At 35.7% G+C, this 60,479-nt stretch overlaps 5 protein-coding genes across 5 annotated transcripts; 3 read left to right on the top strand and 2 right to left on the bottom strand.

Moving 5' to 3' along the window:
• Positions 1–4,347: 4,347 nt before the first annotated feature.
• Positions 4,348–19,234, top strand: LOC125670405 (COP9 signalosome complex subunit 3-like). The gene is made up of 15 exons (XM_048905543.2): positions 4,348–4,449; positions 4,719–4,848; positions 7,507–7,619; positions 7,729–7,778; positions 8,009–8,101; positions 9,209–9,283; positions 10,285–10,389; positions 14,240–14,329; positions 15,089–15,139; positions 15,337–15,438; positions 15,576–15,647; positions 15,813–15,899; positions 17,532–17,645; positions 18,352–18,432; positions 19,077–19,234. Exons 1-15 carry the CDS (start codon positions 4,395–4,397, stop codon positions 19,134–19,136), a joined length of 1,278 nt encoding a protein of 425 aa, XP_048761500.1. The 5' UTR covers positions 4,348–4,394; the 3' UTR covers positions 19,137–19,234.
• Positions 19,235–26,007: 6,773 nt separating this feature from the next.
• On the bottom strand, positions 26,008–31,598 carry LOC125670412 (active regulator of SIRT1-like). Its single transcript, XM_048905551.2, has 4 exons — positions 31,351–31,598; positions 29,100–29,237; positions 28,643–28,749; positions 26,008–26,351 (listed from the first exon to the last, which is right to left on the bottom strand). The coding sequence occupies exons 1-4, from the start codon at positions 31,412–31,414 to the stop codon at positions 26,223–26,225; spliced, it is 438 nt and encodes a 145-aa protein (XP_048761508.1). The 5' UTR covers positions 31,415–31,598; the 3' UTR covers positions 26,008–26,222.
• A 4,378-nt stretch (positions 31,599–35,976) lies between these two features.
• Positions 35,977–39,001, top strand: LOC125670411 (glyoxalase domain-containing protein 5-like). The gene is made up of 4 exons (XM_048905550.2): positions 35,977–36,119; positions 38,068–38,211; positions 38,332–38,487; positions 38,625–39,001. Exons 1-4 carry the CDS (start codon positions 36,069–36,071, stop codon positions 38,739–38,741), a joined length of 468 nt encoding a protein of 155 aa, XP_048761507.2. The 5' UTR covers positions 35,977–36,068; the 3' UTR covers positions 38,742–39,001.
• Positions 39,002–40,542: 1,541 nt separating this feature from the next.
• Positions 40,543–44,941, bottom strand: LOC130054301 (uncharacterized). The gene is made up of 9 exons (XM_056163643.1): positions 44,490–44,941; positions 42,898–43,984; positions 42,521–42,795; positions 41,993–42,193; positions 41,816–41,904; positions 41,431–41,693; positions 41,090–41,349; positions 40,809–40,895; positions 40,543–40,721 (listed from the first exon to the last, which is right to left on the bottom strand). Exons 1-9 carry the CDS (start codon positions 44,659–44,661, stop codon positions 40,633–40,635), a joined length of 2,523 nt encoding a protein of 840 aa, XP_056019618.1. The 5' UTR covers positions 44,662–44,941; the 3' UTR covers positions 40,543–40,632.
• A 137-nt stretch (positions 44,942–45,078) lies between these two features.
• On the top strand, positions 45,079–50,849 carry LOC130046399 (uncharacterized). Its single transcript, XM_056163642.1, has 6 exons — positions 45,079–45,253; positions 45,768–47,441; positions 47,567–47,655; positions 48,107–48,266; positions 48,402–48,607; positions 50,506–50,849. Exons 1-6 carry the CDS (start codon positions 45,079–45,081, stop codon positions 50,770–50,772), a joined length of 2,571 nt encoding a protein of 856 aa, XP_056019617.1. The 3' UTR covers positions 50,773–50,849.
• The last annotated feature ends 9,630 nt before the right edge of the window (positions 50,850–60,479 follow it).

The raw sequence follows: 60,479 nt of genomic DNA, 5'->3' as shown, positions 1-60,479 counted from the left end.
CTGATCTTGCACAAGTCTCCTTCACTAAAATTCAAGTCACGCGCAAGTCATGACATCACCATCCTGTCATATTATTAAGTCATGTGGCGATGGGGATGCGGCAAAGCATTAGGTGAGGATACACTAGGAACTGTAGTTGGACCCTGCACACAGGCGGCTCAGGACAAGTTATTGGTTTTCACTGGACCAAGGCAGCACTGAAACCAGGCAGCCTTCTGAGTGACCGAGCAGCCCTCTTTAGGATCGCTCTACTCGCCTCCGTAGTCTGAGTATGGGGCTAGAAAATGTGCCCTAAAATAGCCTGCATTACCTCACCCTGGTCAGCATACTGCGCCTAGCGGAGATCCCCTCTTTAGCGGTCCAAACACAAAATAGAAGAAGACAAAGGTGCTCACCCTAGAGTCATGGAACGTTAGAATTCTGCTTGACAACAACAAAGCGGCACGGATAGGCCGGAGAAACGAACTACACTAGTGGCAATGGAACTGGCCCGCTACAAGATTGATATTGCAGCTCTTAGCGACAAAGGCCAACTTACTGAGACTGGCGGCGACTACACTTTCTTTTGGCACCGACCACCAAGTCTGGAATAGAGTAATCGAAGAACATGGAGTGGGCAAATGTAACAGTAACGGACTCCTCCTCCTCAGACTGTGCGCGATACATGACCTGACCATCACCAACACCATGTTCTGTATGACAACCTGTAACAAGACCTGATGGATGTACCCTCGCTCTCGGCATTGGCATCTCAATGACTATGTCATCACAAGGGCTAAGAACAGGTATGACGTTCGATTGACGAAGGCCATGGGTGGTGCAGAATGCTGGACGGATCATCGCTTGATCATCTCCAAGTTGAACTTCTTTATCTAGCCCAAGTGAAGACCACGGGGACAGAAAGTTGCCAAGAAGCTCAGCACAACAAAACTGAGATGCCCTCAGACTGCGCAAGAACTGCAGATGATGCTGAACAGCAAATTTAAGGACGTTGAGTCCGACCAAGACAACATCATATATAAGTGGGCTACCTTTAGGGACACCGTTCACTCTGCTGCCCTGGAGGTCCTCGGTGCTGCTAACAGACACAACCAAGACTGGTTCGACGAGAACGACAGCGACATTAATACCCTCCTGGAACAAAAACACCTCCTGCTCCGAGCACACCAGAACAATCCCGCACACTAGTCAAAGAAAGCCCCCTTCACCGGCAAACGCAGCGAAGTCCAGTAAAAGCTTCGCTCCATGCAGGATTCCTGGCTCAGTGCTAAGGCAAAGAAATCCAAGGCTACGACGACGCATATGACTCAAAATATCTTTGATGCATTAAAACAGTCTACGGACCATAATCCTCTGGATCCCCCCACTTACTCAGCGCAGATGGTGCAACCTTGCTAACAGACAAGAAGCAGATCTTTGAGAGATGGGCCGAACACTTCGACAAGATGCTTAATCGCCCAGCAGCTATCAATAATGAAGCAATCGCACGCCTCCCACAACTGGCAATCAAGCAAGAGCTCGACACCCCTCCCTCTAACGAAGAAGTCGGCAAAGCTACCAAGCTGATGACCGGCGGGAAAGCTCCCGGTCCTGACGCCATCTCTGCTGTGGTTTACAAGACAGGTGGTGAACCCATCTGCAATCAACTGACAAGTCTGTATGAGGCCATGTGGACCAAGAGCATTTACCCTAAGAGTTCAGAGACGCCATGATTGTCCACATCTACAAGCGCAAAGGGAATCGTCGGTCCTGCAACAACCACCGAGGAATATTCCTCCTAATGATAGCTGGCAAAATCCTTGCCTGCTTCCTCCTCAACCGCTTGGTGAAACACCTTGAGCAGGAATTCCTCCATGAGAGTCAGTGCGGCTTCCGCGCAGGTAAAGGAACAACGGATATGATATTTGCCGACCGCCAACTCCAGGAAAAGTGCATGAAACAGCGTCGCCACCTCTACACAACTTTCATAAACCTGACCAAGCCTTCAATACAGTCAGCCGAGACGGACTCTGGAAAATCATGGAAAAGCTTGGATGCCCGAGTATATTCATTGCTATTTGTCCGCCAACTTCATGATGGCATGATGGCCAAAGTCCTGGATGACGGTGAATCCTCCGAAGCCTTCAAACGGGGTAAAACAGGTTGTGTCTTGTTCCAGACACTGTTCAGGATGATGTCAGCAATGCTGTCCAACGCCTTCAAAGACACTGATCCTGGCATCAACATCAGGTTCAGGACAGATGGAAGGCTGTTTAACCTCAGGCCGTCACGAAAGTGAAGAATACTGTTCCCAGATACTTTCTTTTCGTCGATGACTGCGCCCTTAATGCCAGTGATGAACAGGAGATGTAAGTGGAGTTGGACAGCTTCTCCACAGCCTGCAACAACTTCGGTCTCACCATAAGCACCAAGAAGACTGAGGTGATGATCCATCCATTAATACCTTAATTTAGAGGTTTGGCATTTTATTTTACTGAAAAATTCAATAACATTAAACGCTATGCCGTCTTTTGAAATCGAGTTTTTCTATTTTTGTTAAATCTCTATTAGTATTCATCGAATTGTCGTTTTTTAAGCATTTGTTTATATCGAGCACAAGGTTGTCCAGATTTTTCTTTTCTGTTATAAGTCCTTTTTGTAATAAAAAAAATTAAGACAAACGGGATGATTTCATCTTCTCCATCGTCAACTTCCCACATTTATGTAGCAATATTCCATTATCACCTGCATATGGTATCTCAATTGATTCGATATGCAAGAGCTTGTTCTGGGTATAGTCAGTTTTTAAATCGAGGTAAGCTACTGACAAACAAGTTGATGGTACAGGGATTTCAACAGTCTCGATTGAAGTCAGCATTTCGCAAATTCTATGGTCGTTATAACGATCTAGTTCGTCAATACAACCTCGCATTGGGTCAAATGCTGTCTGACGTGTTTCATACCGATTGTTAAGCCGTTCTTGGCACACTGATTTTGACTGCAGATAACTCCGTTTACCTGATCAGGATATGGGGCTCACGGTGGGTGTGACCAGTCAACAAGGGATGCTTACTCCTCCTAGACACCTGATCCCACCTCTGGTGTGTCCAGGGGTCCGTGTTTGCCCAACTATCTATTTTGTATTGCTTGTAGGAGTTATGAGATTGATCACTGTTCGTTATCTTTACCTTCCAAAAGGCAAGACTGAACAATCTTGTGCTGGTGATGAAATTCATAAAAATAAATACAATAAATTTTTTTCAAAATCTATACAATTTCTTTCTACTTCATTTACCTGTATTGACCTCGGGTAGTAATTCTGTAGTTTTCAGACAAAGGTGGCCACTTTTTTTCCAATATCCTATCAAAATATTGGTCATTACCTAGCGAATACTAGATTAAAAAATAGAAAAGTCTTCCAAATTTTATCAGTTCCATGCAGTGTCTGTTGACTTGCTTACTACATTACATAATATTTGTGTATTGTTGAAAATTATCATGAAATTCAAAATAAATGTCGTTTTATTTATACTTAAATTTCGTGAGTTGTTTTTCTTCCAGAAGTTGAAATAATATATACACTTCATAACCCTAAAGATCCTCCGTAAATTAGTCATAGATACAGTCAGATCCCGTTCTCTGTAAATAAGTCATAGATTCCATCAGAACCCTTCTCTGTAAATAAGTCATATATTCCATCAGACTCTTCTCTGTATATAAGTCATAGATACAGTCAGATCCCGTTCTCTGTAAATAAGTCATAGATACCATCAGATCCCGTTCTCTATAAATAAGTCATAGATACAGTCAGAACCCTATAGCTTCTCTGTAAATAAGTCATAGATACAGTAAAATTCCCTTCTCTATAAATAATTCATAAATACCATCAGATTCCCTTCTCTGTAAATAGGTCATAAATACCATCAGATCCCCTTGTCTGTAAATAAGTCATAGATATCACCAGATCCCCTTCTCTGTAAATAAGTCATAGATACCATCAGATTCCCTTCTCTGTAAATAATTAAGTCTAGAGTGCCACTTGAGATTGAGAGAGAGAGAGAGAGAGAGAGAGAGAGAGAGAGAGAGAGAGAGAGAGAGAGAGAGAGAATAATTTTATGAACGGATCGACTAAGCTAAATGGCAGGATCGACAATGAGACGGGCCATCTGGGAACGGATCGACTATGGACGGATCAACCGTGGGACGGATCGACCTGACACCGTTTGCCCCTTATAACATCAACAACAACATAATTAGATTAAAAACTTTTTATTAATTAGTCAACATCTTGATGAAAGGATTCATCTTAGCTATCTCTATAAAAAACCATAAAACAGAGATGGTTAACGCTATTTGAAGTTTCTATGTTATAATTTTTATTTATTGGATAGGGGGCCTTATCAAAATCGAGGAAAATGGCTGCCGCCTTGGAGCAATACGTAAACACGGTACAAAATTTGTCTTCACAAGGTAAATATCTCAGGTGTCTATCATCTGACATATGTGTTATACAATTTCTTGTAGTTCATTGTCGGAAACTCGCTGTCGGTCTCGCTAGTCGTCGGCTAATAGAACTGAAGCAACCGTCCGTGAGTTTCCGGCGATGGTTTTTATATCTGAACACAAGAACGTAAGAGTTCATGATAATCTCTGCGTTGACTGTGTTAAGATTGTGGTCGTATCACTTTCATATGCACTGCAAACCATATTGCATATTTGATCATTTATGTACATTGTAGGAAATTTTTCACAGCTATGTGAATTCATCGGAAAAAGTGCAGAGGCTTTGGCAAAGAATGCTAATCATTTGGACAATGTACTGGCAACGCTGGATATCCAACAGCACTCTCTAGGAATTATGGGCATCTTGTAAGCTTTATTTATTCCTTCAATAAAACAAATACGTATTGTAATTATTGTAACAGAAAAGGGAGACAATGCAGCAGACCAGACAGGGGTTTGATCCCAGGTCCCCTGAATATCCTGTCAGGTGCTCTACCAATCTAGCTATCAGACATCAGCGATTGGACCTGTTTGCCACTGTGATATGCATAACAGTGTGACCGTTGGACCGAGAAAAACATTAAATTGTCATTGGCACGTCCCAAATGATAATAATATTCAGTAACGCTAATTGTACGGTAAATTAGTAGATAGAAATATATTCTCTCACTTTTAGAGGGCAAAGCCCTCTCACGGGCCATGAGAGCGGAGCTCTCCCTATAGGTAACACATATATACATGTTTAAAATTAAAATATAGAAAGAAAACTAATGAAAAATTAAACCATACCTATGGAACTTGAAAATTTTGGTCCCAATGGCGTCAATTCGAATATTAGCGCGTGGACATGTATTTCTCCACTTTGAATCTCGTCTACCCTAGTTCACATCATTCTGAGATGTTACATAAAATCCGTAAAAGCATGTAAATCTTATTTTTTAAATCATATATAGGCCTAATCACTCCTCGATTAACGCCATCTTGTGCCATGGCTCCTATTTTTGTAAATTTGCAAAATACCGACGTTGAATATGACGTCACAATGCACTGTTTACATCAATTGCGATATATTTCCCGCGTTGAATATATAGGCGGATCAAATGTCCAAAATTAGGATGCTTTGATAAAGCTCTGTCCTCGTGCTAACTTCGGTTTGTTTTTTGTCCTGTTTTGGATATAGATACTAATGCCAATACTTTTTGCTTCGCCCTCAAACACGGTCACATCGTAAGACATATTATATATATTTATATATACTTTTTATATAAATTAGTTTCAATAAATCTATTCTATATTTATGATATTATGCATTCATCATTTTAATCGATGTGAAGTTTAATGAGTATTCATTCACTGTAGGGGTGAAACGATACAGTACCTTTTCGATTCGATTTTCAATACTTTAGTCTCGATTCGATGATTTTCGATTCAATACAATAGCATGTACCAAATTCTTTATAATGGTAAGATTTTTTTAATGTTTCATTGTATTTATTGCTCTCTGCAAATAAATTCCTCATAATAAAAAAGCTTTGAACATAAAGCAACACTCTTATCACTTGTCCTAAAGCCGAACTATCACTATACTCATGATTTATACATTGGGGGTGCATTTTTCAACTTGACTGTGTCCATTTTGGTGCAGCAAAGTTTACTCGTACGTTGAATGGACAATTTTCAATTTCATTGGCTAATCAGAAACTGTGTTATCAAAAGCAATGTATGCTATGATTCTAGAACAGTATCAAACCAAAACAGACCCGGAATAAATCAAACATCGAATCGAGACCTCTACATCGCGATTCGGCCGCATCGTGATGCATCGTTTCACCCCTAATTCACTGTATGAGTATTTTGATATTGCAGTTTTGTTCACTACAGTATTGATATGCTTTGATTAGACCTGATGATCATTTCAATGATTTTCAAATGTGAGAACGGGCTTGATTTAGAAAGAGAATGTTACATGCTCTGTAATGTTGGGGAAAATATGTCCATGATTGTTAATGCGTGGTAATGGACATGGACACGGAATCTTTAAAAATAAACATTTTCATGCCCCTGAGCAAAAACTAGGGACATATTATCTAAACCGTCTTCACCTGTTTGTCCAGCATGGTTTAGTTGGTGAACTCCCCCAAAACATAACCTTTTATATAATATATGGTATTAATAGTAATTGTCAGTTTGTCAGGAACTTGATTTTCACCACATATGTTATAACGAAAGACAAGACGTTTAATTCAGTCTTATTTTAATCGATGCAAGCAGAATATATAGTTTGTGTGACTATCTCCTGCAATTTTCAAGTTTGAACTTTTATTAGGGTCCTGTCATATGACGGGTGCCCTATAATGATTATTCTTGTTATGTCCGTCTTTGTTGTTACGGAGTTATGGGAATTAGAATTTTTCAATATCAATAAGATGATAACACTTTCTGTGACACACAAAAGCTCAAGATTGCTTGTCAATGAGAAGATTTTTCATAGAATTAAAAGACAATGGTCAAATTCTTATGGTAATCACTCTGTTTATCTCTCAGTACTTTCTGTGACATGTGATAGCTCAAGTTTCCTTTGGAAATTTTTTTTACATTTTGGTTAAGGCAGAAGAAGACCTTTTTCAATTTCAAGATTTATCAACTTTGTCGATGGGATTAGAGGTTTTTAAGGAGAAATGCTATATCTTATGGGAGGGTTGGAAGTGGGAGGGACTTAACGTCTTTCAATAAACCAGATGAAATCTGGTAAGATAAAGCAAACCGAGCAATCGGAAGAGAGGAGGTACTGTATACATGTAAATAACAAAATGTTGACTCTTCAGTACAAAAGTACATTTGCAAAGAATTTATATGCCCACTATGTTGAATAATGATATATAGCTGCACTCAAAATACAGAACCATAGAATCTCATAAAGAGATATGACGTCATCATGGTAATTGAGACACTTGATAAACCTAGTTTCCAATCAGACACGAGTACTTATTATAATCTGTTACAAAGCTTGTTTTTGTTATGTAGGTGTGTAAAATACAACTTGCCGAGCATCCCAGACTTTGAGACGCTATTTCTTCAGACACAAGAATTCATTAATGACTGCAATGGAGAGCATGTTAGATATGCCACAGACAGCTGTAAGACACTTTGTTACCTGTAGTTCAAATTCTCTCGAAAAAAAAGCTGACTGGATTTGTGCATCCATCAAATATTGTAGAATAGTACAAGTTGAATTGTTCTTCACAGATGCTGATTTATGTCACAAGTTTACTCAAAATTTGGTGGAGAAGAAACAGGTAAGGGCAGCGATGGGTTCGTAGATACATGTAGCAATTTATGCGATATACATGTAGAAAACTACAATCCATTGTAAATGAAATAGACAGGGGATGCTGGTACGTGTTGAAGAAAACATGCTGCAAAAGTAAAATAAATGAGACATACATTTTCTTTATTGATGATAAATGCAGGCATCTTGAAAGTAATTTAAAGTTTTCTGCATTTTCTGTTTGATTTTCCTGTTCAGCCCATGAGAGGAATTGTGATTCTAGTGAAAGCCATTAACAAGATTCAACTATTTCCTGCACAACTTACGTCTATACATGCTGATCTGTGTCAAGTAAGAAATAGAAATACTGCAGATTCTTAAATATACACAAAGAATTTATTATCGCATAATTTTGCAAGAGACACCACTCACAAATTAAAATTACTCACTTTTAATTTTCTGTTGTTGAATTACATGTAAGAACTCTTGATTAACAGACAACACGCAAATTTATATTTACATGATTTGATGCATACGAGTCATTAAGGAATCTGCATTTAGTATTACTTTGGTAACTCAGACTCTTCAAATTTATAGTCTGTGTAATGATATTTATAGATACACTGTATTCTCTTAGGAATTAATGTTTACAGCATTTGTATAATGAGATTATGAATATTATGCATGTATGGAGTAATACTATATAGCGGGTATTTTCTGCGGTTGAAAATTTTTGCAATTTCATCTGTATTTGAATTTCTGCGATTGCATTATACCTACCTGTACCTATAATCATGTGTATGTGTGTGTGTGTGTATATATATATATAAATATATATAGATAAAAGTTTGAGCATTGGATTTTATTTTATTTTTACTTTATATATATATATATATATATATATATATATATATATATATATATATACACATACACATACACACACACACACACACACACACATACAGGATATATACACATACATGTACATGCGATTGTAATTTTATGTGGATTTTTCCTATCTACAAATTTCCACAAAAAATGGACAACCACAGAAAATCTACTTTCCATGCTTTGTTATATTGCATATATATCATGAACAGTTGACTCTCAATGACTCGAACTTCGATCTCTCGAAGTTCTCGATCTGTCAAAGTGAAATCATGGCCCCGATTTTTTTCTCTATATAACTAAGCAAATTTACAGTGTATATTACAAACATCCTAGACATTTATTGTTTGTATTTTGTAATTCATCTGCTTTTAAAAGATATATATGTATATTATAATGTTTATGCATTGTATGACAGGTTGATAAGTTCGTGCTTTTATTGAAAAATATAATGCATTGAAACTCTTTAGATTTATTGTTGACAAATATGGATAAAGGTAAATATCTATCAAAATATTGACTGATTGAAAATACATGTATATCATCGTTTTGTTCAACTTACTGCAGTTGTGCTTATTATCAAAGAACATGAAGCCAGCTCTAGCTTTTCTAGATACAGATGTCACTGATGTCAGCAAAGAGGTTAGTTATTTAAGAAATAAAGATCGTGTTTTCGTGCATGTTGTAGGATAACCTCTGAGGTCGAGAAACGTTGTTTTCAATTGAATATTTCAAACAACATTTCAAGAGTTTTCTGGCCCAGTGGTTCTTGAGACGAAGATTTTCCCTATCTATTTGTATGTTCGAGACCAAGGAGATTATCCTGCATCATCCACTAAAACAAGAACTTTATTTCTATTTTACTACGGCTCAGAATTATACAGCTGATCGTTTACCTATACAGCTACGAATTAGGTCACTTCATGACATCATGGCAGTTTAGGCTTGCGTGTATTTTGCTGATGAAAAAAGTGAGATGTTAGGGGTATGCTACACTGTACATCTATTTTGAAATTTAGTTTGATGTTGACGGATTACATCAAATCTTTTTAAAAACACACAAGTCCAAGAAAATGACACATAAGTGGAAGAGGGTTAACTTGTCTGTGCATAGACATGTTTGTTTACATGTGTATCGATCTCGGAATGCAGACAACTGATTCATACTGAATGATAAATGTTCTTCAGTCATTCATAGATTTGTTTTGCAACATGTTATTGATTAGTTTTTATGATTATAGAATTGAATAACCAGTTATCAACTTTATTGTTGTATTGGTAAAACACAAAGTGCAAGCGAGACATTTTCAATTTTCTCATAATCTGTTAATACGTATGAAGGTATATTGCAGAATAATGACTGCAACATTCTTTTGATCTTTGCAGTAACCGTGTTAGAATTAAGACACATTTACATTTCCTGGACTTTTTAAAATTTCCATTTAAGCGCTTTGATGAATTCTTTGATATATATATCATGGTCTTGAGATTCTGATCAGCAGAAATTTAATGAGCAAGCTGACCCATTTAGTGATTAAGTAAACATAACTCGGCTTGTTGTTGTTTAAATGACTATTTTTTTTTTTACCTCTTTTCTGACACTAGGGAGGTCATTATTATTTCTATCTCTTTTCTTACACTAGGGAGGTCATTATGAGGCCAAAGATTTTCTCTTGTACTATTACTATGGAGGAATGATCTACACAGCTCTTAAAAACTACGAAAAGGCGCTGTACATGTACGAAATAGTAAGTACGACAAGCTGTCTATGTATGAAATAGTAAGTACGACAAGCTGTCTATGTATGAAATAGTATACACGACAAGCTGTCTATGTACGAAATAGTAAGTATGACAAGCTGTCTATGTACGAAATAGTAAGTATGACAAGCTGTCTATGTATGAAATAGTAAGTATGACAAACTGTCTATGTATGAAATAGTAAGTACGACAAACTGTCTATGTATGAAATAGTAAATACAACAAGCTGTCTATGTATGAAATAGTAAGTATGACAAGCTGTACATGTATGAAATAGTAAGTACGACAAGCTGTATATGTATGAAATAGTAAGTATGACTAGCTGTACATGTATGAAATAGTAAGTACGACAAGCTGTCTATGTATGAAATAGTATACACGACAAGCTGTCTATGTACGAAATAGTAAGTATGACAAGCTGTCTATGTACGAAATAGTAAGTACGACAAGCTGTCTATGTATGAAATAGTAAGTATGACAAACTGTCTATGTATGAAATAGTAAGTACGACAAGCTGTCTATGTATGAAATAGTAAGTACGACAAGCTGTCTATGTATGAAATAGTAAGTACGACAAGCTGTCTATGTATGAAATAGTAAGTACGACAAGCTGTCTATGTACGAAATAGTAAGTATGACAAGCTGTACATAAATGAAATAGTAAGTACGACAAGCTGTATATGTATGAAATAGTATACACGACAAGCTGTCTATGTGTGAAATAGTAAGTATGACAAGCTGTCTATGTATGAAATAGTATACACGACAAGCTGTCTATGTGTGAAATAGTAAGTATGACAAGCTGTCTATGTATGAAATAGTATACACGACAAGCTGTCTATGTGTGAAATAGTAAGTATGACAAGCTGTCTATGTATGAAATAGTAAGTACGACAAGCTGTCTATGTATGAAATAGTAAGTATGACAAGCTGTCTATGTATGAAATAGTAAGTATGACAAGCTGTACATGTATGAAATAGTAAGTATGACAAGCTGTCTATGTATGAAATAGTAAGTATGACAAGCTGTCTATGTATGAAATAGTAAGTATGACAAGCTGTCTATATATGAAATAGTAAGTATGACAAGCTGTCTATGTACGAAATAGTAAGTACAACAAGCTGTCTATGTATGAAATAGTATACACAGCAAGCTGTCTATGTATGAAATAGTAAGTATGACAAACTGTCTATGTATGAAATAGTAAGTACGACAAACTGTCTATGTATGAAATAGTAAATACAACAAGCTGTCTATGTATGAAATAGTAAGTATGACAAGCTGTACATGTATGAAATAGTAAGTACGACAAGCTGTATATGTATGAAATAGTAAGTATGACTAGCTGTACATGTATGAAATAGTAAGTACGACAAGCTGTCTATGTATGAAATAGTATACACGACAAGCTGTCTATGTACGAAATAGTAAGTATGACAAGCTGTCTATGTACGAAATAGTAAGTACGACAAGCTGTCTATGTATGAAATAGTAAGTATGACAAACTGTCTATGTATGAAATAGTAAGTACGACAAGCTGTCTATGTATGAAATAGTAAGTACGACAAGCTGTCTATGTATGAAATAGTAAGTACGACAAGCTGTCTATGTATGAAATAGTAAGTACGACAAGCTGTCTATGTACGAAATAGTAAGTATGACAAGCTGTACATAAATGAAATAGTAAGTACGACAAGCTGTATATGTATGAAATAGTATACACGACAAGCTGTCTATGTGTGAAATAGTAAGTATGACAAGCTGTCTATGTATGAAATAGTATACACGACAAGCTGTCTATGTGTGAAATAGTAAGTATGACAAGCTGTCTATGTATGAAATAGTATACACGACAAGCTGTCTATGTGTGAAATAGTAAGTATGACAAGCTGTCTATGTATGAAATAGTAAGTACGACAAGCTGTCTATGTATGAAATAGTAAGTATGACAAGCTGTCTATGTATGAAATAGTAAGTATGACAAGCTGTACATGTATGAAATAGTAAGTATGACAAGCTGTCTATGTATGAAATAGTAAGTATGACAAGCTGTCTATGTATGAAATAGTAAGTATGACAAGCTGTCTATGTATGAAATAGTAAGTATGACAAGCTGTCTGTGTATGAAATAGTAAGTATGACAAGCTGTCTGTGTATGAAATAGTAAGTATGACAAGCTGTCTATGTATGAAATAGTAAGTATGACAAGCTGTCTATGTACGAAATAGTAAGTATGACAAGCTGTCTATGTACGAAATAGTAAGTACGACAAGCTGTATATGTATGAAATAGTAAGTATGACAAGCTGTCTATGTATGAAATAGTAAGTACGACAAGCTGTCTATGTATGAAATAGTAAGTATGACAAGCTGTCTGTGTATGAAATAGTAAGTACGACAAGCTGTCTATGTATGAAATAGTAAGTATGACAAGCTGTCTGTGTATGAAATAGTAAGTACGACAAGCTGTCTATGTATGCTATAGTAAGTACAACAAGCTGTCTATGTATGAAATAGTATACACAGCAAGCTGTCTATGTATGAAATAGTAAGTATGACAAGCTGTCTATGTATGAAATAGTAAGTACGACAAGCTGTCTATGTATGAAATAGTATACACAGCAAGCTGTCTATGTATGAAATAGTAAGTATGACAAGCTGTCTATGTATGAAATAGTAAGTACGACAAGCTGTCTATGTATGAAATAGTATACACGACAAGCTGCCTATGTATGAAATAGTAAGTACGACAAGCTGTCTATGTATGAAATAGTAAGTACGACAAGCTGTCTATGTATGAAATAGTATACATGACAAGCTGTCTATGTATGAAACAGTAAGTACGACAAGCTGTCTATGTGTGAAATAGTATACACCGCAAGCTGTCTATGTATGAAATAGTAAGTATGACAAGCTGTCTGTGTATGAAATAGTAAGTATGACAAGTTGTCTATGTATGAAATAGTATACACGACAAGCTGTCTATGTATGAAATAGTAAGTATGACAAGCTGTCTATGTTTGAAATAGTAAATACAACAAGCTGTCTATGTATGAAATAGTAAGTATGACAAACTGTCTATGTATGAAATAGTAAGTATGACAAGCTGTCTATGAAATAGTAAGTATGACAAGCTGTCTATGTATGAAATAGTAAGTATGACAAACTGTCTATGAAATAGTAAGTACGACAAGCTGTCTATGTATGAAATAGTAAGTACGACAAGCTGTCTATGTATGAAATAGTAAGTACGACAAGCTGTCTATGAATGAAATAGTAAATACAACAAGCTGTCTATGTATGAAATAGTATACACGACAAGCTGTCTATGTATGAAATAGTAAATACAACTGTCTATGTATGAAATAGTAAGTACGACAAGCTGTCTATGTATGAAATAGTAAGTATGACAAGCTGTCTATGTATGAAATAGTAAGTATGACAAACTGTCTATGAAATAGTAAGTACAACAAGTTGTCTATGTATGAAATAGTAAGTACGACAAGCTGTCTATGTATGAAATAGTAAATACGACAAGCTATTTATGTATGAAATAGTAAGTACGACAAGCTATCTATGTATGAAATAGTAAGTATGACAAGCTGTCTATGTATGAAATAGTATACACGACAAGCTGTCAATATGTTATAATACAATCATGATACAATCAGTGGCAAGCTGAATTTAAAAATCATGTGAATTGATCATGAAAAATTCTGATCATATTTTGATATTAATTGTCATTTTACTGTAATTTTCCTGCTTAGATTTTCATTCTCATCATCTAAACTCATCAGTAGAATTCTGTAGACTAAGAGATGTGGTTTTTTTCTTTAAGGCAATAACTACCCCCAGTATGGCTGTCAGTCATATCATGCTGGAGTCCTACAAGAAGTACATCCTTGTTGCACTTATTCTACATGGAAAGGTGAGAGGAAGGTTTTTTGTTTTTTTATCTTACTGAAAGCTCATAGCAGTGCTGGACAACTTGGTCAGTTTAATAAAGATTAGCCTGTTGTGTATTATGAGGAATGTATCGTCGACTGCCCTATTTCGGTGACTGACCAGAATCGGTGACCTTTTGTTTACCTGTGCGCGTTGTAATTTCCGGATGTTGATTACGTCATCAATTTCGTCGTAGTGTTTGCAAACGTACACAGAGCACGTCTTCAATTTTTTTTCCGAAAATGATTTACTAGAAGGAGAGTATGCAAAAAATCAACATGGGCACCCCCAAAATAAGCCCATTTACTTATTACTTTTTCAAGCAAACCTTCAAATTAATATAAAGTATACCAAAAGTCTAGAATTCTACCCTATGGTATTTTAGTAATTGACGTTTAGTTGCACATTCCTCCTGTATATACGTTTTTACAGTTACAAACTTTTGGCAAACCTATATTAACAATGGTCACCGAAATAGGTGACGTCAACGTTTTAGGAGCTCAAAGTGACATGTGTTTTGTTACGAAAATATATGCAATTAACGTACCAATGAATATAAAAAAATTTGGATGAAAGTAAAGAAATTTAATTACTTTAAAGGTAGGTGTATTGTTTATTAATATTTAATCCAAGTGATTAATGAGAAAATCGCGGTTTATCACTAAGGTCACTGAAACTGGTCAGTCGACGATATTATGTACTAGCGTTTTTATTTTCTTTAATCTATATCATTATCTTGCAGGTTCCAAATCTTCCAAAATATATATCCCAAGTAGTTACACGATATATAAAGGTAAATGATACATATTAAATTTGATGTGTTTTAAAACATCTAGACATTAATGTTGTATGAGAAATACCCTAACAATTATTCATACATACTGAAATGATGTGTTGTCACCTTTGTTTGAATGTTAGATTTTCATATTTCAATCTATATCACTTGTTAACCTGGCGATTTGAAGATGAACTGATTTTTGTGACTTGTAGCCTCTATGTCAGGCGTACCACGATTTAGCGTTGTCGTACAGCTCAAACACTCCCTTGGATTTACGAGCGACTGTCAACAAATACCAGGAAATTTTCACAAGGGTAAACCCAGTATTTACTTTGTACATTAATCTAATGACAAGGCATAACTTATGCATGCATATTTTAAATTACTGATGAATATGTAATAATGCCAAAGAGATTCAGGTCTTTAAATGTTTAACCTATTTTCTCTTTAGGATAACAATATGGGTTTGGTAAAACAGTGTATTACCTCGCTATACAAGAAAAACATTCAAAGATTAACAAAGGTATGAATCGCGACATATACATGTGGGTATAACGCCATTTTAAAGAAACCTGTTATACAAAAACTAGCAGTAAGAAAATAACATGGGTGCATGTAAATAGTTTTCAGTACCGAAATTTTTCAGACATTTTTAATTCTGTCCTTGACCGATTCTGAAATTTTTCAGACATTTTTAACTCTGTCCTTGACCGATATGGCTAACCGGGTACAGTTGGCCACTCCTAAAGAAGCAGAAAAATATGTTCTACACATGGTAAGAACTTTTTGTGAATTGACTTGTAGTTTTATATTATCATTGTAGTACAATTGTGAGTATATATATGCATCTACATGTATTGTTTAAAGTTACATGTATATTTAGTACTAATCCCATGGGGATCCGGGTTAGTATAGGTCCTCAGTACACCCTTGCTTGTCGTAAGAGGCAACTAAATGGGGCAGCCCTTCACCGGCAGAGGTGACGTCTCCATGTGAGTGAAATATTCTCAAGAGGGACATAAAACAATATTCAATCAATCAATATATTTAGTACTACAGGCTCCTAAGCTCATAGTACTCAGAAGACAAAATTGTCCACCTTACGTAGAAACCTCTGATCGCAGTAGCTCAGTGGTAGAGCATTTGCTTCTTAATCAGAAGGTAGTGAGTTTGAACCCTGCTAGTGCCATAGTTGTGTCAAACCCAAGATGTAAACATAGGTATCGATTGCTCCTTCTCCAAACACTCTGCATTTAGAAGTGAAAATCATGGGTCTTGCAGGTGAAAAACTGAAGTCCTGTCATGGTAGGTGTTGGCACGTAAAAGAACCTTTACTGCTAGGGCCTCGAGTGCTAAGCATTGGTTTAAAGTGGTACTTTGCATACAGCTGGTGACATCTTGATATGAGTGAAAAATTCTCTAAGGCATGTAAAACATACAACCAACATAGAAATTCTTACTTGAAATGCATCTTACTTTAAATGGAAAGGCAACCCAAAAGATTTTTACAAGATAAATGATAGGATTAATTATATGATAAAAGTTTTGTCATATTATTCTGTAGATATACGGCCTAGATAAGCCTCAGTACTAATTTGAAAATGTTAAAAATTGAAATTCCCACGACCTATAGAGGCTGCCATTATGTGTTACTCTTTTGTATTCAAGATCACAAAAATCAATGATTTTGACGTCACACCGTCTGTTCCGGTTTTGATAAGATTCTAAGATCATCAAAGATGTGCATGTGGTAGATCTTACGAATAAATAGGTTGATGCCTTCCTGTCAAGCAGTTAATTACACTAATACAAAGAGGAGATGTGAAAAAGTTTTTATTCGAAATTCCCGACCCAACCAAGTCATTTGAAAAGGAAAGACTATGTAAACTGTGGATCCATCATTTGCGTAATGACAAGTTGAGGTTCGAGACATTTGTATGAAGAAACGTTTACCGTCTGCCTGGTCTGCGACTCGACTGTACGTCTTCTTTTCTCAATTTCTTCTTGCGAAAGAAAGGGCTCAAATCTATACGGCTCAAAACTGAACTGTTCATGACTTGCCATGATTACAGTGCTACTGATGAATAAACCGGAACAGACGGTGTGACGTCATAAATTAAACATCAATGGCCGCTCTCTTAGCAGCTGGTAATTTAAAATACATAATAGCTTGATATTGATTTAATTGTTAAGCAAGGATTTTTGTTGTTAAAGACTGTCATTTACGATATCTGTAAGTAATACTTTATTCATAAAAAGCAACAGTGTGGTTAGGGTTGTCTTTCCCTTTAATTCAGAATGTAATGGAATTCTTTGATAAATGAAATGAATTCATCATCCTGAGCCTATAAGATCCTCTGGAGTTGAAGTGTGGGGGGAACTGAATTGGGAATCATTTTCATTACAGATTGAAGACGGAGAAATATTTGCCACAATTAATCAGAAAGATGGTATGGTTAGTTTCCATGACAACCCAGAACAGTATAAAAGCGCAGCCATGTTAATTCAGTTAGATCAAGAGGTGAGATAATGGGACATCAATACTGTAAACACCATCACACTATTACAGAATTCAGAATAAAGGGAGATAAATACTGTAAACACTATTACAGAATTCAGAATAAAGGGAAATAAATACTGTAAACCCTATTACAGAATTCAGAATAAAGGGAGATAAATACTGTAAACACTATTACAGAATTCAGAATAAAGGGAGATAAATACTGTAAACACCATCACGTTATTTAGTATAGAATTCAGAATAAAGGGAGATAAATACTAAACACCATCACACTATTTAGTATAGAATTCAGAATAAAGGGAGATTAATACTGCAAATTTCACACTATTTAATTCAGAATAAATGGAATTAAAATCTGTAATCACCATCACACTAGTATTAAATTCAGAATAAAGGGAGATTAAACACTGGAAACACCATCTTATTGTTTAGTACTGAGTTCAGGTTGATGAATGGGGCACCAAAAAAGGGTCTTTAGTTTTACATATGAATTATATTTGAACATAAATCATGCATTTTTACCCATTAAAATCTGCATAAACCACTAAATTCTAAATACTGCTAAAATTAGTAAACATGCATGTCTGTGTGTGACTGTGTATGTATGTTTGTTATTGAATCTTCAGTCAAACAACCTTGAAACATTTTGTTATTTGTTAGCAATTATTAATGCTTATGTGAGCTCAGAATTTATGTTGAATTGCAGATGCAGAAAGCTATACATGTGGAAGAAAAGATCCGAGAAATGGACAGAGAGATTGCTGTAAATCCACAGTTTGTTCAGAAGGTACATGTAAAATCAGTGATAATAATCTTAATGATATGCTGTGTTTGCTGTTTAAACTTGATATCCCCAGGGCATGCAAGTAGTATTGCATGAAACTCCTTAAGTGCGTTCGAGATCGGCGTTCTTCGCATGAGTACAAATAGCCTGTGGGTCCTGAATGCTGAGTACGCAACCCAAGAACGGGTTTGAGGTGCACCTCTGTAGGTAGTGTGGTCGAAGAACACATTTGTGTGCACATGTTCTTGTTGTTCGCGACTCTAAGAACGGAGCACAGGAACAACAGGAATGGCGACTTCGAACGCACTCAAAATGTCTTGAGATAGATCAATCAAATGACATAAAGAATGTCAATCAACCAATCAAATTGTACATGTATGTTACAAAAGAATTCAATTATATTCATCATTCATTGAAAGTAATATTATATGCTTCGTAGCAAATTCTGTGTAAATTGTTTTATGATTTTGTGCTAATCAGTAATTGTTTTCTTGGGCCCCCAGAAATTCACCACCTTGTGGATTCACTGTTATTAATTTTAGGGGAAGAAAGTGAACAAATCTTGCAATATCGTAAAACATGATTAAAAGATGGGGTTTTTTCTCTCTGGGATAATGAACTTTAGCATATGCTACTTTCACTTTCAGAATTCTGGATCACATGAAGATGACCTTCCAGGAAGTTCAATAAAAGGTCAAGGTTACTGATGGACAGAAACACTACATTTACAGTGCTATTTTATACAGTACTTTGCATAAATTGTTGTAAACTATTGTGATCTAATTAAATTGTATTGTTATATAAAGTAGAAATTGTTTATCCATATATTGGAAAACTGATGCAGGATTGTGGGCAGTGATTCATATTGACATGCGTCCTGCGTAAATTGCGCATTGAATTTGCTCAGAACGCATGATTTCAATAACTTTGCATCCCAACGAACGCATAAAATTTTGAAATTATATGAAAATGTTTTCATTGTACGAAATCTAAGCTCCAGAACATACTACACACCCGAGGTATTCCGAATGAAGAATTATGATATTTCATTGGTCAACTCGCATTGCATTAACCAATGAAACCAAATGATAAATATATGGCATTACGGCGGGTAAACAAAACTGGGAACTAGAATTTCCTTGCATATATCCCGAATTCCCGATTCCACCCTTTTATATATATATATATATATAAAGCACTAAATAATCACAACTAGGTACTGAAAATTTTCGCCCCAGCCCGGGGTCGAACCAGCGACGTATGGCACCCACCGCCTAGCAAGATTGTCAAACCAGTTCGTAAGTCCACTCGGCCACGACTTCCCTAAAATGGAAGTTTTGTTATGCTCCTAAAGCGCTACTTATACACACTGATGCAATCTCACACAGTCGCTGTGTCATTCAGTGTTTAAGATATTTTATAAGGAGAGTGGATCTCTCGATGCAATTGTATAGAATATATAATATAAATATATAAATATATATATATATATATATATATATATATATAAAACTTCCTAATCAGGGAAAGATAGCAACATTTTTGCAAAGTGATGTGAATGATAACATTGCCAGTAACCACGGGTAAAAATTCTAAAGGTGAAATTTTTTTTTAAAATGGCTTACACTTTATTCTTGGCTAAGATTTGAGAAAAATGAAGAAAATGGTGATAAATTTATTATATAGGTAATAAATAGTCTATTATAAAATCTAGAGAATGTTAGTGTTCAATATCCTGAGAATTTATTGAACATTAACTTTGCTTTGCATAAATTGTGTGCGCCCAAAACATTCCAAGTATGAGCGTTCAATATTGACGTTACCGTAACGACGTAAACAAGTCAAAATGGCAGACGATGGTCCTCCGAACCTGACAGAGATGGTATTTGATTAAAACAACTATTCGTTTTATTTACTTAAAGAAAATGTTTTACTGAATATAAATTATGATGTCCCCACCCCATTCACAAAATCAGTTTGCTTCATGCATCAATATTACAGATTTGATATTGAACAGTTAAAAAATGCATGCTGATATTGCACACTTTCACCTTAGATACCAATAGTGATGAATTCTCGTCTATTTTGGAGTATTTTGAGTGAAAAGGGATATAATTTAACAACTAAATACTTTAGCTATATAATAAAAGGGTTATTGAACTTATATTGGTGAATATTGGCACTCATTGGCTGTCAAAATGCAATTGCAAGCTCGTGCATTTTGACAGCCAACGAGTGCCAATATAAGTTCAATAACTCTATATTATTGCAGCATTTGCGCGGAGCATGAAAAAAACAAAATGGCATGAAGAAAGTAGCTAGGAATAAAAACTTCCAGTATGCAACTTTAGCAGACACGTAAACTGGGCAGATCATAAACTTATCTATGTGTGTGAATTGAATGGTTTCATAAAACTTGCATTCTACCACTCTCGAAATTCAAATCATTGATTGATCTGTTGCATGAAGTTGATCTTCAGAATTTTTTATCTGAAAATGATTTTGCAATATGAACTAAAAGTAAGAATTTTCTGCCAGTGAATTAGTTGATGGCTTGTATTAAAATGCGAAATATTTATTCTCTAGAGTGGGGTAGCTTTTTCCTTAACTTGGTTTGTTTATACCTGTGATTGTCAGACTGTTTAAAAGAATGAAATTTGGACTCATTATTATAAACAAGGGGAGTCCGCTGGACTCATGATAACCATTTTAACAAGAGGCCCATGGGCGACATCGCTCACCTGAGTCACCTTGGTCCATATCAGAAGACTTTCTATATATATTTGCATGTAAAACCGTAGTCCTTATTATGGCCCCAACCTACCCCTGGAGGCCATAGTTTTTGCAAACTTAAATCTACACTATGTCAGAAAGCTTTCTTGTAAATGTGAACTTCTTTGGCCCAATGGTTCACGAGAAGAAGATATTTGAAGATTTTTCCTATATATTTGTATGTAAAACTTTGATCCCCCCCTTGTGGCCCCATCCTACCCCCAGGGGCCATGATTTGAACAACTTGAATCTGCACTATATCAGAAAGCTTTCATGTAAATATCAGCTTTTCTGGCTCAGTGGTTCTTGAGAAGAAGATTTTTTAAAAAAAATTCCTATATATTTGTATGTAAAACTTTGATCCCCTATTGTGGCCCCATCCGACCCCCGGGGGCCGGGATTTTATCAATTTAGAATCTGTACTATATCAGGAAGCTTTCATATAAATCTCAGCTTTTCTGGCACAGTGGTTCTTGAGGAGAAGATTTTTAAAGATTTTCCCTATATATTTGTATGTAAAACTTTGATCCCCTATTGTGGCCCCATCCGACCCCCGGGGGCCAGGATTTTAACAATTTAGAATCTGCACTATATCAGGAAGCTTTCATATAAATCTCAGCTTTTCTGGCTCAGTGGTTCTTGAGAAGATTTTTCCTATATATTTGTATGTAAAACTTTGATCCCCTATTGTGGCCCCATCTGACCCCTGGGGGCCAGGATTTTAACAATTTAGAATGTGCACTATATCAGGAAGCTCTCATATAAATCTTAGCTTTTCTGGCTCAGTGGTTCTTGAGAAGAAGATTTTTCCTATATATTTGTATGTAAAACTTTGATCCCCTATTGTGGCCCCATCTGACCCCCGGGGGCCATGATTTTTACAATTTAGAATGTGCACTATATCAGGAAGCTTTCATATAAATATCAGCTTTTCTGGCTCAGTGGTTCTTGAGAAGAAGATTTTTTAAAAAAATTCCTATATATTTGTATGTAAAACTTTGATCCCCTATTGTGGCCCCATCCGACCCCCAGGGGCCATGATTTTAACAATTTAGAATCTTCACTACCTAATAAAGCTTATCTATAAATTTCATCTTTTCTAGCCCAGTGGTTCTTGAGAAGAAGATTTTTTAATGACCCTACCCTATTTTTACCTTTTCTTGATTATCTCCCCTTGGAAGGTGGCCTGGCCCTTTATTTTATCAATTTAGAATTCCCTTTACCTAAGGATGCTTTGTGCCAACTTTGGTTGAAATTGGCCCAGTGGTTTTTGAGAAGAAGTTAAAAATGTTAAAAGTTTACAGACGGATGGACGGACGCCGGAATACGGGTGATCAGAAAAGCTCACTTGAGCTTTTAGCTCAGGTGAGCTAAAAATGAATCCCTGTGTGGGTACAGTCAATCTGATAGATCTCTTATATGTTGGTGATTTTTAATTTAATATAGCCTGATAGATCTTATATATGTTTAACAGGGACTTTTAGTTTAATTTGAAAGTTTCACAGAATTTGAAGATATCCACAAAATACCTTATAGAATTCTTTTAGAAAGAAGTACCGGTATACTTGTTGAGGAAATGTATGGGTATACAAACTAGGGTTCACTTAGCTGCATTGATGCAACTGTCCCTGGTTCTCAACATCATTGTAGCTATAAAGATAATGTTGTGCAGGTTGAAAAAACAATTATCACTGTGATGAGTTTAGTCAAGTCTTCTGTGATTCATGACCTCCTGTGGTAATCGACATGATACACTTGGTATTCATTAGCAACTAATCTTGTTATCCTCTCCTGCAACACGGAATTGGACATACATTGTAGAAATGCTGGTGTCCGTCCCACTTGACTTTGTGGACGCTACTCCTACAAAACATATTCAAATTTTGTAACATTATTAGCTCACCTGAGCTTTTCTGATTGCCTGTTGTCCGTCGTCTGTAAACTTTTTACATTTTCGACTTCTCCAGAACCACTGGCCAATTATAACCAAACTTGGCCAAAAGCATCCTAGGGTGAAGTGCTTTCAAGTGTGTTCAAATGAAGGGCCATGCCCCCTTCAAAGGGGAGATAATTACAAAAATAGGGTGGGGTAATTTAAAGATCTTCTCAAGAACCACTGGGCCAGAAGAGCTGAAATTTACATGAAAGCTTTCTGACATAGTGCAGAATCAAGTTTGTTAAAATCATGGTCCCCCGGGGGAAGGGGGGGGGGGGGGCTGATGGGGCAACAATAGGGGATCAAAGTTTTACATACATTTATATATAGGGAAATTTTTAAAAATCTTCCTTCTCAAAAACTACTTGGCCAGGAAAGTGGAAATCTTGACATAGTGCAGATTCAAGTTTGTTAAAACCATGACCCCCCGGGGGGCTGGATGGGGCCACAATAGGGGATCAAAGTTTTACATACCAATATATAGGAAAAATCTTCTTCTCAACAACCACTGAGCCAGAAAAGCTGAGATTTACATGAAAGCTTCCTGACATAGTGCAGATTCAAGTTTGTTAAACTCATGACCCCTGGGGTTAGGATGGGGCCACAATAGGGGATCAAAGTTTTACATAAGTAATAAATATTTTTAAAAAATCAGTATATACACCCAGGGGTGCATGAGCCGAGTTGCATGGGATACATTGTAAAGTCAGGAATGACGTGGTATATTTATAATTGTGAAGAACTAATTTCAGTTTTAAACTTTTCGAGTTACTGTCCAGAAACCATATTTGTTTGAAGTTTTCAATCTATATTCGGTCACTGTGACCTTGACCTTTGTTCTCCAAAATCAATAGGGGCCTTGCTTTGCTGGTATCCAACAATATATCCAAGTTTTATTTGATTCAAATTAAAAAATTTCAAGTTATCCTCCGGAAACCAAAATCCTTTTGGAATTTTAAATCTATTTTCAGTCACTGTGACCTTGACCTTTGACCTATTTTCTCCAAAGTCAATAGGGGTCTTCCTTACCTGGTTCATAACAATATCTTCAAGTATCATTTGAATCGGATTTAAACTTTCTGAGTTATCATCCAGAAACCAAATATTTCTAAAATTTTCATTTTATATTCGGTCACTGTGACCTTGACCTTTTTTCTCCAAAATCAATAGGGGTCTTCCTGACCTGTTACCCAACAATATATCAAAGTTTCATTTGATTTGGATTTAAACTTTCGGAGTTATCATCCAGAAACCAAATTTTCCTGAAATTTTCATTCTATTTTCGGTCACTGTGACCTTGACCTTTGCTCATTTTCCTCCAAAATCAATAGGGGTCTTCCTTACCTGGTACCCAACAATATCTCAGATTCATTTGATTAGATTGTAAACTTTTCGAGTTATCATCCGGAAACCAATTGTTGACACCCAACCGCCCGCCCGCCCGCATCACCAAATCAATAGCCGAGTTCAACTTTGTTGCAACTTGGCTAAAATCTCTAAAAAAATTTCGAAGCATTGGGCTAAAGAAGTTTACATTTGCACGAAAGCTTCCTGACATAGTGCGGATTCAAGTTTGTAAAAATCATGGTCCCCGGGGATAAGATAGGGCCACAGTAGGAAATCAAAATTTTACATACAAATATATAGTTAAAATTATTAAAAATCTTCTGTTGAAAAATCACTGGCCAGAAAAGTTTACATTTACATGAAAGCTTCTTGGCATAGTACAGAATCAATTTTGTAAAAATTGTGGCCCCCGGGAGTACGTTGGAGCCACAATAGGGATCAAAGTTTTGCATGTGAATATATAGGAAAAATATTTAATCAAATATACGAGCCAAGGTGACTCAGGTGAGCGATGTGGCCCATGCGCCTCTTGTTCTCCATATGTTACAGTAATTGATCATATCGTGCCGCCATTTTGATTCGACAAATTTTACAGGAGTTGGGGGACTTTGTTGAATTTGTACATGCCACACTATAGGAACACTTCTTGGACATAACTCCTCAGAAACCACTCAACGGATTTTGTTCAAATTTTGTAAGATTGTTAGTCACCATATGCAGTTGATCATATTGCGCCACCATTTTTATTCTACAAACTTTACAGGAGTTATGAGACTTTTGTGATTGCACCTTTATTTGCGGCGGTGGGGACATATTGCTACGTGTAGTCTTCTTAAAACTGAAATAGACTGGACTACCACAGATTACTGGGTGAAGATCCAAAATCATGCAGGACATTTTATTTGAGAAGCAATACGCTTAAAATCTGCTTGTTACATTTCCTAGGCTTTGCGTTAACAGTTTGAATGGATAAGACAATATGTATTCCAGTAGAAAATTGTCATGGTAATCAATGTTTTCAGGTGCATGTACTTGGAATTTTGTTGAACTTTATTAATGCGTATTAAACCTCCCATATTTTGTTTTGTGGTCAGAGTTATGTACAGATGGTTGTAAAAAATAATGCATACGAGTATAAGAGCTTTTGGACTAGCATTATAGAATATTAAATATTTGATACACTCGCAACCCAAAACATTGTGTCTAATACTCAGAAAAATTAACACGATTTCAAAAGTTATGTTTAGACTATGTACGGACACAAAATATTTTAGGCTTGCCCTTAGTACTGGGGAATCCCACAGGTATGTAAATGGCAAATACGTAATAAGAGTTTAAATAGGAATGAAGGTAAGTTCAACGTCACTGGTATTTAAATACCAGGCACGAAGCTTCGATTAGGGAATATTACCGCTTCTGTGCAAAACCCTCTTTTCCTAGATCAAGTCAGAGCACACAAGTCACGATTAATATTGCAGGCTTAAATTCTCTGGCAATGTAAATATAAATTCATAAACAGAAAATTCATTTAGTTGTGTTTATTTTACTCATATTTTACTTGCACACACAAAAACATGACAGTTGTGAAAAAGGAAATCTCCCATTTAAAATACTATGAAATCAATTACAAAAATTGTATATCAATTTCATGTAATTTCTCATACATTACATATGAATTAATGTACATATTCCACAGTTCACAACAGAAAAAAACCATGTACATGTAAAATCCTAAGTGTCATGAATTTAAATACTCTTTCCTGAAATTTTCAAAGTCTTTCTCACTGAAGATGGACTGAGTCTGCTCTGATTTGGTTTCCGTTTTCTTATCACTCTTTGTCGACCTTCTTCTGTTGTGTTCCAAAATCTACATATGGATCAAACTTTGTCAATGTGTGAATCAAATTTACAAATAAGTCTGTGCATGAATCAAATTTACAAATAAGTCAGTGCGTGAATCTAATTTACAAATAAGTCAGTGCGTGAATCTAATTTACAAATAAGTCGGTGGGTGAATCCAATTTACAAATAAATAACTATGTAATATCTTACTTTGGAAATATATATAGAGACTTGTGAAACTTGCGATGTCACAACATGGATGCACTCTTACATCCCCCTCTCTGAAAATTATTGGAAAAGGGGTTGGGGTTTAGTTATTGAGTTTTAAACCCTGTTAACATTGCGTATAGAGGAATATATATGTGTATATGGTATGGTAAGCACAGAGCTTTTATACATGACACACAACAAAATGATAGATTTTTAAAATTCCTGTGCAAATTTAGAGAAAAGAAAATCGCTAAAACGCATCAAAGATGTGTATGGCCAAGTTGCAGTTTGAAATGGGTTCATTGGAATGACCCTAATTTGTGAATGTGAAGGTGAACACTGTTTTAGTAAAAATGAATAGTAAGTTACACAGAACATTTAAGTGAAGGGAAAATACTTACTTTGAAGTAAAATAATAAGTTATAACAAACCTCTGTGGACAATATATATGATTGTATTAATTGTAGTTTACAAAGGATTTGTATATTGAATTGTGGATGTGTTTATGCATAAAATGAAATACAAGTTAATGTTATAATTTATTTACATTATATCTTCATCCATATAACTTTATGGTTAGACCAGTAGGTTTTGAGGACATCTGTTTCAAAAGTTCTGAACATTTGTGTAAATATGGTCAAGGCATGAGTGATCGATAAAATTATGCACGCTTGCATTCACGAAGGAAAAACATGCATGTATTTAATATAGTTTATAAGTATGAAGCTTTGAATGGCCGAAATAGGTATTTAGTACGATAATGACCTTGACCTTTGGATTTCAAAAGCAACATGAATCTTGAATGTCATCAGGATTTAAAGTCTGATAAACATGCACCAGCAAGTACATGTATAAAAGTTAGAGGCAAACTCAAATCTACAGTATAGAGTGAAAAAGAGACCTTTGACCTTTTGACCTCAAAATAAATAGGAACCTTCCTCTTTTGGATGTGATCATGTTATGTAAGTCTAACAGAGATGCACCAAAAAGTATGAAAGTTGGAGACCGGACAAGCTAATTGTGGACGCCGCCAGACTGGACACCCATCCTTCACAAATTTAAAAACCGAGATTTGCTACGCAACTCGGCTAAAAATGTAAAACTGGAGGAACTACAAATTCTAAAACAAAATCTAGCAGAAAGAAGGGGCACTCTTATTACACATGATTCTTATAAATGTAACAATGGCACAATAAGTTTTTCTGAACAGTTAATGTTGATGTAATAATGGCACAATGAGTTTTTCTGAACATTTAATGAAATCATCAGGGAATTCTTGGCTTCTCTCCAACTGAAAGCAAGACATTTTCTCATGAAAGCTTTGTTTCATGGTAATTTATTATATATCGACAATGTTTTATCTATTATCAATGATAATTTTCATTCATACTTCGATTCGATATATCCCAGTAAACTCGAAATAAAAGAAAATACAGAGTCATCCAATACTGCTTCATACTTAGATATTTTATTGAAATTAGATATTAACGGCAAACTAACAACTCAACTTTATGACAAACGGGATGATTTCAACTTCTCCATCGTCAACTTCCCATATTCCATTATCAACTGCATATAGTGTTTACATCTCTCAACTGATTCGATAAGCAAGAGCAATGTTCTGCATATGGTCAGTTTTTAAATCGAAGCAGGCTACTGACAAACAAGTTGATGGTGTAGGGGTTCCAACAGTCTGGTTTAAAGTCAGCATTTCACAAATTCTATGGTCATTAGAACGATCTAGTTTGCCAACACAAATTATCATTGGGTCAAATACTGCCTGACATGTTTCATGATGATTATTAGGCAATTCTTGACACACTAATTCTGACTATGGATAACTCCGTTTACCTGATCAAGACAGTAGATGTTTACTCCTCCTAGGCACCTGATCCCACCTCTGGTATGTCCAGAGGTCCGTGTTTGCACAACTCTCTATTTTGTATTGCTTATAGGAGTTATGAGATTGATCACTGTTCGTTATCTTCACCTTTCATCATGGTAATGGACAATATAATCAGCATTTCGGTGCAGTTCCATATACAACCACAGCTAGCGTACATATATATATATTGAATACTTGGTTTCTGGACAATGAATACCTACTGTAGTTACTGCCTTTGAATCGGGTTTTCCTCCAATGTTTGAAATCATGTTGATGTAATACAGAGAATCTTCAGTGTGGTCCATGGATTTAGTTTTGTTGTAGGTCTCTACAAGAGTATGCAAAAAAATGTTTTAAACCATCAACAAAACTGGGGGGTTGAGAAGGGGAGGGGGATAATTTCCTGACTCTAACTATCCAAGCTGTGTTGTAAATTCCCTTCCTCTAGCTAGGACAAACAAGAACATCCAAAATTCATGGTTATGCAAATGCATATTTTGCAAATTACAATGAAGAGATTGAAAACAAAGCCATCCAAAGGTGCAACAGAGAGCAGGATTCCCGTACAACATTTTTCACATCAACACTGGAACCTAATGTTACATCGCCAATTCTACTCACTGCATTGTGAGGGGATGATATTAAATGACTCTACTGTAGTTTAATGCTACTACTTACCTAGGGCAGATTCCCGTGACAGTTTTGTCTTCACTTTACTGATGAAGTGTTTCCTCTTCCGCTTTTTTACACCTCGCTTAGAAGAGTCATCTGTGGTGTCATCTTTTACAGAACGCTTTCTTTTCTCTTTAGAAATACCTGTAATAAATCAATGATACAGTAAGAGTTTAAATTAAGGATTGACACTCAAGGTTGTTTATTCAATGTTGGTGCAACAATTTGAAACAGGATTTATCGGATTAACGATTTTAAGATAACCTCAACACAGCTTGAGGTTAGTTATCATATATTCTTCATTTCTAATAAACACTTCATCCTACTATTGATATTCTCCCTATGCCTATCTCTCATGCAAATGACTTTCAATTTAAAAAAAATAATGTGCAAAGAAATGGTTCCAACAGGTATTTTGTTTTGCATCACTCTACTACTGATGTTATATATATATTTCATTGACTCAACCAATCAAAATGCAGAATACAAGTATGCATTATAGTAAAATTGCAAGAGAATATTTCATTAGTCTAAAAAATCAAACAATCATCTTAAATTCAATGTCTATATGATTAACTATAAAACTTACATCTGTCAATGAATGGACGCTGAATTAGACATAAACTTAATTTCGATTGAGATTTGGCTCAGCTGGATATTTGGAGGGCAGCCTATATGAATCTCGGAGCATTAATGTCTGGAAATTTACATTCAGCTTATGTTGGCTCTAGCAATTAATGTGTACTTAGTTGGGCGACAGTCGTTTGTTTCAAATAATTTATTTGACTGTTTAACTAGCTCTAACACTATTAATTTTGCATTGCTTAACATTCCAGTATGAAAATCCCAAAATAAAAACAGTCACTACATTTTCTGTTCAAAATGAGGATTCCCATGAAGGAATTGTTTATCTCCTGATATTGAAGAGTTCTTGTGGTCTGGTTTTATTCACTAGTGATATCCAGTGGCTATGGGCAGTTACCCACCTATCACTCAAAGAAAAACAAGTCTTAGACTATTATATAAGAACTCTCCATGGGTTGAACAAAAAATTTAGTGACTTTATTTTGGGATTTTAATACCTAGACAGTGAGCAATACAGCATTAATAGTGATAGATAAAAGCAGGTCCAATCCAAAGACTATTTCTAAGGTGCATCTTTTAAACAGGTCAGTCGTTTATGTAAATATGTTGTGCATGTGCACGGCAAAATTCGGAGTGTACAGTTGAAAACTTCACGAGGGTGGAGAATGTAGAGGAAATGCCTGAAAAATCCCCCCCAAAACCTATAATGTAAAAATGCATAAAGGTATACTTTAGAATTAATACAGATTTGTAAGACATTCTAGACTTTTTATCACGTACACTCTGTAGCTTTGACCCTAAGCTCCTAGAAAATGGAACTGGGTGCAGTTATCAGTGATTTTTCTACATTTTTTACAAGGGTCCTGTGGCTTTCAAATTGGGAAAACTGTCGACATTTCAGTCAAATTGGGAAAAATCAATTTTATCGTAAATAAGTTTTAAATTCATATCAAACATTATATTATCTTTATTTTACACTTCTAATTTTCTTTAACCTTCTAAAATTTTCAACTATTCTATCCAAATCATTCCCATAATTCTTTGTTAAGTCTTGTGTATATAATTCACATCGAATGTTTGTTTTTTCAAACACATTTTCCTTTCATAATTTTATTATTGGGAAAAATGCAAGCTATATTGGGGGAAAATGGCAATTTTTAGGAGGGGAAAGGGACGAAATTTGGACCCAAAACGAGCCTTAAAAAATCACTGAGTTATGGATGCAAATTTGAAAGGTTAGAAAGCCATCATTTTTTGTCCAATATTTTTGTGGCATTCATCGTCATTGTAAGTGAATCATGAAATTTGGTACACACCATATTGCGCCGTTCCTGCGTTTGGCCACGAAATGCAAGTAAAGGAAAAGTAGGTAAAAATAGCTACCTGGGGTAGGTTTAAATAACTAGGTAGCTATAAGTAGCTACGTAGGTAGAAACAGTCTTTGGACTGGACTTGTTCGATATGTTCGTTATCTTCATCTTTTCAAGAAAGCGTCAGTCCAAGAATCTCAGACAAGATTAGAATAGTCTGTTAATAATATGTATTGATCTGAATTCTTGTACAAAGACAAAAGGACTGACACCAGCAGCAAAAGCTATCATTGATGTGCAGTATCTACTAAACATAAGATCGTGACAGTGTCAGTAAATTACTGAGTAATAAATTGCCCCACCTTTCTCTTTCAGTGGCTCTTCTTCAAAAAGTTGTAAGCTTTTTCGTAATATAGACGAAGCCATTTGTGTAATTTGAACTTTACTACATGTATATAGACTCAGTAAGTTGAGTTATGTGACTTCCCAAGTCTTCTGTCACTGTCCAACTTACATCTAGATCTACAAATTACATAGTTATAAAGATTCCGCATGTGAATACCCATACGGCATCTCGAACCCGATTCCTAAATGTAGTATGTCGTTCCGTCCCATGGTCGATTCGGCCTATTTTGCTTAGTCGATCCAGCCCCTCCAATTTTTTTTTTAATCAAAGATATAATAAAAGATTATTACTTAAGAAAAAGGGGAAGTTTTTGCATATATATTACAGTTATAGTTATCAAAATTAGATAACTGCCGAAGTTAGACCTGTAAATAAAATTGTTTATACAACCCTTAACCAGGATTTATAATTTTTGTTTAAAGTAATTCCACCCTCCTGTGATGTCATCAGATTTTGCAAAATCAATTATTTATTTAGATTTATGCACGATAGGAACGTAAATTTTATTGGAGTATTTTCCGATAGTTAATGTAAAAAATCTTGTTAGAAATAAACTATTTCAGAAGTCTAAGTTATAGAGGAATAATCAATGATACATGTCAAAATATTGAATCCAAGGGCAATAACTCTGTTTCTATTGATTTCTTTATCAAGTCTATTATGCGATAGATTTCCTTTATTTTTTACAGACATTTTGTTTATTTTTGTGAAGATATAGTTTCATGAAATTGTTATGAATGTTACCATATCGTCATAACCAGTTTGTATGAAATTTTGATAACGTTGTTTAAGGAAAATAGCAATTTTCTGACGGTGATATATGATTCTGTTTATGTACGTCTCTCATCTTAAAAAGTGTGATGACCTATGTATTTTATTTGATAATTTGTTAGTTTTAACTCTAATGAATGGAAATAAATACACTTTTCAAACTTGTATCAGATAAAACTGCGAGTTTGGAGTCACCTTAAAGTGCAATGGTTATGAAAATGTGTGCTCATTGATTATTGTAAAAACATCGTTATTCAACTATGTATAGCAATCAATGTAAATGTGTGTCCCCTGTCCACTAATCATTGTGAAAACACCTTAGTGAAAACAGTTTTATAACTGCATTGTTGTTCAACCTTTGATCATTGATTACGAGCTTACAGTAACCTAGCTATTCTATTAGAAGTTTCTTGGTTTTTTGTTGTTGTTTTTTTTGGTTTTTTTTTTTTGTTTTTTTTTAACTCCGGGAGTTATGATTTGGAAATAGAATGTGGCAGGTATAGAAATATTCCAAGAAATGACAGAGTATTTGTCTAAAAACAAAATGTATTCTTTGTATTGAAAATGATGCCCACTTTATCGAATATTGTGATGTGTATAATGATCTTAGAAAAAAAAACTGTCAAATATCAAAACATCTCTTATTTTTGGGAAATACTGAAAGCTTATTTCAATATGGAGGAACACATACCTTAAATGCTTTGTCAAAGTATGTTTTTCTTGCTTTTAAAAGAAGAGACATTTGTTATGATAAACAGTCTCAAGAAGATTAATATACATTAAGTGTGATCAAAGTTAATTAGTCTGCAATCAAGCCATAAATACCATAGAGCATATTAAACGATGACTACCTGATGACAGAAGACATCAGCGGCACACACACCATGAAGATGAAATACGCAGATGAATCAAAACAATTCAGTACTGTAAATAGCACTTGGAAAAATATTATTTTTTCTGGGCCGGATCGACTAGGGGACGTATTAACTAGGTGACGGATAGTCTAGGGACGGATCGGTAATGGGACGAATCGACTAAGGGACGGATTGATTATGGGACGGAACGTCTAGAAAGCTTACTAAATTGTCCAAACTCGCATATCAATAATATTATTATAACAATCTACATAAAATAAGATTTTCTCTAACCGTTACACTGAAGAAGCCCAGTTCAACGGTTAGAAAAAAAATCTTATTTTAATTAGATTGATTATTATTACACCTTTGCTTGAAAACTTCCATCGAAAAACATGGTACATGTACCTAAAATTAAAATCCTTCAAAAACGATTGATTGATTGGTTTTATTTAGCGCTTTTTCCAGCGTATACTGCTCAAAACGTTTTACATTATTACCCCGGCAGACCTTATATCAATCTAGAACTTTCTCAGCTTCCTGGGAAGCATACAGTGCATGCAAGCAATATCTTTCACTGTCTATAGCCAGGTACCCCTTTTACACTTGGGTGAGGAAATTCATGTAAAGTGCCTTTCCCAAGGACACAACGTCGGCCCTGCCACGGCCAGGACTCGAACCCACGAACTTTTGGTCGAGAGTCTGACAGCTTTTGTCGAATATAAACAACATAATTATCGAATATGAATGATTTGATTATCGAATATGAATGATAAGATTATCGAATATAAATCACATGTTTTTTTGAATATGAATGATAAGATTATCGAATATGAATCACATGTTTTTGAATATGAATGATAAGATTATCGAATATGAATCACATATTGAATATGAATGAAAAGTTTAGAATATGAATAACAATATATTGAATAAGAATGACATATGTTTTTGAATATGAATAACACGTTTTAGAATAAGAATAACATGTTTTTGAATATGAATGATAAAATTATCGAATATGAATAACAACTTTTCGAATATGAATGATATGTTTTAGAATATAAATTACAAGTTTTCGAATATGAATAACAAGATTAATATAATAGTGCAACGTTTTACACGCCATATACGCCCCTGTCCCTTGAATTTGTGTTTGAAATGGCGGGGATTAATTTTAACCAACTTTTTTCATCCTAAGTTGCCTCCTCTCCTTTTTTTTTTTTTTTTTTTTTTTTTTTGAAATTCTTAGATACACATTTTTGTGCTATTGGCAACAATGAATTCATATAATGATTAATAAGTAAAAATTCATTACATAACGGATTGCTATGTTGATGACGTCACTAATCCCTCTTTATATACAGACGGAACTATCATTCTTTAAACATCAGTACAGATTATCAGAATGAAACACTTTCTGACAAGCAATTCTACCCTTGGGAGGCCCCAGGTAGTATTCAAGTTAGATATAGTATCCTTACAGCCCAAAAGTGAGGGCGGGAAATGAAAGCTCAAGACGCCCCCACCCCTTCCTCCTCTCCCTTCCCATGTCTCAATGCTTGTTTCGTGGAATCTGCAACGATTAATTTGTTATCAACCTTTATTATGACCATGTGAGAAAATCGAAAGCCGTCTGCGTATCCTTGCAGTACTTTGATGAATTTTCTTATCGACTGTGGCTTCGACGGGCTTATCCACTGCTAGCTTTGCTCGTTAGTGGCTGCTAGCACTAGCTTCCGCCTAGTTATTAACTAGTCCTCCTAGGCCCGAATATAAATCTGCACATCTACCAGGTATGTCAAATCATACGAGAGAGAGAGAGAGAGAGAGAGAGAGAGAGAGAGAGAGAGAGAGAGAGAGAGAGAGAGAGATTGCTGGCGTCGGTGGCGTAGTGGTTAGGCCGTCAGACTCTCGACCGAAAGGTCGTGGGTTCGAGTCCTGGCTGCGGCAGGGCTGACGCTGTGTCCTTCCGAAAGGCACTTTACATGAATTTCCTCCCTTCACCCAAGTGTAAAAGGGGTACCTCGCTATATAGACAGTGAAAGATATTGTTAGAATGTTAGTGCTCTAGCGCTTGTAATGGCAGCTTGCACTGTATGCTTCCTCGGAGGCTGAGAAAGTTCTTGATTGATATGATATAAGGTCTGCCGGGGTAATAATGTACATTGAATATTGTAAAGCGCTTTGAGCAGCATATGCTGGAAAAGGCGCTATATAAAACCAATCATTATTATTATTAGAGAGGGGAGGGGTAGTAAAACGTGTACAGTGAGGACAAATTTCAACCAATGAATAGAAATTGTGAGGACAGAATTGCACTATGAGGACAAATAAAATGTCCTCACAATTGCGTCCTCATAAATGTGACCAATGTACGCACAGCATGTGAAAGATGCAGATGCAAAATATTAGCTTCGGGAGGACAAGTGGTGAGAGGACATGTCCTTACTAATAATCAAAAACCTTTTTTTTCCCATAATTCGAAAGAGAATATTAAATAAACTTTTATAGGTAGATCTATCCCTATAGCTATACCTAGCTAACATAGCACTTTTTTTTTGCATTTGGAATAATATGTGTGTGTATTCTCTTCTACACATTGCCTTCGTAGGTTTGGTCGGCGAGAGAGAGAGAGAGAGAGCGAGAGAGAGAGAGAGAGAGACGTGCGGACTGACAGACGAACAGATGTGATTAACAACAAGATGCCCGAATCTACTCATCTTCGCTAGCCAGGGGGTTGTAGAGAAGCGGATCGGATCGTACACTCTTGGCTGGCGAAGATGGAATCTACTTTGAAACGAAAAAAAAAAATTCTAAAAAAGCCCAAAACAAAACAGTATTATGACATTTTTAGCGATGTCCTAATTGATAGCTAGGTTTTTCAGATTTTAATCAATCAAATTCCGTATTTTGATTTAAAAGAAAAAAGATAAAACAAATAGAATAAATTTAGAAACAGCTAACATGCACTTGTAGCAGAACCCCTTATCAACTGAAGTATACGGCCGAGGTTACATTTCTGCTTCCGGGTTTAATTGCACCAGTCATGAATCGACTGATCCCTTTATTGAGGACTTTCCAGGTTTCACATAGAAAGGTTAGTTAAAAGCTGTGTTTACATGTAAATATATTCACAAATTTTAAACGACCCTCTTTTATTTTGATAATCCATAGACCTCTATTCTAACGCTACAAATATTTCAATGTTTGCTTATTCTTCATGTGTAAGGAGGACCGCTAGTGTAAAAATTAAATACATGTATGAAATGCAAACCCTCTATTAGTTCATTGTTTCTATACCCATATTATGGAATCAGGACTTCGATATTTTACTTTAAAACACAGACACGTGTGCTATCTATATACTTACACATGTATACGTCCGTGAGGTAGTGGTCTATTTCTCTCCGATTATTTAAAAGGGGTACCGGTGCTACTTCTCGTTTACATTTTATAACGTGATCTTGCATATTTGACAATTAAATGCATGAAATACATGGCCTCAGAGGTATTTATCATTACTTTTCTTGCAATATTCAATATATCTTGAATTATACGGACGTTACACACGGTAAATTGTGTCGTATTTCTTAAAAGATTTTGGAATCGGACGTCAGAGAAAGATAGAACGGGCGTTGGCATGGCAGAATCATTCTCTACCGTGCACTCCTCGCACTACATGTGAAGCTTGCGTAACGCGCCCTCTGGTGAGAGAATGATAGCAGAATATCGGCGTTACTTTGATACACATGCTCTCTGCTTAGTAAATTTTTGTATCCATTTTTGGAAAGTGTTTGTAAGAATTCAATATTGCCTTTATTGCTGAAATTCTTGAAAAATATACACGAAAGTGATGACACGTGGACATTCTGGTTAGACAGCGCATTGTAAACATGTATGTAAGTCACTAGATGTTAAAATTTACATCTCTGAAAAATTGTTGAGTGTGGTGGGAAACATCAATCAATCAATCAATCAATCAATCGATGATTATATTCAAAGCATGAACTATTTAGAGGTGGATACATGTTCCACAGCGTTTTCTAAAATACCATTTCCATGTTAATTGCGGAGTAACAGATGGAAAAGAAGATTTTTCGTGGCCGATGTATAAATGTTATGGCAGGTGAAAAGCGACCATGACGTCACAAATATGCACCTTTTAGAACAGATGGAAATTCATTAGCTGTTTGGCATAGAAGGTGATTTCGGAAGATAACTACTAAAATCTTTATACGTCTGCCATGAGATGTACGCACCCTATATTTCAAATATTATTGATCACTGATGATTTGGGGGGGGGGGGGGGGGGGCATTTGAATTTGGTATCTTTACAAATTGTAATGATAGTCCTTAGTCGTTTCCTCATAAACGCGCTGCGGTAGTAAACATTGTGAGGATCTTGATAATTATGGTAGGTATTTTTAAACAACTGGGAATGTCGACACAAGTGAATGTAGAAAGTTAATATTAAAAAAAAAATCATTTTTGAAAATACATGATGAGGGTATGAACTGCAACACTTCAAGCTGGCGTACTGTTCATGAAGCGCTACATAATATTGAAAATACAATTGTATCAAAGCGCAATACATACGTATTTGAATTATGACGCAATTCTAGCCTAAACTACACAAGGGGTTGTGAAGCCTTCGTTTAACATGGAACTTTCACTACATGCTTATAGGGGCATAAGAATGAAAATTTTCAAATTTTGTTTTTCCATTTTTATTTTTCACAATGCTTAACTAAAATATTTATAAAGGTCAACCAAAATTTAAATATCAGTTGTTGAGTTACAAGTGAGATACAACACTCACAATTCGTTGTTTTGTAAACAAGGCTCATGCCATATTTTTGTTTACATATAGATGGCTTAATAGAAATGGAAAAAATTTCAGCTCAAATCGTGTCCATGTCCCTTTAATTAGCCTGACGGATGGGCTTTGGTGTACAAGAGTTGTGAATTTTGTATAGCTTCTTGAAATGTTTTTAGAATTATTGATGATTAATTTTTCACTTTATGGTGTTAATTTTTTTTTATAGACTTCACTATACGGGGCGTTTGCGAGGCGTCTCAGTGGATTTCAAATAGAGAAGATAGACCATTTTGTTATCACAGTGAAAGACATCGACAAAACATGCGACTTCTATTCCAAGGTTTTGGGAATGGAAGTCACCACTTTTAAGGTTTCTATTATGAATATTGAAGTAATATTGAATTCTATAGTCAACAGCCATAAAATAAAAATCAGCATTTAACTAGTCCTGACTCCAACCTGACTTTATTCAAGTTCGTTTCTTTGATAGGGTAACAGGAAAGCCTTAAGTTTCGGTTCCCAGAAAATTAACATTCATGAGCATGGAAAGGAATTTGAACCCAAAGCTCACCTCCCTACCCCCGGGTCAGCAGACGTTTGTTTTATCACGCAGGAAAATTTAGATTCCGTCATCAAACACTTGAAGGTACGTAAAACAAATAGTATAACTCCACGTGTGTGGGTTGGTTCCAAATAAAAACTTAAGTTCAATTTTTTTTCAATTTTTACTTTTTCATATTTTGATATATTACTGGATTCTCTACCTTTTTATTGTTTGAACAGAAATGCAGTGTGGATATAACGGAAGGTCCGGTTGATAGAACGGGAGCCAATGGTCCCATCCGGTCCGTGTACTTCCGGGACCCTGATAATAACCTCATAGAAGTATCAAATTACTGATCATTATCAAATCGAGAAAAGCTACACGAATACATAATAAACAGTGAACAATTGACGAATTCATGGATGAATGAATCCTGACGTATTCATAAAATGACGTTAATTCGTAGACATACGCACTATGACTGTATAATCATTCCCACTTTTACCAACATTTATACTTAAACATTTAAACATGAATGTATAGATGAAAAATGAATGATGGTTGAGAACAATATAATAAATCTTGTCGTTTTCATGGTCGGAAACCACCAATCTCATTTTTGCAGTTTTACATTATAGAGTTATTTATACTTTAATGAAGTGAATGTGTTTATTAAGCCACCTGAGAAGGACACTACTCATCAAACTCAAAGAAGTTTAAAAGTGCACACAAATAGGTAATCTTACTTGTATTTGACCTTGAGGTCAAGGTTGTATGTGTGGTTTAGTGATAGGTAACGCATTGTCACTTAGTAATGCGTCTGCATGCAAAATAGTGTAAATTTTAACGTGAACATAAATAAATTACTTAGTATTTGACCTTGAGGTCAAGGTTGTATGTGTGTTTTAGTGATACATTTGTAGGTAACACATTGTCACTTAATAATGCATCTGCATGCCAAATATTGTACATGTATATGCAAGCTGCAGTCAAGCTAATAAAGCTATGGAGCGAACACATAAACCGACATTTTATGATAAGATATTGATGTAAACTAGAATCTCGAGGTTAATGGTAAAGGTCAGCGGATCGTGAAGGGAATATCGGCTTATGGTGTTAAACCCTCAACCAATGACAAAGATATGGGACATGGATGAGGATTGCTATGTACATTTCTACCTTCGGTGAAGGGGAGACACCAATATTATGAACCAACCGATGACCTTCAGATGTCGCATATGCTTGTTTGTTGTATATGGTGATGTCTCCACATTAATGAAAAATTTTCGAACGGGACGTTCGAGAATTTTTCATTAATGTGGAGACATCAACATTGCTGGTGAAGGGCTGCAAAATTTAGACCTATGCTCTGCGCTTACAACCTTTGAACAGGAAGGGTTCTTTATCGTGCCACACCTGCTATGACATGGGGCCTCGGTTTCTGCGGTCTCATTCGAAGGACCGCTCCATTTAGTCACCTTTAAAAAACGACAGGCAAAGGATACTGAGGACCTATTCTAACCCGGATACGTGCTACATTTTTTTTGGATGACAAATTTATTGAGATCTCTGTCACAAATAAGTGTACAAATGCAAACAAATACATATACATACATTAATGCTAGAGAGAGATAGAAAAAGGAGGAATGGGGAGAGAGAAAGATTGGTGGAAATAGACAGAAAGAGGTGGTGAAAGACAGAGAGAAAGTAATATGATGTCATAACTAGGTTGTGTTGATATAAAAGAGCGAGATCAAAATTTAATGTAAAATATAGATAATGATAAGTGTATTTGACAATCAGAGTCTGTCCAAGAGAAAAAAAAACCATGTATCCCACTGATTTATAAATTCATCATATTTACAATGTTGAGTTGCAGTATACTTTAGTGTAGTTATATGTGTTTTAAGATCAATCAGCAGTTCCTGGGTTGATAGGCTTTGTTGCTGACATTTTTTCCTGTATATATATATATATATATATATATATATATATATATATGATTTGATAATTAACAGAATAATGCTTATTTCTTTAGAACTAGTGATTCCAAAAATTATAAAAAAAAAAAAAAAAAAATTATACGTGCTACGTGGTATTCTATACTAACTCGGATCACTAGATATATTCTGGATAAGGAGAATAACAAGACACATGTCAGAATAATTTTTATTCTATGGGTTTGTTGAATATTTTAATGCTGTCTTTCTTGTAAACCCATCATGCACATCGTTTTGGAGTATTTGACTATTCCGGCATTTCTTTCTTCACACTCTCGAACAAATTATCAACGGTCTCTTGTGGAACACATCCGACTCTGAAATAAGAAATGACTCCTGAAAAAAAAAAAACAAGATTGCAGTGATACATATGTTATATATTTACACCAAAGTGAAAAGAAATCGTATATTTTTTTTCATTACCTTCATCTATCTTCATACAATTAACAACTGTTGATGCTACTGTTTCGTTGGACTCGTCATCACACACCACACCGGCCAATTTTCTTCCTAAAATATGGAAGTAATCGTTACTAGTATAAAAATATCAACATGTATGCAGTCCCACCCCGCCCCACATACATACAAACACACATTCTGATTGCTGCAAATGAATTTCCAATATTCATCACGAACCCCCAAGTTTGACTAAACTCTTCAAACGGCCCCGATATCCAACAAGAAACTGTCGTGGACGACATTACCTAGCGTATCGATAACTGTATCGTGATGAGTGCTGTCTGGTTCCCCACTTGGGTTGGCCGAGGTGATGGCTAACGGCCCTGTTATGCTGACTAGATACGAGAGAACGGAGCTGTCGGGAACCCGGATGGCCACGCTCTCCTTGGTACCCACATACTCTACTGCCTTACCAACCCCCATGTTCTGCAGCCAATCGCCTTTCTTGACAACGCAAGTGATGCCCCCTGGGTAACACCTGTCCATGAACCTCCACAGTAATGGACTAAAAAAATATATATCCATATATAAATACAAATTATTTTCCTGACATAGTCTTTCATTGATCTTTTGCTTATGGTACAACCTGAAAGGAGGATTGGCTGATCTGAGCTGCTGTAGGTGAGAAATGCAGAGACAGATGGGCTTCTCGGGTGGCCTCCCTTTAATGTGGTATATTTTTGATATGGATTCAGGTTGACTACATGATCCAGCAAGGGCATACACAGTATCGGTAGGAACACATATGACCTCGCCACTTTCAAGGACCTCTGCCGCTTTAAACATATCACTAGCAATACGTGATCGGAATGTGGGACAAGGCAAGCTTGATACTTCTGATTTTCTCATCTACAATAAAAACAAGGGATATGAAACTACACGTGTAGTAATCATTTCATGACAAAGAATATATTGGTAAAATTTATAAATAATTCTTGTTTGAGATAGTCACTTTTTTATTCTAAATTTACCTTAAGTAAAGGTTTCCCCTCGGGAAGTAAACTAGCTTTAGAAAGTCCTTTTCCGAGATACAGAATAAAACCATAAACCCCGACGAGACCTATGTAGAACGAATAACAAGAATATTGGATTTACACGTAATTCCTTTTCTTCAATAATGTTCAATTCCTTAAAACACAACAACTTACCAACGAGAATCGACGAAATCAATGGATAATACTTCGTATTTGCATTGTACACTTTTGTAACGGCAGACACCGAGTGGACAAGAAGAGAAATGACCAGCACTGCCCATGTCCTGGGCATACTGATGGTCAACACTAGAGACAGTACACATAGTCCTACGCCTGTTATTGCTATGACACTGTCTGTGGCTACTCCCGTTGATGCTGAAAGATCAAAACGTTTCATAAGTTTGCATAATTTCCTCGTCATACGAGAAGGTTATCAATTTGGTGTTTTTATATGTTTGCATGATTGCACGTCCGGAAAATTGAGTAGATTTCATTGAAGATACTTAAATGAGATCTGGATAATCTGAATTTCTGAGGATAATCATTTTCTACAATTTATGACATACCAATGAATAAAGAAAGCTGACCAATGAAAATGCTATTTTCAGATTTGCAGATCTTTATGGAAGTTGCCAATTTTCTTTTGTTTGATACAATTACATGTAGTTACAATCTCAGTTCATGTAAGAACTGATGGCTTACCATTTAATATATACAGTGACCAAGCTGACCAGACAACACAACCTGTTGCACATACAAAGGCGCGGGAAAGGCTCCCCCTGGCGTACGAGTACCGAGCAACCAATAGATTTCCAAGGACTCCGGTAGTTAGCAGAAGCGATAGAGATGCCTTTTGATTGGTTATTTCTAGTGGCGACAAAGCGATAGCGGAAACCATATTGCAGAGGAAAAATATAGCGTTGATAATTTGATCCCTTTTTTCATCGTCGTCGTCTCTTGGGGCACCACTTTCATCCCTGTTGATTAGAATGAACTTGAAAAATATATCAGTTATTCAATATACATATACAATACTTTTATATGAAGAGTTAAAAGCAGATTTTTTTTCACCATCTTACCTTTTCATTAATGTTTTGCAGCAACAGAAAAGACGCTCTTCGGAGACCAATTCTGGACCAACGTACAAGACAGGTTTCTCGGCACAAGAATTGAGAAGATGAGCAGTGGAAATGTAAACAGCCATAACCCAGCACAAAATTGCAGAAACTCCAAAGGTATATGACTGAACTGATATGGGAATGTGCTCCACTGACAACACTGCAGTCAGTGTCAGAAGACCATTATAAACTAAAACAACAATTGGTTGTGTAGAAGAGCACACTGTGATAAACGCCAAAGCTAACACTGTACCCCAAGTACCATAATAACTGTCAGTCGACGATACCTGATCAACAGGCAAAATATATAAGAAAGAAGTCTTAGAAGTCCAAAAAATGAAGTGAACCATGAACTGTATAGAGCTGAAGAAATCGCCGCGAAGAAAAGAATAATAACTAGCCATGATATGTAACAGAGAGTTACATCCCACAGCTATGATGGGAATAGTCATGTTCTGAAAGTAGCCAAGTCCAAGAAAACAGATGACGGAAGCCGGTATTACATTTCCCATGTAGCCCATACCCATAGGCTCAGCATACTTTGTGTTCTTTCGTTTTTCCTTTTTATTAGACCTTTTCACGTTTCTTTTTATCAGGAGGGGATCTATGGGGGCGTTACCAAACCCTGGTAATATGTATCTCTGACTGATGCCTTTAGTTGCCATGACAACCACCGCATAAGTAGCTGTTAGAACAATTATAAGTTCAAAAACAACAGCAACCCTTTTACTCCACTCATAGAAAAGACCTACTGACTCAAATGTCAAGGTCAACGTCATGGCAACTAGCACAGGCGGTATAATGAAATTTACAAACAAGGAACATATGAATAAGGACAGTGCAATAGTAATATAAGCAACGAGAACCGGAAGAACCGATCTTGTAATGTCACTTGTACTTTCTTTCATTGTGATATTTGCACCTCCTTGGAATGCCCAAAGTGTGGCGAAAACGGTGAAGGCAGTTCCGGTCAGGTGATCGTTTCTACGGAAACTCATTATCCCTGCCGTTAACTGAAGGAATCCACCAATCAAAATCAAATGAATTCCTGAAATATAACACCTGGATATTGATATCCCGCTTATTTCAGCATGTATTTTAATTTTTTTTTAATCTCGTGAAAACGAATTAACCTACATAAACAACATGAAATACGTTTAGAATAGAATATTTTTTAAAAAACGACAGATATTATATTTTAAAATTACATGTATCTATTATAATAATCAAATTTGAACATATAATATATGGACACATCTACATTCATCAATGGTTTGTCAATAATAACCCTTTGCTGATCCAAAATTAATAAATACTTTCATAAAGGAATTCACACTTACATGTACGTCACAAAAACGCTTACTGAAGTTACTTCATATCAAAATGTATTCGGGGCATAAAAATCGATTTGTTTTTAATTTTACAAAATACAACTATAAGGAATAAATGTCAACGCTGGTTGTATGATTGGAGATTTTCAAACAATTGAAGCGTTGGGATAATTTCTCTATAATAGGTTAATCCTTCAATAATTATCATGAAAATAAACTTACCACCAACAACGGTAGATAATTCGGACACACTTTCCAGTCCATATAATATGTTTCCAACTGCAACAACAAACGCCGCGATGATGTTGCACACTAGCCCTAGAGTCCCGGGCTCGGAATACAGGACGGCTGCAAAAGGTGCAGATCGCCCGCTGCTCGCTTCTTTCCCTTCCATGGAATCAATATTTACAGTGTTTTAAATCAAAGCAGGTTCATTAGATATGCACTTCATTCTCTTTGCTTCTCGTAATAAAGAAACATGTTTTATATGAAGGTGGCAAATTAAACTATTCAATATCGGTGATGTTTCATTGACTCAATATCTGCACGAGTTGAAGGTTTAAACATAGTTTCGTTTCTATATTAAGATTTAAATCGAGGAAACCTTTTTACTACTTTAACCAATGAATCACATGGAATCAACAAGGAAGATAGAACACAGCTGAAACTTTACCTGGAATTGAAGGTAGGTGGGGCCTGCAATGTCAGCTGATAAAGGGTCAACAAATATCTAGATCTCCGCCCCTAGATTTTTCTTAATAACACTGTCTGTACCCAAAGAAATCATTGACATCTTATTTTTAATATATCCATGTTCAGAATTAAAATAATGTCAAGCATTGCTTTATCTTCAATCTCGCTGAGCATTTTGTTTCTTCTGCAGACAGTAAATTATATAGGTTTAGAATCATCAGGTGTGTACTTGTTTTCAACTCTGACAGCCGGAATCGTCACGCTGATATTTGCTGCTCTCTCGGCTCTATCCGGTAAGCTCCAGTCATTTATAAATGGTACAGGATATATACACGAATAAATATGAATAAGAATGTACGATTTTAGGTCAGTCTTTAAAATAATTACACCAGTCTGAATACTACTCGTAGTACATGTACATAATGATGAAAACTGTATTTGTACTTGGCTTGACTGATATTTTACTATACCTGTCACAAGCTTAAATTCAGGCTTAAATTCATGATTATTCTAAACAGGACATCAGCTTCGATTGCTCTAAATCTTAAATTTATTTACATACGCTAATGTAAATATGAATACAGTATTGAGTTTATCGCATACAACAATTGCAAAATAATGGCTTTGCAAAAGCTACTAAGATCTTCTCCTTGAACCCTATATCTTTTTAAAATCATACATTGGGATACATTCTATTCAATATTTGTAATTAGACCTGTATTATTTTAGATTTTGTCATTAAACCTGTCTTCTATCGTACGATATTTTGAAGGAGTCTTTGTTCATCAAATTTTTCATTTCTCACAGTTTTCATACAACCTTCAAGAGAAACAGCACTCGCATCCACGACAGTCTTTATTACCTCCATTGTCTGGGCCTCAGTTGGTCTGTCAGATATTTCCAACGAAGTCATTCAAAGCATATCCGAAGGAAACTCGTCAGCGGAAACGTTTTCACAAAGAGAAGTTTTACTTCCGGGTCATGGAACGGTTGCACTTTTATTCGGCATTTTCTCGGTCTGTTTGCTCACATACAATCACAAGAAAGACTTGGCTGCTTTCATGCTTCTTTCATTCTTGTTGTCGGTATGCGTTATCGTCAATACGTGGATAGATTTTAAAGGACGTAGTTTGCTTTTTATATCACTTTCTTTTACTACCTCCTATATTAGTGTCAAAATACTGCTAGAATCATTTACAAGAAATATTCAGAAAACACAAAATGATGACACTGAGTTTGACGACAAACGGACGATTAGATTTGCTTTGAATGTCCTTTCCCTTTCTCCTTGGATCTTCCGAAGCATTGCATTAACCGATGTTGCTGCCCGCAGTTTCGTTTGGCCGTTAACATCCGGTCTATTTCTCCTCGTCCATGGACTATCGGGACTGAGAAGGGGAACTGTCACTGTATCTAACTATGCTGTAGTTGATGGTCTATTCTGGAGCTCACTGGGTGGGTCTATGTTTATAAACGTCTTGAAAGATTATACAAATGTTCTGTTTCCAGCCGTTTCAATTCCAGTGTTGGTGATTTTTCTATTACTTGCTCTGATATTATTTTATACCGAAGTTTTATTGTCCTTACAGTATTTCTTTCTTTCAATGTTTGTGCTAGTTATAACCTTTGATGACAAAGGAGGGGTTTCTGTTGCCGTTTTTACTTGGATTTGTTTCACTTTACACGTATATGGGTACATATCTACGTTGTCAAGATCATTTTCATTCAAAATTCAGCCTCCTGTTGGACAAAACGCTCTTGATAAGATAAGTCCAAAATGTTCTGGTCTGAAAGTTTTCTTTGAAAATAAAGTTGAGACAGAAAACAGCTCTAAAAATGTGTTTGAATCGGACACAATGCTTGGTTATTCCAGGTATGCTAACTTGGAAATGATTGGTTATCTATCGAACTTCATTAGCGTCCTTTTGTTTGCCTGGGTTCCAAGTGATACAACATTGCTGTTGTTGCCTTGGAATATAACTTTTGGTTGTTGTATTCAGTTTGCTGTGGGGTTTATTGGTTTCTCTCGAGGTCAGACGTTTGAAAGTTCATCTTTCCTAATATTTGCCTCCTTTTGGTCGATCTGGGGAAGCTTGAGGGCGCTGGATGTCACTGACTCGGGAATGTCTCTTGGAATCGGAGTAGGCGCCTTTCTGTTGATAGGACTAGTGTTCATTGGACTGTCTATAACGGTGAGCAAAGCTTGGACGGGTATATTTGCATGTTTTGTTTTGTTTATAATAACTATAATTCTAAAACTATTCGGGGTATCTGATGGATACATTGCTGAGAAAATATTTGCAGTTTTGTTGTCATTGGCACTGCTTTACACTTTTCTGTCTTACACTGTGAAATTGACCTGCGGAAGAGATATATTACCATTAGGAAGACCTCTTCTGCAAATCAGTCAAATAAGTAAATGTAAGGATCAAATGCTGTGGGCATCTTCCCGTAAATCGAGTGGTGTTAAACAAATAGCTGGTGAGTTTTCGTCTTCGGGATAGATGTCAAATATCTTACCATTAACAAACTATAAAACATCATATTTATATCTTGGTATATTTTACACTTAACCAAAACGTAATATTTTCTAATCCCTATCACAGAGATGCTGAAGACTGGTGGCATTTGTGGAATTCCTTCAGATGTAGTATACGTTCTGGTGGCTTGCTGCAACCATCCAAAAGCTGTAGAGGTATGTTGCTTGCGGCCGTGGTAGCTAAGTGAATAGGATGGGTGCTCGCTTTGCGGGTCCTATTCTCAAGAGCCGATACCAGTGCCGTGTCAAATGGTTAACACAAGTAGTGACTGTTCCTTCGCCGTGCGCCATAAGAAGTGAAAGTCTTCTGGATATGACCTTAAAATGGAGGTCTTGTGTCATGGTAGGCGTTGGCACGATAAAGAATCAGTATGCATAAGTCAAAATTTGTGGCACTTCATCGTACTGGTGACGTATCTACACGAATGAGTAATACTCGAATAGGATGTAAAACAACAAATACAGACATAAAACACATCAGTGATCTTTTCCTCTAAGGCACATTTAAACCATACAGTATTATTCTTTCAATATTCACATATTCCCTCTCAGTGTATGAAATTACGAGGAATAAGTATGTAAAATATCAGATTAAAAACATTTACAGAGAGCATACAAGACAAAAAAGCAGGCAGAGGACCGTCCCATGTCGGTGTGGATATCTAACTTCCGGCAAATAGAAACTGCTCGTCAAGAGTTTGGACCTCTTCTGTGGGATTTTCTGCATGAAATCTGGCCGTCAAATGTTTCTGCTGTTGTGAAAAGAGGTAGCTTTACTTCCTGATTTTCTTCTTCAGAAAATGAAAAAAAGATGTCTGATGATAGAAATTGTGTGCATCATGTGTAACAATTAATATACAATTTTTCACTTTATATTCAAATACTTTGGGTTTTGTTCTCAGGTGAATGGGTGAAATATTTAGGACTTGAAGAATCGGAGAGGTTTGTTGGTCGTCCAGACAGCGTTGCTATTCGAATCCCAGATAGTACAATTACCTGTCACCTCATAGATCAGTGTGGTCCCGTGACTGTTACGTCAGCAAATCCCACGGGGGAAGGGGATACCACCCATCACCTCCAAGTTTTGGCAAAGCTTGGAACCGAAATGGTACGTTTGAACGTGTACTGCAAACCAACTACAATCAAATGCCCCGCGGTAAAACCTTTTTCGCCTAGCATAGTATTAAACTGTCTTGTCCATCTGTTTCTCTGATTTATCAAACCATATATATACTGTAAAATATGCCTAGCGTTATAACGTCACGCATCACAGGAATCTTGGACATGTTCGCGTTTGTTAGTTCTGCTGTTTTCACGTTAAATTTTTTTTTATCATTATATAGTATCACACGTGAAATTTTTTAATGTTTAATTGACGCTAATATTTTTCTCGTTAAAGCTGGTAACGTCTCGACAGAAAAGTGAAAAACTCTTGAACGGGACCCAAAATAACATACAAAGAAACAAACGTTGACATACCCAACATTAAAAAATTAACTTAATTTAACGTTAATTAAATTTAACCTGATATTAACGTGAATTTAACATTAGAATAACTTTGCCTTCACATTGATTTGATGTTGAAATTTTGTTAAAGTTAAATCAAAGATAGGCAGGATCGGCTGAGTAGGCCATGACATTTTAACAAACTCTATTAATACTTCACACAATGATTACTAAAGGCCTGGGGTTGTGTAAACCCCGAGACACAAGGTAATTTGCTATTACCAATCGTAACTACTCGGCTATTTCTGTAACCGCAAATAAACCTCGTATGTAGATCGACGCCATCAGAGTCGATTGCTTTGTATACACAAATGTAACTTTGATATCACATATAAACGTTACAATTTGAAACACGACCTTTAAGGCTAAATCAAATGCATCTAAAATATCATACATCCCCAAAATATTTTACCACTCTCAATTTCCACTTAAAAGACTTTAATGGTACCAAAACTGAATCTCTGGTGAAACTGAATCTTACTTCTAACTAACACATTATTCAAGGATTCGTTTCTAGCCTTTTAACACTAACTTCATCCACATGCGCGCTTCCGGCGAATAAATGCATCGATTTGATGCAATCTTTGCGCCGATCCACGTCCGAGTCTTCTTTCCGGTTACTGAAGGACGAGCGTGATCCCATCGCTGTTTTTACATTACTGGAAGAAATAATTTTGTGCCTTCGTATGGATGAACCTGTTGGGGCATCAGTCCCGTTACACGTTAGTTTGTGACGGTTCATAATCTAGAAGCACATATGTGAACCGTGTTCAAGTAAACGATCAGTAAGGCCAATTCATCTTAATTGATAGATTATCATCCCGGTCCGTCCCAATTTTTTTTATTTAGCGAAACTTGCGATTTCCATAAAATTTTCATATCCGACTCTGGTATTTACACTTCTTGTTTGCATTTCCAGTATAGCAACGTGAACAACCACGTTAAGAAAATAGATCTGGTTTTCTTAATTTCTCACATTCTTACGGGCGTAAATGAAAGGAAGGGATTAATGTTCTTCATATCTTGAAGAAGTTTGGTGTCTTTCTGTGTTTGAAATTTAAGCTTAACCTGGAATTTGTCTGTGAAATAAGCATTGATTGATATCCATCTGGCATTGTCAAAAACTTGTTTGTCATTAATATTTTCCTCGGAAAATAGAAATTAAAAAATAAAATCCTCCCACCCGCCCCATACGTTTTGCTGACCCTGGATGATAATATACTAATTAAGTTGAATTGGCCTAATCAAGATTCAGAAAACAATAATACTCACATTAACATATGACAGTTTGAGGAATGGTAAACATTTTGACGTGATTTATGCATATCCTATGGATAACGTATATAGTTAATAGTTTTCTGGAACCATGAAGTCAATATCAGGACCCTCCAATAGAAATTCTTGTATATGTACAATTAAGAATTCATGGATATATTTCATGGTTGAATGTGATTACGATTCAGGGAGTCATAAATTTTGAATCATTACTTCCTATTTCAGTGTGATGGTATTTTATGTGACGGACCTTCGATGGAAAACGCCATTTCTACGGTTGTTGATTGTCGCGAAATAGACAATGGGAAACTGGGGTTCTTCCGAATCGGCCTCACTCCAAAATCTGCAGTCTTAGAAATCTTAGACAGAGTATTGGAGAGACATGGGAAGCTTACGAAACAAAGTGAAGGCATTCACATGAACGGTGTTGCCGACTCCGCCAAAGACAACCTCGCTTTCGAAATAGAAGCTGTAAAACATCATAAAAATTGATTTAAAGAATTCTTGGTTTCTTGTCATTGTTCAACTCAAAAAGTTTCTTTTTTGCAAATAAACTGTTGTTTAATGTTGAACGTTTCAATGTATAGTTAGAAATAGACACTGGGATACCACTTAGATATATGTTTATGGAAAAAAGACAATACCAGACGCCATTATAGCTCAGAGTAGTTTTATCTGGGGGATATTAAAACCATGGAATCATGTACCATTTTTCGTACATCCTTTTCTGCTATTTCTATGTATGCATTTAGATTTTATACAGTATCAGCAAATTTACACATAAATACTATATACTACGTTTGGCCCCACCCTGGGGTCAGAACCCCTACCTTGGGGATCATGAAATTTACATTTTGGTAGAGGCCCTCCTGCTCTACATCACTATGCATTTAGATTTTTAGATGTGCGGTTCTAGAGAAGAAGATTTTTGAAAATTGGTCGATATTGAGCAGTTTTTGCCCCACCCCTAGGGCCGTAGGGGTGGAGGAGTCCTGAAATTTATAATTGATGTCCCCCTTGTCCCATATATAGATGCTTCATACCAAATTTGAAAAGAATTGGAATGGTAGTTATGAAAAAGAAGAAAGATGTTCAATTGTTAATGCACGACGACGGACGACAACCATTCGCAATAGGTCACCTGAGTTTACTAGAATCATTCGCTTTTAATTTTCTGTTGTTAAAATAAATGTAAGAACTCTTGATATTAAAATAAATGTAAGAACTCTTGATAACAGACGATAAGCGAATTCATGTTCTCACGATTTGACGTATACCAGTCATTTCGCCATAATAAGTACATGTACTCGCGTAAAAAAAGGAATCTACAATATTGTCGGTTTAGATTCCTTATTACTGACACTTTGAAAGGAATAATCTGTTATAATATTGTTTCGTTATTATCGAAAGGCATTTTGACAGTACCCAACTAACAATTAACAAATTTTGATAAATTGTGTTTTTAATCAGAAAAAGCGAATGATGACATGCAAATGTAACACGGTGTTTCCCCCCAGTGTTGTTCGCATCATGCTCCTCAAGTGTTGTACATACATTTGCTGATGTGTAATGGTGATATTGCAGTGTCGAGGGTGCTGAACAGTTTAGAATTGTATGCAATCAAATGAAACTTTAATGCAGAAATGGCAGTAAGGTTAAAGATTTGAAAAATGTTTGCTTTAAAAGACTTTGCCAAAAATATCATAGCAGCGCAAGCAAGAAAATGCATTTCTTCGTTACGGAAAAGGTAACGAATGAAAATTACTTTTAAGAGTTGAAACAGTCATCATTCTCTTCTTGTTTCATACATGGGTAAAATGTGAATATTTTATACGCATTTTATCATTGCGCAAATCAACATGATAATGTCCAGTTACTTAGAATTTGGACGTTGTCTAATACATGTATTTCTGTGTAGGGAAATGGGTATTTTAAAGTATTGGTTTAATCTTTTTACGAAATTAAAGATAATTTTATTTTTCTCAGTTTTTGTTTGTTTTTTTATTATTATTATTATTTTGTTTAGGGCATTACAAAGCCATGCTGATTCTCTCTTTCAAAATATACATTTTTTTTTCACCAGAGGTCGGGTCAGGTACTTAGGAAGAGTAAGCATCTTCTCTCGACCGGTCACACCCGCTATGAGGACTCCGTTTATCCGATATCTTGATCGGATAAACGGAGTAATTCGTAGTAAAAATCAACTTGTACAAACAAAGGTCTCAATACGTCGGTTTTGAGATACGCTCGAGTTATTTCCCTTTGAAGAACTCTCGTACATAGTAAGGCGCGAAACAACTTGTTTACATGCGGGAGTGGGACGAATATTCATCAATGCATAAGTGAATGTACTCATTAAGTCTCTCATACGCCGTTTCATCACCCGAATTCAACTGATACACAAACTAAGTAAGTGATAAGTATTCAGGGAGTAATTAGATACATGGAATTCTTATTATATCACGTAATTTTATTGGTAGTAGGTATCATATCCAGGATATTACTTTCAAATATGACATTGTTTTTATGTTTCTGCTTTAGTAAAACATTTCTTTCAATAGTATTTTGTGTTTTCAGCATTTACATATTTAAAGAGAAGCCGCTTTTAATACATTTTATCGTCTTTCTCACTGACAGTAGGTTCACTCTGTCCCACATAGGCCCTCAAAGTTCTACTAAATGTACCTCCTACACAGGAGAGCTCTTATCTCGAAACTGGCGTATTGGTATGAAAGATGCCAGACAGCATTTTACTCTTTACCAGATCGTATTGATAAATTAGATGCAATAGACCTTATTAACTACTGTATAGTATGTAACACATAGTTATGGTGGGTTTTTTCCGTAAGACGTCAACATAGAATCATACACAGCCCAGTTTTTTCTTCTTCACGTCTCGCTTGTTACAATGCAACGACAAATATGATATGTACATTGAAATCAGTAGGTGTGACCGGTCAACAGGGGATGCCTACTCCACTTAGGCACCTGATCCCACCTCTGGTATATCCAGGGGTCCGTATTTGCCCAACTCTCTATTTTGTATTGCTTATGGGATTTATGAGATTGATTACTGTTCGTTATCTTCACCTTCCATTCACTAATCAGTTTAATGAATAAGATTCAGTTTCAGAAAAGGATCAGGCACGTTTTATAGTTTTAAAAGATTAAAACCTTCAGACGCATGAAACAGAAATTAGAATGACCAAAACTAGGTGTCTCAAATGAATGTTAAAACAACGTTCTAAATAGCAGTCATCGTTTATTCTAAAACGGAATTCGATTTATCTATTGAACCTGCTTGTGTATTCAGGATTTTCTAGACAGAAATAGGGAAGTACATTTTCATGGTAATATTGATATCGACAACTTCGCATACCTATCAAGAAAGGATGATGTAATATTGATCATAAAACATTCTCAATATAAGTTTATTAGGTTTTCATGTTAGGAGTGTCATGGATAATGTATGTATTCATAAGTTTACCGGGTTCAAACAGTTTAACATTTTAGATTCATAAATGAAATGTCTTGATTTCGATTTTTGAATAAGGATTGTCCAAAAAACTTGTGGGAGCATGCTAAATTCATATACTATATTCTTTTCTTTAAAAGGCAAGTTATTACAACCAAATGGCGGTAACTCTCATTATGAAAAGGGAAAAATAACGAACTGTGATCAATCTCACAACTCAATAAATACACAAAATTAAGAGTAGGACAAACACGGATCTTTAGATGTGCTAGAGGTGGGACCAAGCGCCCTAGAGCCCCGTGGGGATTCGGGTCAGAATAAGCCCTCGGTACCCCTCACTTGTCGTAAGAGGCAACTAAATGGGCAGTTCTTCGGATGAGATTGCAAAAACCGAGGCCCCTTGTCACAGAAGGTGTGGCGCAATAAAGATCCCTTCCTGCTCAAAGACCGTAAGCGCCGAGCATAGGCCTACATTTTCAAGCTCTTCACTGGCAATGATGACGTCTCCATATGAGTGAAAAATTCTCGAGAGGTACGTTAAACAGTATAAAATCAATCAATCAAGGGCCCTAGAGGAACAATCATCCCCTATCGATCGGCCACACCCGCCGTGAGCCCTATATCTTTATCGGGTAAACAGAGTAATCTGTAGTCAAAATTAGTTTCTAAATTGATCATATCCCATCTGTAGATTTGAGGTCCTAAAATGTTGACCCCTTGGTTTCTAGTTTTTAATGAATATGCATTTTCATAGACAGACTTCTTCACCCTTTGTCTACATATACTATTTAAAACCCTCTAAATTGTGTTACTGTTTCACATAATATTGTCATATCGTAATTATTCTTAATTTTCTGGGTGGGTGTAAATAAAAAATTACAAATAGAACCATTGATTAATGTTTTTGATATGCTCCTAAAGGTCTGTGTTACGGAAATCGACTATTCTTATATTTGTATACATGTACTATACAACTGTACTTACTTTAACATCGGTCATTTCATTTGGAGAGGTAGTTATGGATAGAATAAAATGTGCTATTACCAGGTAACAAAAAGCCACTAACTTATACATATCATGTCATGCTTTTCGTGTAAATCGTGTCGTTTTCACAATTTATCGTTTTTTAAAGTTCATTTTTTTTTAAAGGTAGAATCAAAACTTCTCACCGCTGTTAGATTTCAGTTATTTTTAAAATGTTTGAAATTGCTAACCATTTATAATTTCTGAGGCAATTATGATACATGTACCAATCACATATAAGTGGGTGAAAATTAATAACAGATGGGTGTGGTACCTCATAAAAAATTTGTATGGATGAGAGACCGCTCGGAAAGGTCCATGGCAAATTTATTCAATTGACTCAAAATGGATTCAACATATCTGTGGTGATGTTATTTGCACTCGTATCGCACATGCAAAAATATAATTACTAATAAAGAAAAGTACTATTGCATCGGAGTTCCTTATCTATACTTCACAGTTCCAGAGTTCCGTGTTTACTTAAGTATATATTGTATATAAATACTGGCCCGTCAAGGGGTGACATTTGTTAACCAACCTTTTTCAATCTACATTGTTTTATCTAGGTAACACAAATATTAACCATTGAGATTAAACGTGATTGTGATTCAATGCGTCCTCTATCCTCCGGGAATCACCTTAAGAACCTGGTTACCGACACTTCCTGGTACTCATGGTACTGGTGTCGTTATCTTAGTTCAGACTTCCCAGGCCTTACTTTCCACGAAAAGAACATGGCATTTTTATAATGCCATGAACAGGAGCGATTCCTGAATTGTGCTTGTAGTTCTTTCTGCACTTAAATATGACTCACTATGACTCACGATTCCATACGAACGAAGTTAATTTAACGGGGATAAATCTTATTCCATGGGAACGAAATTAATTTTACGGGAATGAATTTTATTTCGTGGGAACGCCTGTCCTAGACCAGCAACCGTACAAACCAGTCTTTGTATATGGCTCCTTTTAGTCAATAAACAATAAAATGCAACCAAACTAGATAGTTTCCCCTTAATTTGGAGAGGATATTATTCGAAAAAGTGTCTGTTAGACACAGAGACACCAGACAAAATTTATTTGATGACTTTGGCTTAGATGAGCTGAAATCGTACATAAAGTGGAAATCTTTTTATGTTCGAAAAAAGGTATTAGATTTTCATTTATTGCTCAAAAATGCGATGAAAATACCCCGTATAATTTACACATAACAACACCCAAACCCAGATTACTCTTTATTTACTTTTCAAATCATATTCTTCGTCCAACTTTAAGGGCATTGGCAAGTGAACTAAATTTTACGATAGAACTTCATGTAAAAGCTCATACATACATTATCAACTATATGCATGTAACACGTAGTTAGGGTTTTCCACGTAAGACGTCAACATTATTGGAATTAAGAATCATACACAACTCAGCTTTTTCTTTATACATGTATTTACTTTTCTTGACGATCGCTACTGTCAATATCGTGTGACCAAAACAGGTGATTCAAAATAATGTTAAATAATTATGCTTGTAGTTCATTGCATAATCCGACATGCTTTCGTATTAGAACTTTCCTAGGTAGAAATACGGAAGAGTATTTTTATGATAACACTGATATTGACAATTTTGCATACCTTTAAAGAAGAGATGATGCAATATTGGTTATAAAATATTCTCAATATAAAATTACGTTTGATATTAGGAGTGTCATGAATAATGCTTCTATTCATAACTGCCGACTTCATGTTTACCGTGTTCAAATAGTTTACCATTTAATTAATCTTTGAAATGTCTCTTGATTTCGATCTTTGAATAAGGTTTGTATAAAAAGGTGTAATATGTGTGTTAAATTCTTAAACTGTGACCAAATTAAAGAGGGAACTTTCATAATATAAAATGATTACTGTAAACAAAATTTTATTCGCGACGGTTTTATTTTGCTATTTATCAGTAATAAACTAGTTCGCGGTGAGTAACTTTCGCGACGGAGTGACCTCAAGTAAATACGAGAAACACTAAAGGACAGGTACGCGGTAAGAAAATTTCGACAAAGGGGGGGGTGTCCTCGCGAACTTCGCGAACATTTCTCGCATGTGAATAAAAGATGGTTTACAACATATCCAATCTGTAGATTTGAGGTCCTAAAATGCTGTCGCCAGTGTGTATAATGTGGCAATTTGGTGGGGTTTTTATTATCCAGTAACAACACATTTTCTTCACAACTACCTCTCCGACTGAAATGACCGATGCTTAAGTCAGTAGTTGTATAGTATACAAAAATAAGAATGACTGATTTTCATAACATGGAAAACGGAAATATTTCTATTTAGTGATCAGTCATCCAAAACAGTTGCTTCTTCAACAAAAATGTAAAACGCAGATATTCCTATCTAGTGATCAGTCATCCAAAAAATTACTTTGTTAAACATCACTCTGATTCCACGCACAAGTACTCTGAAATTGAAATAAAAAATATGCTGGAGTTTCTCACTGACAATATTTTCGTGGTCTTTGGTGATCAGGTCTTCTAACAGTCTGTTAGAATTTCCATGGGCACGAATTGTGCTCCTTTGTTAGCTGACCTGTTTTTATATTCTCATGAAGCAGAATTTATTCAAAAACTTTTACGAGAGAAGAAAAAAGCTCGTGCTGTGGCATTCAACTCGACATTTAGATATATCGACGACGTTTTGTCTATTAACAATAATAACTTCCATTCATGTATATCCCCGTGAGCTCGAAATAAAAGACACCACAGTGTCGTCCACTTCTGCTTCATACTTAAATATTTTATTGAAAGTAGACATTAACGGCAAACTGACAACTCAACTGTATGACAAACGGGATGATTTCAGCTTTTCCATCGTCAACTTCCCATATCTGTAGCAAATTTCCATTATCACCTGCATATAGTGTGTATATCTCTCAACTAATTCAGTCAGCATTTCGCAAATTCTATGGTTGTAATAACGATCTAGTTCGTCAATACAACCTATCATTGGGTCAAATGCTGTCTGACGTGTTTCATACCGATTGTTAGGCCGTTCTTGGCACACTGATTTTAACTGCGGATGACTCCGTTTACCTGATCAGGATATAGGGCTCGCGGCGGGTGTGGCCGGTCAACAGGGGATGCTTATTCCTCCTAGGCACCTGATCCCACATCTGGTGTATCCAGGGTCCGTGTTTGTCCAACTATCTATGTTGTATTGCTTATAGGAGTTATGAGATTGATCGCTGTTCGTTATCTTCACCTTTAGGAGTATGTCAAGAACATAATCAATAGTGTCATATTGTAATTTTTGTATTCACACCCACCCAGAAAATTCAAAAACGATATGACAATATTATGCGAAACAGTAAGAATTATATAATTCGGTTTTCAATAGTATATATACATATAAATAATCAAAGGGTGAAGAAGTTTATCTATGAGGATGCATAATTCACTTCTCACCGCTGTTAAATTTAGGGATATAATTGGTTGAAACTGCTAACAATTCATCATTTCTGTGACAATTATAATAACAATCACATATAAGTTGTTGAAAATCAGTAGAAGTTGGAAACCCTAGGGGTGTGGTCCTACATTTCTATGGGTGTGAAATCGATCGGAGAGGTCCATGCATAATTGATTTTTAATAACCGGAGCTAATATGTGGTGATGTTACTTGCACTAGTATCGCACATACAAAAATACAATTCCTAATAAATAAAAGTACTATTGCAACGGAGTTCCTTGTTAACATTAGCATGCTATACATGTGTCTGTACTTCACAGTACCGGAGTTCCTTCTTTATATATGTATATGCTGATTGACTGGGATGACACTTGTTAACCAAACACTTTTAATCTGGATTCCTTAACAGTATCATACGTGATTTTGATTGATTGCGTCTACTTTCCTCCGGGAATCACCTTACAAACCCCCTAATGATCAGATTTCAGTGGTTACCTGACACTTCCTGGTCCTGATGTTCTTACCTTAGATCAGACTTCCCAGGCCTCACTTTCCACGAAAATAACATGACATTTTTATAATGCCATGAACAGGAGCGATTCATTACTGAATTGTGCTTGTAGTTCTTTCTGCACTTAAATATGACTCACTGCATGAAACCAGAAAGTTCGTCAGTGTCTACCCGGCAGTGTTAAAACCCCGGATTTAACTGAACTGAACGTTTTGTGAATGTTAATTTTCACTCGCCAACATCTTCCATTATTTACATGTATTTCATAGCATGTCTTTGCATCACCAATACTTTATTTTGCATTATTTTCTCGTAGATTTTGCACTTTTGTAATATTGTAAACCTAACGTGATATTTGTTACTATTCCGCCTTTCTTCTCTCTTATATTTTTTTTATTTACTATGTTTTATTTACTATGTTTTATTTACTATGGCTTATGTTTTGAATCTTATAAAGTCCATTGGTTTCTGTTGTGTTCGTGGAATGAATAAAAATACCTCATCCAACAAAAAAACAAAACAAAAAACAAAAACAAAAAAAATTGAACTAAAGTGAAGCATCACCGGTCCTCCATCAAATCAAGTCCTCTATGAACATGTTTATTTTTCTCAAATTAAGGAAACTTGACGCATTGAAAAGATTGTCGTCCCAGGATATCTTGCAGAAATGTTTGAATTGTCTGAAAATCCCTAGGATATTAAATCGGCAATTATGAGAATACATGCAGATACACACAACATCTCCGGCACTCCTATACGAAACTTGATAAATTCCTCACCATAAACTTTAAAAATAATTTCATTATCTTAATGTTTGGTATAATAGAAAAAAAATATATAAGTGTGACGCTTTTCAGTTAATGTAATACATAATGAAAAAGAAAACCTTTCATTTTACATGTATATTGAGAGTGTTTGAAGATAAATATAAATTGCCGTTTCATTAAACCTGTGCACAGTTGTTATTAATGTTACCATCAAGGATGCACTTACCCATTTCTGTCTAGAAAAGTGGGTTTGATAGATAAATTGAATTCAATTTTGGAATATACAATGAACAATATGATAAAGTGAAGATAACAACCAGTGATCAATCTCACAAATCCTGTCAAGAAAACAAAATTCAGAGTAGGGCAAATACAGATCCCCGGAAACATCATGCTGGTTTAACGTTCATTTGGGGGGGGGGGGGGTGACATTTACCAATCAAAAAGATGAAATATCCCTGATCCTTTTTTGACATTATTTCATAATTTGTATTTTATAGTGCTTCTTAGCGACTCTAAGCTTTTTTGCAAGGAGTCTAATAATTCCACCTTTGGTGTGTCCAGGGGTCCGTGTTTGTCCTACTCTTAATTTGGTATTCTTTATAGAAATTGTGAGAGTAATCACTGTTCGTTATTTTCAATTTTTCATGAAAGGATGAATACGTTTTAAGTCTTCTTCTCAAGAACCACTAAATCAATTTCAACCAAACTTGACACAAAACATCCTTACGTAAAGTGTTTTTACATTTGTTCTAATAAAGGGTCATGTATAGGCGGCGAAAAGGGCGAAAAATACCAAATAAAATAAAACAAACATTTCTCATAATTTCAATGACCATAAAAACTTAATAAATGACATTAAACACATTATCAACATACCATTTTGCAAAACAAATATACATAAAAGCAAAACGAACAGATGTAAAGGCAAAATGGACGTTTATATATTTGCAAAATGAACAATTCACCAA

Source organism: Ostrea edulis, chromosome 4, assembly GCF_947568905.1.
Source record: "Ostrea edulis chromosome 4, xbOstEdul1.1, whole genome shotgun sequence".
NCBI classification, from domain to species: Eukaryota; Metazoa; Mollusca; class Bivalvia; order Ostreida; family Ostreidae; genus Ostrea; species Ostrea edulis.
The sequence above is the reverse complement of the archived record's forward strand: the minus strand, read 5'-3'. Positions and strand labels throughout refer to the sequence as shown.

What these genes read in the sequence shown, in the direction of transcription:
- LOC125670405 (XM_048905543.2), top strand. Translation starts at nt 4,395, where the DNA reads ATGGCTGCCGCCTTGGAGCAATACGTAAACACGGTACAAAATTTGTCT. An exon ending in ACAAAATTTGTCTTCACAAG is followed by an intron (nt 4,450 to 4,718) that starts GTAAATATCTCA and finishes TGTACATTGTAG; the next exon opens with GAAATTTTTCACAGCTATGT. An exon ending in TAGTTACACGATATATAAAG is followed by an intron (nt 15,140 to 15,336) that starts GTAAATGATACA and finishes TGTGACTTGTAG; the next exon opens with CCTCTATGTCAGGCGTACCA.
- LOC125670412 (XM_048905551.2), bottom strand. Translation starts at nt 31,414, where the DNA reads ATGGCTTCGTCTATATTACGAAAAAGCTTACAACTTTTTGAAGAAGAG. An exon ending in AGAGCCACTGAAAGAGAAAG is followed by an intron (nt 29,238 to 31,350) that starts GTGGGGCAATTT and finishes GATTTATTACAG; the next exon opens with GTATTTCTAAAGAGAAAAGA. An exon ending in ATTCAAAGGCAGTAACTACA is followed by an intron (nt 26,352 to 28,642) that starts GTAGGTATTCAT and finishes ATCCATATGTAG; the next exon opens with ATTTTGGAACACAACAGAAG.
- LOC125670411 (XM_048905550.2), top strand. Translation starts at nt 36,069, where the DNA reads ATGAATCGACTGATCCCTTTATTGAGGACTTTCCAGGTTTCACATAGA. An exon ending in TCCAGGTTTCACATAGAAAG is followed by an intron (nt 36,120 to 38,067) that starts GTTAGTTAAAAG and finishes TTTTTTTTATAG; the next exon opens with ACTTCACTATACGGGGCGTT. An exon ending in CCGTCATCAAACACTTGAAG is followed by an intron (nt 38,488 to 38,624) that starts GTACGTAAAACA and finishes TTGTTTGAACAG; the next exon opens with AAATGCAGTGTGGATATAAC.
- LOC130054301 (XM_056163643.1), bottom strand. Translation starts at nt 44,661, where the DNA reads ATGGAAGGGAAAGAAGCGAGCAGCGGGCGATCTGCACCTTTTGCAGCC. An exon ending in TACAGTTATCGATACGCTAG is followed by an intron (nt 40,896 to 41,089) that starts GTAATGTCGTCC and finishes TCCATATTTTAG; the next exon opens with GAAGAAAATTGGCCGGTGTG. An exon ending in TTGTATGAAGATAGATGAAG is followed by an intron (nt 40,722 to 40,808) that starts GTAATGAAAAAA and finishes TTTTTTTTTCAG; the next exon opens with GAGTCATTTCTTATTTCAGA.
- LOC130046399 (XM_056163642.1), top strand. Translation starts at nt 45,079, where the DNA reads ATGTTCAGAATTAAAATAATGTCAAGCATTGCTTTATCTTCAATCTCG. An exon ending in TTCTGCTGTTGTGAAAAGAG is followed by an intron (nt 48,267 to 48,401) that starts GTAGCTTTACTT and finishes TTTTGTTCTCAG; the next exon opens with GTGAATGGGTGAAATATTTA. An exon ending in CAAAGCTTGGAACCGAAATG is followed by an intron (nt 48,608 to 50,505) that starts GTACGTTTGAAC and finishes TTCCTATTTCAG; the next exon opens with TGTGATGGTATTTTATGTGA.